Source organism: Macrobrachium nipponense, chromosome 26, assembly GCF_015104395.2.
Source record: "Macrobrachium nipponense isolate FS-2020 chromosome 26, ASM1510439v2, whole genome shotgun sequence".
NCBI lineage: Eukaryota > Metazoa > Arthropoda > Malacostraca > Decapoda > Palaemonidae > Macrobrachium > Macrobrachium nipponense.
Window position 1 is genome coordinate 50329259 of NC_087215.1, and position 72089 is coordinate 50401347.

At 37.2% G+C, this 72089-nt stretch overlaps 7 protein-coding genes across 7 annotated transcripts in view; 3 read left to right on the plus strand and 4 right to left on the minus strand.

Annotated features, from left to right (window-relative positions):
• Window positions 1-16000: 16000 nt before the first annotated feature.
• On the plus strand, window positions 16001-17420 carry LOC135199667 (crustacyanin-C1 subunit-like). The gene is made up of 4 exons (XM_064227824.1): window positions 16001-16321; window positions 16437-16521; window positions 16917-17039; window positions 17170-17420. Exons 1-4 carry the CDS (start codon window positions 16001-16003, stop codon window positions 17418-17420), a joined length of 780 nt encoding a protein of 259 aa, XP_064083894.1.
• A 15212-nt stretch (window positions 17421-32632) lies between these two features.
• Window positions 32633-33457, minus strand: LOC135199814 (crustacyanin-A1 subunit-like). The gene is made up of 2 exons (XM_064227954.1): window positions 33340-33457; window positions 32633-33129 (listed from the first exon to the last, which is right to left on the minus strand). Exons 1-2 carry the CDS (start codon window positions 33434-33436, stop codon window positions 32864-32866), a joined length of 363 nt encoding a protein of 120 aa, XP_064084024.1. The 5' UTR covers window positions 33437-33457; the 3' UTR covers window positions 32633-32863.
• Window positions 33458-41271: 7814 nt separating this feature from the next.
• LOC135199815 (crustacyanin-C1 subunit-like) lies at window positions 41272-42746 on the plus strand. The gene is made up of 4 exons (XM_064227955.1): window positions 41272-41423; window positions 41610-41694; window positions 42101-42220; window positions 42385-42746. Exons 1-4 carry the CDS (start codon window positions 41280-41282, stop codon window positions 42636-42638), a joined length of 603 nt encoding a protein of 200 aa, XP_064084025.1. The 5' UTR covers window positions 41272-41279; the 3' UTR covers window positions 42639-42746.
• A 3515-nt stretch (window positions 42747-46261) lies between these two features.
• Window positions 46262-47799, plus strand: LOC135199668 (crustacyanin-C1 subunit-like). Its single transcript, XM_064227825.1, has 4 exons — window positions 46262-46414; window positions 46545-46629; window positions 46995-47117; window positions 47328-47799. The coding sequence occupies exons 1-4, from the start codon at window positions 46262-46264 to the stop codon at window positions 47591-47593; spliced, it is 627 nt and encodes a 208-aa protein (XP_064083895.1). The 3' UTR covers window positions 47594-47799.
• Window positions 47800-60911: 13112 nt separating this feature from the next.
• On the minus strand, window positions 60912-65723 carry LOC135199669 (uncharacterized). The gene is made up of 7 exons (XM_064227826.1): window positions 65577-65723; window positions 63657-63711; window positions 63203-63370; window positions 62383-62603; window positions 62168-62252; window positions 61690-61812; window positions 60912-61479 (listed from the first exon to the last, which is right to left on the minus strand). The coding sequence occupies exons 1-7, from the start codon at window positions 65721-65723 to the stop codon at window positions 61214-61216; spliced, it is 1065 nt and encodes a 354-aa protein (XP_064083896.1). The 3' UTR covers window positions 60912-61213.
• A 976-nt stretch (window positions 65724-66699) lies between these two features.
• Window positions 66700-68157, minus strand: LOC135199670 (crustacyanin-C1 subunit-like). Its single transcript, XM_064227827.1, has 4 exons — window positions 68014-68157; window positions 67754-67838; window positions 67086-67205; window positions 66700-66941 (listed from the first exon to the last, which is right to left on the minus strand). Exons 1-4 carry the CDS (start codon window positions 68155-68157, stop codon window positions 66700-66702), a joined length of 591 nt encoding a protein of 196 aa, XP_064083897.1.
• Window positions 68158-71159: 3002 nt separating this feature from the next.
• Window positions 71160-72089, minus strand: part of LOC135199817 (crustacyanin-C1 subunit-like) — a 1591-nt gene continuing 661 nt past the window's right edge. Inside the window, exons 3-4 of the mRNA XM_064227956.1 lie at window positions 71893-72015; window positions 71160-71680 (exon numbers count right to left, since the gene is read on the minus strand). Coding sequence (XP_064084026.1) covers window positions 71415-71680; window positions 71893-72015 — 389 coding nt within the window. The 3' untranslated portion in view covers window positions 71160-71414. The remainder of the gene's footprint in view (window positions 71681-71892; window positions 72016-72089) is intronic.

The window sequence follows — 72089 nt, forward strand, 5'->3', positions numbered from 1 at the left end:
TTACCTGTCAAGATTTTAAGAATGGTGGTTTTAGGGTTTGGTGTATTTGTAACAAATTTTTACCTCATTAGTTACCGGTTCCTTCTGTTGCATTCGTGTGCTTTCATTAGTTCTAATCACTTATGCCTGATCATTTGAAACAAAGATCATCGCAGTTTTTATAATTTTTTTTTTTATCCCAGACGGGGAATCTACGTTTAGAACTTACGCCTCAGGCATCGATAGCAACGGAGAGCCCATAAATACACAGGGAATGCTGTACCCGAAATCTGCGGCCGGACCAAAATTCACTATTGCCAACGATAAAGGTAAGACCATACTTTTATGTCTTATTCAGCTTTCGTAGTTTATATTGCACGATACAAATTTAAAGCTGCGCATAAATACACACGTTAACACACACACACACACATATATATATATATATATATATATATATATATATATATATATATGTGTGTGTGTGTGTGTGTGCGTGTGTGTGTGTGTATAAATATATATATATATATATATATAGTATGTATATATATATATATATATATATATATATATATATATATATATATATATATATCTATATATATGTGTGTGTGTGTGTGTGTGTGTATGTATGTATGTATGTATAAGTGATGTCAGACTGACAAACGATTTTTACAGATCACTAAATCACAGTTGGAGAAATAACATAAAAACTCTAAGTACTTAACGGTTCGACTTTCTTTCTAAGCCATTAACGGACTAATACAAATGATACATAGCAGAAGAAATCCACATGATATAGTATACACGGGAACAGCACAAAAAAGCATCGAAATCTGTTGGAAACTGGAAATCCACACCTGAAAGGCGTCGGGGGAAGGAACTGCAAAACTCATTGGTGCTTAGCTCACGTTTACAAATATGATTATCCTTTTTCCATTTATATCTACCAACTTTCTCAAAATGTAACCATTTTACACATTTCTTTTGAAATTACACACCCACACACATACATACACATATATACACACACACACACATATATATATATATTCATTGAATAGAATGGCTTTCTCACTGTTAACCAGCTTTTTTGAAATTGAAATTTCAAAAAAGCTGGTTAACAGTGAGAAAGCCATTCTATTCAATGAATGTTGTATCCGTGAAAAATTGTGCCCTAGAAGTAATATATATATATATATATATATATATATATATATATATATATATATATATATATATATATATATGGGGTGTGTTTTATTGTACACTTATCTATAAAAATTAAATCTCAGAGGATCTGCTATTGTTTGTCCAACCCCTTGGGTGACAGTAAGGGAGACATCCACCCTCCTCCTGCAAAACTGTATGTCCGCCCCGTGTGGGGACAGAGGGGATTAGGGGAGACAGCAGCGCCGGGTTTCAGCGAGCATAGTGCACACCCACAAGCTTGTACTGAATATGCTTGAGCAAGTCCTACTTGTATTGTGCAGTGAAATAGCATTGATTCCATTTCCTGTTACTTACAGGTCCCCCAGCACCGGTAGTTGTGCTGGATACCGACTACCAGAACTATGCCTGCCTCTATTCTTGTCAGGTTTTCGGAGGAAGATACCACGGAGACTTCGGTTTCGTGTACTCCCGCACCCCCAAGATGGACCCGGCCCACTCTCAAGCTTGCGACGAGGCCTTCAGTAAGATCGGCGTGGCGCTGACAAGGTTCGTCCAGGCGTACCAGGAAGATGATTGCCCCTAGGCAAGGAAGAAAGGCATCTGAATCTTAGCTCACTCAGATTATCCTGAAAATCAGTTCCAGTTTCGATCACATTAATCATGTATCGTTTTGTTTACTTTGTGATTCATGAAAAGATTTGCTCCCCAATATGTATGAAATTTGATTATCCTTTTATTGAAACGGGGTTTTGCTTCATATATAAACTTTGTAAGTAATCTAGGTCCTTTTCGGTCTTCAGTTCTCATGTATATTTTCTTTACGTTCTATGGATGTAATTGAAGAAAATGATGTTGGGCATATAAGCGGCAAAATGGAAAGGAAGAGTAACAGTTTGTAAAAATTCACATAATTATCAATTCAAGCACTCAAGCATACGAACATGTGTGTGTGTGTGCGTGTGACAACCACATAAGAATAATAATTCGTCTAGCAAGTATTTCGTTTTTAGATGACCTGCAGAGCATGTTCATTTAGACCAAAACAATCTCCGACAAATTTTCTGTACTTCTGTCCTTTGACTGTGTGATTAAAGCATTTCTGTAAAGACATTCCGTTTTCCTCCTTTTATTCACCCCTCCCCCCCCCCCGCCCAGCCCGTTCCCCCCGTAACTCGGAATAGTAGCAATCTATGTATGATATATATATATATATATATATATATGTATATATATATATATATTTATATATATATATATATATATATATATATATATATATATATATATATATATATATATATATTATGTATATATATATATAGATATAATCTTCATAACACGAAGATGAGATATGTCATATCGTCCACTACGTTAAAACTCACAAGCTTCGATTCACTATTAACATGTACACTATTCAGTTTATTTATCAGGTCCACATTATTCTTGATATTGATGATCTACTGGAGTTTTTTTCTAAATCATTGGAAAACACTAACCTTTCAAAACAAGAGTAAATCACACAATAAAAACTCACACAAACCTACAGACCAGAGAACCGAAAATATAAACCATGCCTAAAACTGTAAAACACCTATTAAGAAAGATTATTTCAAAATTATAGGCCAAACAAAAGAAACATCAGAATTGCTTATACTTGAAAGCCTAAATAGCAAATTGAAAGTTCCTTCTCTTAATCACCAAACTACGGCTGTTCCAATGGTTTTTATATATATATATATATATATATATATATATATATATATATTATATATATATATATATATATATATATATATATATATATATATATATATATTATATATATATATATATGTCACTAAATAGCATGTGACAATATATTCAGCCAAGGCCACGGGAAAAATAAAAGAGGGAGTACCGAGCGCTTTCGTGTTATTTCAAACACATTTTCGACCTTGGTACCTCCGAAAATGTGTTGAAATAACACGAAAGCGCTCGGTACTCCCTCTTTTGATTTTTCCTGTGGCCTTGGCTGAATATATATTCTAGGGCTGTTGCCTCGTATAATAAGGCGCCCCCTATGAGGTAATGGTTAGACTTGAGATAATCTTACGCTAAGTCGGTTGGTATTAAACACTTCCATATTCATGGAAGTGTCTTGGGGTTTGTAGATCACTTACGAAGTCGGTATTATCTTCTTTGGTTATGACGACTATGTGTTAAACTCATGATGATTCGGTGATGAGGTGAGGATCTAGTAGAAACCCACAAGTACAAAAATACTTAAATTCTCTGAATTTACATGGTGAAGATCAGGTATGATTGTACATGTCTTCTAATGACGATAGCTTGATCGCTTCTGCCAATGATGATGGCTAATTCTATTCTCTCTACATGATAAAGCTTAGGTAAAGAGGTACAGGTCTTCTAATGACGATAGCTAACTCTATTCTCTTCCGCCTACCATCTCGGTTACGAGTTATGAAGGAAGCAGATAGTAGCTCGAACATATGGAACGTACAATCAGATGACATAGTTACATACGAAAACACAATCAGATGACATAGTTACTAATCACGTAGGCTGCTTGAGCTATAGGTCACGGTGTTTGTCTCAAGCAGGAAGCTTGGAATAAAGTTTATAAACAATTGAATGACTACAGGTGACGGCATGTCAACTTAGCCTACATACTTTATGGTATACGTCATCTTTAGCGTCTCTAGTCGATCACATTCCTGCAAGCAATCTGGTTGACCTCTTTAGTTTTAGTCTTTTATATATATGGACTAACATTCCATATTTTTTTTATGTAATCATTACATATATATATATACTATATATATATATATATATATAGTATATAGTATATATATATATATATAGTATAGATATATGATATAATGTATAGATATTTATATATATATATATATATATATATATATATATATATATAGATATATATATATATATATATATATATATATATATATATATATATATATATATATATATATATATATCATATATTATATATATATAAAATATATATATTATTATATATATATTATAGATATATATATATTTAATATATATATATATATCTTATATCATACATAGATTGCTACTATTCCGAGTTACGGGGGGCGGGCTGGGGGGGGGGGGGGGGGTGGGGGGGGGGGGGGCGGGGGTGAATAAGGAAATCGGAATGTCGTTACAGAAATGTTTTAATCACACAGTCAAAGGACAGAAGCACAGAAAATTTGTCGGAGATTGTTTTGGTCTAAATGAACATGCTCTGCAGGTCATCTAAAAAACGAAATACTTGCTAGACAAATTATTATTCTTATGTGGTTGTCACACGCACACACACACACATGTTCGTATGCTTGAGTGCTTGAATTGATAATTATGTGAAGTTTTTACAAACTGTTTCCCGCTTATATGCCCAACATTATTTTTTGTCTTTCTTCAATTACATCCACAGGACGTAAAAAAAATATACATGAAAACTGAAGACCGAAAAGGACCTAGATTACTTACAAAGCTTATAAATGAAACAAAACCCCGTTTCAATAAAAGGATAATCAAATTTCATTAAAACGAACAGTATTTCTTTACATACATATTGGGGAGCAAATCTTTTCATGAATCACAAAGTAAACAAAACGATACATAATTAATGTGATCGAAACTGGAACTGATTTTCAGGATAATCTGAGTGAGCTAAGATTCAGATGCCTTTCTTCCTTGCCTAGGGGCAATCATCTTCCTGTTGTTATTTGTTACATGACTGTTCTTAATTAGCATATCTTTAATAGTATTGTTATAAGAGAACACTACTTTAACATTAAACGATATAAATATTGATTTTATGGTTTCAAATCCACGAAAGTAAGGTAAGCTAAGTACATTTTTAGGCATTTCTCTTTCATTAATAGCAACACTATAAAACTTTTTGTGAGCTTTTTGATAACATAAATCAATTAAATGAGGTGGGTAGCAGAGATCGTTTCCTATCTTTTTTATGTATTCTATTTCTAGGTCAAGATATTGTGGACTTGTGATACGCAAAGCACGTAGGAACATAGAAGAAAAAATTGAAATTTTAATATTAAGATGGTGGCCAGAATAAAAAATGTACATGTGTTAAATTATTTGTGGGTTTTCTATAAATACTGAATTTACATTGGAAAGATTCTCTATGTATTAATACATCTAGGAAAGGGATGACCGTTATTTTCAATTTCAACAGTGAATTTTATGGATGGCACCAAATTATTCCATTTAGACAATAAATCATTTGCATCGATACCAACAGGTAAGACTACTGAGATGTCATCTACATATCTGTACCATTTTAAGGGGACAAGTGTGATATTCGGGAGGTGTTGTCTTTCAAAAGATTCCATATATAAGTTTGAAAGGAGAGGTGATAAAGGGTTATCCATGGCCATACCAAATATTTGTTCGTAATATTCTCCATTAAAAATAAATCTGCAATCACAAATACATAACTTAATCAATGAAATTATGTGACTAACGGACATAGGCAATTCATGCAGTATAAGTTCATTACTTAAATATTCTAGCACAGAGTCAATAGGGACTTTTGTAAACAAGGAACATACATCAAAACTGACAAAGATATCGCTAGGGTTTAGTAATGTTATTTAATTTTTCCACAAGATCAAGAGAATTCCGGATGTGTGAATTAGATACAGTTCTTAGTAGCGGGGATAACAATTTAGTAAGATATTTAGATAATAAGTTCTATGTGCCTCCTTTTTTTTCAAAATGTATTGTTTTCTGGGTGAGTCGTCTGTTGACCGCGTGTGTATACTCCAAGGTGTGGCTGCCCTCAGGCGTTTCCTCGTTTATGTAGAGTGAAATCGACCTTATTGCTAATCTTGTAGTGTCATTTTGGATATTAAGCCTACCTTGACTATGTTTTTCCTTTGTAAGATCAGTTGTGCCCGAGTAAAGGGTCGAACTAGACCGAAAGTGCTTGGCTATCTCGCTTTTCATTTTTTTTCCTTTGTGGCAAAAACCTTTATTTATACATAGCATCACGTTTTATGTACTTCGTGATCAAGTTATTCATCATGAGGGCCACGTTGACTTTTGCTATCCTGTTCCCACTGCTTAACTGCTTCGTCACCTCTTTTTCCAAGTCCTTACTGGCGGCGCACTCTACCAGAATTCGCCTGAAATTCCTGAAAAAATGCCTGGCGGAACAAGTGCTACCCAAATCGCTGCTACCACGCTGCATAAGAAGATACGATCAACATCCTTTTAACGAATTTTCTTCAATGATGTTAAAACGTCACATTGCTGCCGCGAAAATGGAGGAAAAGGAGAAATTTAAAGAACTGGAAAAAGCCCGACGTAATTTCAACTACTCGATTCCCGCTGATTGGAAACACGCATTAAGGCAAGAAATATATGGAAAACTTCATAGAACTACAGACACTTTGATTAGAAAACTGGACAGAAAATTAAACAACCTTATCAACGACAGTGATTGGACCAATAATGCTAGAAGTGATTGTGTGGTGAATTTATCAAGCAAACAAATAAGTGATAATGCAGTGCGCGCATTAGGCTTTGGGTTGTCTTTCTTCATATGTAACAAACCCTCATCTTTGTCAATAGCGACATCTGTATATAAGTTTCAAAAATACTGTGACCTACCATAAATTCATTTAGACATTATCAAAGGCATGACGTATAGTGCTATGCATGCCTATTATGAAAATAACTTCCCCTCTCGCTAAAGAAAAAGTTTAAAAGAATTGAAGAATGATAATAGCTTACACATTACTAAGGCTGATAAATCCAATAGTTTAGTAGTTCTGGACAAAACTGACTACATATCACGCATGCATACTTTACTAGAAGACGAAATAACTTACAAAAAACTCGCAAAAAATCCGTTGGACCAAGTAATAAAAAACTTTAATATCAATATCAAACAAAGAACTTTTGTGTAAGTTAACTGTAAAGTGTCCCTCATTACCTTATTACCTATGAGCCCAATTATTAGTAGTGTAGGATCAATTACTTATAAACTATCTAAATATCTTACTAAATTGTTATCCCCGCTACTAGGAACTGTATCTAATTCACGCATCCGGAATTCTCTTGATCTTGTGGAAAGATTAAATAACATTGTACTAAACCCTAGCGATATCTTTGTCAGTTTTGATGTATGTTCCTTGTTTACAAAAGTCCCTATTGACTCTTGTAAGGATTGCACATCGTTTTACGTTGTTCAGTCAAGTAAAAATTATGTGTACGTATTAAGCAGCATATGTATTCAGTTAGAATAGCCCAGACTTCAAATGCATTGTTTATCCTTCTGAGTGAAAAATCTCATTGTATTAATTGGGGTGATACCTCTGTATTTGCTAGATCTAATGATTATGTTTCAAGAAATTTACTGGAATCAGCAATTATACAAATCACTAATAAAAACTATCTAAATCTTAGTCCGGGAATGTACCATTTGGACCCGTATATTTGTAAAATGTTTATGAAGGACCTTAAAATAAATTAATTACTAATAAATTAGTCCTACATGTATATAGTTATTATTTCTCTCTCTCTCTCTCTCTCTCTCTCTCTCACTCGCTCGATATTCTCTCTCCCTCTCTCTCTTGCTCGATATATTTATATATTTTTTTTCTCGTCTTTTCATTAATAATTTTTTTGGGAACATTTTTGTAAATTTCATGATAATAAGTTGTATATGCCTCCTTTTTTTCAAAATGTTTTGTTTTCTGGGTGAGTCGTCTGTTGACTGCGTGTGTATCCTCCAAGATGTGACTGCCCTCAGGCGTTTCCTCGTTTCTGTAGAGTGAAATCGACCTTATTACTAATCTTGTAGTGTCAGTTTGGATATTAAGCCTACCTTGACTATGTTTTTCCTTTGTAAGAGCAGTTGTGCCTGAGTAAAGGGTCGAACTAGACCGAAAGTGCTTGGCTATCTTGCTTTTAATTTTTTTTTGGTTTTTTTTCCTTTTTGGCAAAAACCTTTATATATATACACACACGCACACACACACCCCACACACACACACACACACATATATATATATAATATATATATAATTTATTTTTAATATATAATATATATATATATCTTTATATACATATATATATATATATATATATATATATATATATCTTTATATATTATAGATTTGCCCAAGTAACGGTAGTGATATCGGTGAATTTCTGGCCGATACCAGCTGATACTTTTATCATTAGTATAGGAATTTAAAGCCCTGCTAGGCTTCCTAAAATGTACAGGCAGTCCCCGGTTTAATACCGGGGTTCCGTTCTTGAGACTTATCTTAAGCCGGCTCATAATTGAAAATCGTAAAAAAATCATTAGAAAACTTTACTTTTAATGCTTTGGTTGTATTGATAGCTATGTAAACTGCATTTATATTGTGTTTTTCATAAAAAAAAAAAAACCTTCATATATTGATCATATTGTCTTTTTTGAGTCATATTTCTTCCTTTGGATCGGCGTCGTAAACGTTGTAACCATGGAACGCATCATAAACCTGGAAAAAAATTTCTGATAAATATAATTGACAAGCCTCATCAGCCGAAACCGTCGTAAACCGGGGACTGCCTATATTAACAAAGCCCACCAAACAGACTATATATAGGCATATCATTGTAAATAGGTTCATTGTTTATCTTTTAAAAATAGATGATATCATCATACTGTACAGTACATTTAATAATTTATAATTTTAATTTTAAATCTGATTTTAATTAACTATGGGTGTGTCTATCTCTATCAGCAATGAGTCATCGCCATTTTGTTGGGTACTATTTTAACATATGCAGTACAGGTATGGTATAAGTGAATGGTGCAGTGGGTTACTGTAGTGCTACTACTGCGGGTTGGAATTAGACACGTGCAGTTTATAGAACCCTATTATATAACCTTTAAACTTTTGTATTTTTAATAAACGATAACCAGAGAACAAGAATGATTTTAGTAACAATATATATTCTCCTGAATAACAGTAATATGGAGGTAACAGGTATAGTTATCAGTATTGCTATCGGCTTTAAAAATGGGTATCGGTGTTGGTATCACCCAAAGATTTGGTATCAGTGCATCCCTATTATATAAATATATATATATATATATATATATATATATATATATATATATATATATATATATGTGTGTGTGTGTGTGTGTGTGTGTGTGTGTGTGTGTGTGTCATTCTCTGCTCACCACTAATTTTTACTAAGTTTCCTATTGAATTCCTGTTGTATATTTGTAGTGATGGGAGGTGACTCTAGAGGTGCATATGTGGGGCTATTGTTAAGAAGGGAATAGGCTGTTCTTTAGGGCAGACAGAGCTAACTGGTGTCTTTTGGGTAAAATGTTTAAAAATAGCAATGTCCACACAAGAAGACTGGTGGAAGGCACGTCCATAAACTTAGGAGAAGCTTTGTACGCCAACAAGTTATTCGTTGGGGAAGATTCATTAGTCAATTTTTAAATTCTTACAAACTTCGTTATAAATTTTAATTTTAAAACAAGCTCTGTTATTCCTCTGCTTGTTGCTACCTCCAGCACCTTGCAACTGTGCCACAAGGGGAACACTGTGTAGCATCATCGCATCCTACAAGACATTCCAGCTAAATAGCGAACAGGAATACGAATATCAACAACGGAATAACGTTGGGGAATAGTACTACCACTGGCACCTGTGGTGCTCAGAAATTTATTTCGACGAATTTTTAGTCACAATGTTCACTTGACTGAGGATGAACCTAGTACAAGGTTCTAAAGCTATTAAAGAACCATCAGCTCTCATACAGTTATATTATAGATAATTTTCCTATGACGTCACAGGAGAAGAGCACCTTATAAGCCGCCACCATCTTTTAGGTCAAGCATTGTAAACAAAGGAAACAAAATTTCCTTATCCCAAGGAATTGTGAACCATATCACGAAAAATGGCAATAAGGGGCAGTTCACAAACAGGAGATTGATTACATTGAGTTATGAGCCTGCACTTCGTGAAAGATAGATACAGATAAACTGAAACTTGCAAATAATAAAGATCTACAAGTTGACACAAACAATAGGGTCCTGGCGTAGAGTTGCTACCTGCAGGTACTTATCCAGAAATCGTGAACAATTTGGTTAATGATATAAATCAGGGCCAGCTCAAGGCCTACGAGTCTCTGGAGGCTTACACCTATTTTGTATCTGGCTGTGTGAAGGATCTTGACGCATCGGAGCGTCAGTTTACTTATGTAAGCATAGGGATAATTGCCCTTGTTACACTTTAAGGTGCGATATAATAAATATCCCTCCATAGATTTAAGTGGTGAATGCGATTTTGGTTTTATATTGTAACAGTTCATGTGAATGACGATATTGAAGAAATCGAATTGGCGAAATGTTCCACCAATAAGATTTTTTAACTGTGACACTTTTAGAGACTGAGGTCATGGGGTTTCCCACGTTTTTTTTTAAACTTCCTTTTGGGTCCTTGTGTGCATTTGGGACATTGTTGTCAGTTGTTTTTTTAAAGTTGATTTTCTTGTAAGTCGTCCGTTGGCGAGAGTCCGCCTTTCAATTCAAGTATTTTGTTAAATTTGACAAAGAACACAGTGAATTAATAAATTGCTTTGTAAAATATTCATGGCCTAGGGTTCTTTAATTATTCACTATTATCAATGATCTGAGCAGATTTTCTTGTGTCTTGACGGCTGAAAATTAGCCCTGTTTACCCTGGAAGCCCACAGTGCTTTCTTTCTTTCACTAATCTCTTGAGTCTTATCTCCTTGATTTTGGACAACAGCAGGGACTGAGTAATACAATTTGCCGTCTCTGTTTGACCTACTGTGGCACCCAAAACACACTGCAAGTGTTCTAAATTTAAAGGATTAATAGGTACAATACCATTGCAAATTTCCGAAAAATCGTTCTTATCATGACTCCGTGCGTCGCTTTTGCTCAACACAGCTGACCTACAACATGGCCGACTTCCGTGTTTACATCCGGGCCTCATCCTGGATCGAAAACTATCTATTGTGTGCCTGCAACCATTATCATCTTTTTCGATACGAAAAACTGACCCCATTTTTATTATTATTATTATTATTATTATTATTATTATTATATTATTATTATTATTATTATTATTATTATTTATTTATTTTATTGGTCTATCACAGTCCTCCAGTTCGACCGGGTGGTATTTATAGTGTGGGGTTCCGGGTTGCATTCTGCCTCCTTAGGAGTCCATCACTTTTCTTACTTTGTGCGCCGTTTCTAGGATCACACTCTTCTGCATGAGTCATGGAGCTATTTCAGCCTCTAGTTTTTCCAGATTCCTTTTCCGGGATCTTGGGATTGTGCCTAGTGTTCTTATGATTATGGGTACAATTTCCACTGGCATATCCCATATCCTTCTTATTTCTATTTCAGGTCTTATACTTATCCAGTTTTTATTCCCTTTCCCTTTCTTTCTCTTCAACTCTGGTGTCCCATGGTATTGCGACATCAATGAGTGATTCTTTCTTCTTGATTTTGTCAATCAACGTCACGTCTGGTCTATTTGCACGTATCACCCTATCTGTTCTGATACCATAGTCCCAGAGGATCTTTGCCTGATCGTTTTCTATCAATCCTTCAGGTTGGTGCTCGTACCACTTATTGCTGCAAGGTAGTTGGTCTTTCTTGCACAGGCTGCAGTGGAGGGCTTTTGCCACTGAATCATGACTCTTTTTGTACTTGTTCTGTGCAAGTGCCGGATATTTGCTTGCTATTATTAATATTATTATTATTATTTTATTAAAAGTAATGGCTACTTCAGCAGCGTCACACTTGTAGAGATTCTTCTCTATTTTGCGAATAGCGGCTTTTTCCGTGCTACTTAAACAGGCTAATAGAGCGCATATAGAGGTCACGGTCAAATACAGGGTCAAAATAGGTGTATATATTTGAATTTTACAGATAAACTATGATACCATAGTCATCAAAGTCATTAACGATTTGCAGGATATGCTGCAAAGCAACCATCGGCTCGAAGAAAGTGGCTTGAGACCTGGCTTAGGCAACCAATGAAATCGAAGGCTCACCACCACCAGCCAATAGGAGACAAGCATGGGGCAGACCCCCTGCTGTCAACCACAGATATAAGGAGGACGGACGCCACACTTTAACACACCTAAAGGAAATGGCAAAAAGCTATGCCAAACTCCAAGAAGAGAGTGAAGTACGACGTCACTACCTACAAGAGTCAAGGACGTCCAAGTGGTATGTGGATGTCACAAATCTAACGCCGCATGACATCACAAAACAAACCACTAGAAAACTCTCAGTCATCACACACAGATTAAGGCTAGGATACCTCTGCACCTGGCAAATGATAGGAAATGAGGGCAGGTTATGTCAGTACTGTGACCGAGAGGCAATCCAGCCCCTCGAACACTACCTACTAGACTGCCCAGAGACACAGTCTTACAGATCAAACCTAACTGAAATAGAGCTGACACCGGCACAGATCACCAGACACAATCTTAAATACAGGGAGGACATATGGGAATCTCTAATGTCTCACCCACCTCCAGGTAAAAAGGATGAATCACACGCATTTCTCCATAGACACATGGGTATCTCCTAGTGTCTTGTAAACAAAAAAACAATGAAAGCCACACAAAGCACACAAACCCTCTACTTCACTGGGTTGCAATGGGAGTCATAAAACATCTTTGGGAAGCATATGTATAAGTGTGAGTATGCATGAACATGTATATATACTATAATACTTGCTTAATGTTGGTTTGATATATATTGCAATATTTTCAGATGCTACACACATGTATATATATTGCGCCTAAAATGTTTATAGGTAACGCCTTCTTTCCCTCAAACTAAAACTCGCTTCCTTCTTCCTACTCAGCACTCTTCAGCTAGGCTGAGTCTCACTGCTATAAAACTTTCTCTCCTACTGATGGGTACCGTAAGGTTCAAAGGGGTTGCAATCCTGCCTGTCACCCTATCTCCTTTCCAAAACTAACCGCCAAAGCACTGTTTTTTGTATCTTTACAGATATTCCAGTTACGGGCTGCTCTAGGAGCAAGAGCCCGTGCCAGCACAAGGCTGGCTTAATCTCCAACAACAACAACACCAGGTCAGTCCACCTTCAGCTTCCCAGCCCGAGGATGTCTGGCAGCTCCAGACGAAAGCTCGCTTTAAGAGAGAGAGAGAGAGAGAGAGAGAGAGAGAGAGAGAGAGAGAGAATCGTTAATGACTTTGATAGACTATGGTATCATAGTTTTATCTGTAAAATTCAAATATATACACCTATTTTGACCCTGTATTTGACCATGACCTCTATAGGCGCTCTACCAGCCTGTTTAAGTCGCACGGCAAAAGCCGCTATTCGCAAAATAGAGAAGAATCTCTACAAGTGTACTGCTGCTGAAGTAGCCACTACTTTTAATAAAGTATGCTTCAGAGATGATCTGCTTCCTAAGTATTATTATCATTATTATTATTATTATTATTATTATTTTTTTTTTTTTTTGCTCTATCACAGTCCTCCAATTCGACTGAGTGGTATTTATAGTGTGGGGTTCCGGGTTGCATCCTGCTCCTTAGGAGTCCATCACTTTTTTTACAATGTGCGCCGTTTCTAGGATCACACTCTTCTGCATGAGTCCTGGAGTTACTTCAGCGTGTAGTTTTTTTAGATTCCTTTTCAGGGATCTTGGGATCGTGCCTAGTGCTCCTATGATTATGGGTACGATTTCCACTGGCATATCCCATATCCTTCTTATTTCTATTTTCAGATCTTGATACTTATCCATTTTTTCCCTTTCTTTCCCTTCAACTCTGGTGTCCCATGGTATTGCGACATCAATGAGTGATTCTTTCTTCTTGACTTTGTCAATCAACGTCACGTCTGGTCTATTTGCACGTATCACCCTATCCGTTCTGATACCATAGTCCCAGATGATCTTTGCCTGATCGTTTTCTATCACTCCCTCAGGTTGGTGCTCGTACCACTTATTACTGCAAGGTAGCTGATGTTTCTTGCACAGGCTGCAGTGGAGGGCTTTAGCCACTGAATCATGCCTCTTTTTGTACTGGTTCTGTGCAAGTGCCGGGCATTCGCTTGCTATGACGTTTATGGTTTCATTTTTCGTATTGCACTTCCTACATATGGGAGAGATGTTATTTCCGTCTATCGTTCTTTGAACATATCTGGTTCTTAGGACCTGATCTTTTGCCGCTGTTATCATTCCTTCAGTTTCCTTCTTTAGCTCTCCCCTCTGTAGCCATTGCCATGTGCCATTGCTGGCTAGTTCTTTAGTCTGTCTCATATATTGTCCGTGCATTGGTTTGTTGTGCCAGTCCTCTGTTCTGTCTGTCATTCTCCTGTCTCTGTATATTTCTGGGTCTTCGTCTACTTTTATTAGTTCCCTTCCTTACCATTGCACCTCCTTTAGACACTCGTTTTTACACTGGGTTTTCAAGAATTGCCATTCCCCAGTGCTATGTTCTCGATGCTGAACCGCAGTCCTCTATACTTAGTAGTCCTCTCCCTCCTTCCTTTCGTGTTATGTATAGTCCTGTCCGTATTTGCTCTTGGGTGTAGTGCTTTGTGTATTATCATATGTTTCCTGGTTTTCTGATCTATGCTGCGGAGTTCTGCCTTCGTCCATTCCACTATTCCTGCGCTGTATCTGATTATTGGCACTGCCCATGTGTTTATGGCTTTTATCATGTTTCCGGCGTTGAGTTTTGACTTGAGTATCGCCTTGATTATTATTATTATTATTATTATTATTATTATTATTATTATTATTATTATTATTATTATTATTATTATAGCAGTTTTAATCATTATTGGAAAGACATCGCACGAAACTGATAGTAGAATCCATAGCTGAAATTATAAAGAAATTGAACAAGATACGAAAGAAAAACTTGAGAACACGGTTCCAATTCATGAGGAAATAAAAACAAGAAAATAATTGAGGAAACATGGAATACTTTGGAAAACATGGTAATTAATAATAATAATAATAATAATAATAATAATATAATAATAATAAAGAGAAGAGAGGGAAAAATCCTAGGAAATAGCGAAGAAACTTTGGGAAGACTCAGAGAATGAATTACTATAATTGAAAAGAAATGTCAAAGTATAAATATGTTACTCCTGATGCGACTTTTTAAAAATAATGTAGATAGCAAAATAAACATAAACCGGATAAAAAGGAAGAGAAACACGAAATGTTATCAAAGAAAAACTTTAAATAAGCTGGAGTAACTGAACAGAAAGATACAGAAAACGCGGAAACTTTGAAAAATAGATATAAAGTATATTTTAGTTTTACCAGACCACTGAGCTGATTAACAGCTCTCCTAGGGCTGACCCGAAGTATTAAATATTTTTTACGCAGCTAGGAACCTATTGGTTACCTAGCAACGGGACCTACAGCTTATTGTGGGATCCGAAACACATTATATCGAGAAATTAATTTCTATCACTAGAAATAAATTCATCTGGTTCCACGTTGGCCGAGACGAGAATCGAACTTCGGACCACCCGATTGGTAGCCGAGCGCGAAATCCACTTGGCCAACGAGGGACTCTGAACAAAGATATAAACACCTGGTAAAGATGAAGCAATTTATATAACGAAGGAAAAACGAGGAACACTTACGTAGAAGAATACAAGAAAAACACAGAGAAAAGGAAATAAAACTCAGAAAGACTGAATTACTTCAGTGCTAAGAATCAAGTGTGTGGTCAACACTGCTTAAATTTCAAAGGCGCCTCGTGTGAGAATCAAGCAGTGAAACAATGTCGATGACCTTGGCGATCTGTACGATTAGTTATGCAACGCAAGTTTCTGAAGCGCCTGGAAACCTGACGCTTCCTATCAAGGGAGGACCATCATTTGGCTCTCGGCTTCACTTGGAGGTATATAAGGATGAGGCTCGCCTTCATCTTCAGTCTACAGGCAATCGCCCAGTCATGAAGAATCTCCTGCCTGTCCTCGTTGCCGTTCTTGGAGTGGCTCACACAGTCGCTGCCGTGACTGAGGATTTCGTGGTTCCAGGAAGTTGCCCGCTTGTAGATGAAGCGTCTCTGTGGGCTACATACAGACCAAATCTCTGGCAGGTATAATACACGAGTCTCTCGTATAATGCGCATTTGTTACCACTCGTGAAATATTTGGTATAAAGAAAAAACAAAATGAGCTCAATATGTGATTATGTACACATACATTTTTCAGATGGATGGATTTTGGTATCACCACTCTCACACACCGATGCCGTATAATCCCATCGTAAACTGCACCCAGATGAGATGGGAGTATAGTAAGTTACCGCTTGGTCACACATCATGTTAATACCAGACAGAAAAAACAAACCAGTTTGCTTTTCATAGCTGATGTAGTTTCCTGTAGAAACGGCGAACATCTTTTACTTTTTTACAATTATTGTATGAGGTTTTCAGTTAACATTCAACAGACACTTGAACCAAAATCCATTTTATCTTTCCTCCCACTTCCTCTTAAAGTAGCAATTTACACAAAGGAAAAACTCAACAGACGCAGTTTGACTTCTTGTACGATGCCCAGTCTTCAATAACCATTGTACGAGTATTAAAATGTGATCTGGTTTTAGCGAAAAGAAACTTGAAAATGATAAAGAGTATATAGATTTGTCTTTAAATTGCTGAAGCCTTTTCTTCTCTACGTATCATATTTTAGTTGGAGGTTCATTTCGAACTGAAGCCAACGGTTTCGACGAAGATCATGCCTTCATGAAGACAACGGGACTAATCTATGAAGCCGCTTGTGGTAAACCCCATCTCGTAATCGCCCATGAAAAATGTAAGGGATTTTGTAAATCTTTAGTTCTTTTCAATATGTTCTGTGCATGTGTTTGTAACTTTTGTAGCATGAGCTTTGATGTTTCACTCAAGTACAAAAATTCATTTTGTGCCTTTTGTCCTTCTTGCAGCGAGACCAGCTCCTTTGGTCATCCTCGATTCGGACTACAAGAATTTTGCTTGTCTTTATTCCTGCCAAGACTTCGGAGGGAAATATTACGGTGACTTTGGATTCATTTACTCCCGAACCCCCAAACTGGACCCCACATTCGTCAAAATCTGCCAGGATACCTTCAAGAAAATTGATTTAGACATCAATACTTTCAAGAAGACTTACCAAGGAGACGATTGTCCACACTCCAACAAAAAGAAATTCCAGTAACCAAGATGATTTCTAACATGAAGTTATAATTAGACATTTATGATTGTATTTCATGGCACCTGTTTTCTTCTGTGACATTCATGATTCAAGTTTCTGTATGATCATGTGTGTGTGTTTTTTTTTCGTCATAAAAGGGAAATCGGTACTTGGCTATTTTTATTTTGACTCTGTTTCCCTGAGCTTTAAAAATTGCAGTAGAAAGCCCAAACTATGAGAAGCTGCTGCGATTTTTTGGCACCATGCATTGGAGAACCGTCGTGAAGTAAAAATACACACAAAAAAATCTTTTGAAATAGAATTCATGAACTTCTCGTACTTTCGGGTGTAAATCTTTCCGCCCCGACCTCTCCCGACCCCATCCCGTTCCATCTCTGTCGATCTTGCTGTGATTTCAAGGAAGTTCCTTACGTATTGCTCACCGAGAAAAGTAAATTGACAATGGCTGCTGATTATGTAGCAGATTTTCCTTCTGTACATCATTGTAGATATTATAATTCGATTCCGCTGAAAAGCTTTGTTTTAGGTATTATATATTAAAATAGGACGTAAATCCGCATATTACAGTGATTGAGTGTTGTTTCTTCATTTTGGTCAGGAATGAAGGCTAGAGAAGTTGTATAGTACAACTTGAAAAAGTTTATAAGAATATAGTAATGCATTAATGATGAATGCATCGGCATATCAACACAGGATAATATAAACTAGCAGAATGTAGAGCAAAGTTAAGGGTGAACTAGTATAGTTCAGAAGAGAACCATATTATCTTTGTTAAGGCACAATTGGATGTCTCTTTAAATAGAAAATAACTAGGAACGGAAAGAGTTGCAAACACAAAATCTGAAATGAAAAGAATGTTTTTATGGGATCCGTCACCGTGGATGCAAAAAGATGATTTACTCTTGCATCTCTCTTAATAAAAGGCAAACCTAAAAATTATAGAATCATTAGAGATCCTTCATCTATCGTTTTTGTTCATTTTTAATGAAAAAAGGTACACTATTGAAATCTTTGTTTATTCTTTTTGATGGATGGATGTACATGACATGTTGTTACACTTGGTTGATCTATAATCGATAGCCTTCGTATCGCTTATTTATTTTACTTTCGTCCTATTCTTTATCAGACAGTAGGTAAAGCTAAGGGAAAAGTTTACTATAAAACTTATTATCTTGTTATCGATACGTAACTAGAGAGGGTGTAAAGGCTATGAACAATCTTTTGTAAGTATGATGACACAATAACATTGGTGGTTGGCAACAACAATTGGACAATGACGGCCTTATGCCAGCACAGGCCCTTGGCTTAGTGTACTTGTGGGTGAGTTCCAACCATGTGGGTTTGTCCCCCCTCCCCTTGGTGGGGGCTACATGCTAAAGTAGTATAAAATCTAGTACACTACCAAACCGATGGCCCTGATGTATTTTAGTTTTCTGTAAAAGCATTGTCTGTCCGACTGCACCTTTTCTGTCTGCTCTTAGATCTACAAATTGTTATGTTGATTATCTACTGTCAAATTTGTTAATTTAAGGTTGAAGTTAGCCTTGATCGTGCGTCTGGAACCGATATAAGTGTCAACAACTCAAGCAACCTACGAGCCGTGACTGAAAGTTTCATGGGCCGCAGCTAAGACTTTCATGGGCCATGGACGACAGTTTCATACAGCATTACATGCTAAACAGACAACTCGATTCCACTGAAGAAACTTCGTTGCATTTTTTACTTGTTGTCTCTCGTCCCATGTAAACAGGCAGACCTTAATTAGAGCTCACTCTCGTCCCTGCTTGTGCATGAAGCTAGATGGAGGCTACAAGAAGGCCATATGTCATCCTTTCCAGCTACAAGATGGCCATATCTCATCCTTTCCAGCTACAAGATGGCCATATCTCATGCTTTCCAGCCCGCAAGGGTTACTGCAATTATAATGAATGGTGATTTGTGACTCCACTCATAGCAAGTTTGGATTTAATCTTGCCAGATTCACCAAGACCAACCAAAGCAGAAAAGCTGCTCACATGCAACCCAGACACCTACTAAAGGAAGGAGAAGAGAGATCAAGAGTTTTCCCCCGAATGAATTTTTAATCTTTTATTCTTTAAATCCAAAATAGGTCTTTTTTTGTCTTTTGGTGGCTATCAGAATGATTTTTTTTATTCGAATGAACTAGGAATCAGTAAATATATTTTTCGATTTGTTTTTTTTATAAACACCGACTTGAAATCACAAAATTGTTTAGCAACGAATAAGACGCTTTTGTCGTGTAAAGTATGTACACTATCACCGAAAATGTTTCAGTGATGATACTGGTAATTATCACATGAACAGAGCAAAATCTGATTTTACAAATATCTAAATAAGATAGAGAATTAGAATTCAGTTTCAATCGTAAATCAGTCGGCTTTTTTTTATTTGTATACACCATTTATCTATTATGATACTCTGGGTATCAGAAGTTTTCATGCATTTACAGTTTTTCCCCTTTTGGGAGATTCACTGAGTTGGAGATGGTTCACATCGCCTGACAGAACTATTACTTTCGAGAGCCGTTAGAAAGAATTGAGCCTCAAGTAAATTTCTCCCTGTTACTCTGAAAGAACCTTTAGAGGTCCAGGAGGATGTTGCTGAAGGCATTCCTGAAGGTTTTGGCGTGGGCCTGGTCCAATTTCGCCGTAGACAATACATACATATATATTTATTATATATATATATATATATATATATATATATATATATATATACATATATATATATATATATATATATATATATATATATATATATATATATATATACATATATATATATATATATATATATATATATATATATATATATATACATATATACATATATATATATATATATATATATATATATATATATATATATATATATATATATATATATATATATATCTGATTGAAGTACTAAGACAGGTTTGCTTTCGTTCACTTACCGTACTCCGGTGCTGTCGGTGACTGCAACAGAAAAACCAAATACCATTGCAGCAGTTAATAGCAGCAGAGATGAAGGATGACTGAGACAGGCTAAAGGAAGGTGACTACAGAAGGAAATCCGTAGCAAAGTAACAAGCTGAAGATACAAATATGGGCACAAATATGGGCCCTCATTTTCAAAATTTAAGCTTCTTGGGTTTCCCTGGAGCTATTACATAATTTAGCTGGCGACAGGTCTTCTCTTTGTTATTCTGACCCTTCTGTCAGTTCATTTATGAACGGCTTTTGAATGCTCGACCCCCTAAACCGTCTCCTACCTTACATCATCCTCAGGGTCTGCTTCTTAATACACTCATTTCAGCGTTCTTTCAGTTTGATTATATCCCAGTTGTTACTGATAATGGTGGAAAAGGGCGAACAAAATGGTGGATTTGGAGGAGGAATATTCTGCAGATGATTTATTTGCTTTAAATTTCATTTTTCTCTTCCTTACTGTATTTCTTCCTCCGCTATCATTTCTTTTTATTCTGTATGGTTTGACATGGCGCTCGGAGTTATATATTTCAAGTAAGAGCTACAGTGTTCATTATTTTCGTATCTTTCAATGAATTTATTTGAGGTGATAGAAATTAATTTCTTGATGTTGTTCGGATCCCACAATAAGCTGTAGGTCCCGTTACTAAGTTACCAATTGGTTACTATCCACGTAAAAATATCTGATCCTTCAGGGTCATTGATCTGGCTAAACTAAGATATACTTAACTTTTTTTTGCTTATTCTGGTATGCATCCTTCTTTGCGGCGCGTTTATGGCAAGCCCTTTGGTGATGACCATAATAACAAAACATAAGACTTTATATATCAAGATTATAAACCCCAAATTTATAATGTGATATTGCTCCTCAGTGATTTTTAATTTTTGACGTGAATTTGCCCTTTTCCCTGTTTTGCTTTGGGCTGCATTTGCTCTTGTTATTTTCATCGGTATTGAAGAGTCCAGTTTTGCACCCAGTTGAAGTTTTGGTGTCATATATTTCACTTTAGACATCTAGATGTATTACTTAAAATATTTGGAATTGACGTCAATAAAGCCTTGAACCGAACTTCATTGAAGTCGTTGGAATTTCATTTTATTCATATAGACCTCCACGAAATCAAACCTGTTAGCTGTACTTCTTGAGACAATTGAACTGTATTTTATTGCACATATGAAAATGGTACTTTTTGAAGGCTATCATAGATCATTATTCGACGGGATTTCTTTAAGTAAGGTGTCTGCATTGTATGGACGTTGTCGAAGCGGTGCTTATTACACGGTCTTGAAACATGAAGTCCCTGGAATTGTGGATAGTTTCTGTAAAGGGCTAAACCATTGTCCACCAGTTGAAGATTTGGGGTAGCAGTGTCCTGTTTTGTTTTTCTGTGGAACCTCCCGGCTTTGTGACAAGCGACTTATTCGAAATATCACACGCGCTCACCTGTGTATATATAGCAGTGTGTCTTTACTATATATTTATTTGTTTGTCGGACTGTAAGGTCTTTTATGTTTCATGTCCCCTAAATGATGACACTACACCACCGATGAGCAAATGGCAGGCTCGGCTCGTCTATAGGCCTACGATAGATCATCCCAACTAATGTAATTTTTCCGCCTTTACTATCGATACCTAAGAAATGCATGATACTGGAATCCTTTGCCATGTAGAGAAAAAAGACTCAACTGAGGTCTACATGAATATAATGTGAAAATGCTCATGCTTATGGCAAGCTGATTTTTTTATTTTAAAATTCACTGAGTGTGAAAACAAACCCATTCCTACAACTTTTATACAAATTTTGAATCAGTGGGAAAATGTTTTTTGGAAAGACATCGGTTGGTTATTATTTATCTGGCTTTGTGCCTGCATGGGCTCTTACTCCTAGACATCCCTAAAGAGGCACTCTTCTAGTGACGATGGTTTCTCGCCATAACAGTGCTAGAATTCGAAACAGCTCGCCTTGGACGTTCTACTTCACTGAAATTTTGGAGAAGATTCTTGGAACCACATGGTCCAGGGTATTCTTCGTAAATGCTGAACTGATTCACGCATCGCAAGGATGGTGAGATGACGAGAACTAAACATGTATGGTTCTTGCCATATGTATGGTTTTACCCTTAGACAATACCCTGTTGATTATGGGAGATGCGTTTCGTTAGATTTATGTGGCTCTTTAGCAAGGCCCGATAGCCCTGGGTACAATTAAGGCTGGGACGGTTATCGTTGTTTTTACATTAGTTTTATGTTGGGCCTAGCATCTTCATATATCCTACCAGATGAAGGCTTGTTTTGAAACCCACGGGCATAATTTCTGAGGCAGGATAATCGAAATATATCTATATATATATATATATATATATATAGATATATATATATTATATATATATATATATATATATATATATATGTATGTATATTAATAATTTGGAGATATGAATGGGACATATTGGGCAAGACAGGACAGGCATAGAGAGCATATTAGGACCATTTAGCATTGGAGACAGAAATAGAGAAGGAGAAAACATAATTGATTTTTGCATACTAAACCAGATGTCCATTATGAACTCTTTCTATAATCATAGAGACAGCCACAAGTGGACGTGGTACCGATGGAACTCGGCTTTAGGAGCATATACTGAAAAATCAATGATTGATATGGCAATAACAAATAACAAAAATATGGTCAGAGATGTAAAAAGCATCCCCTCTGTGTCATTCGATTCAGATCACAGGCTTCTCTTAATTAAATTAAAGATGACAAAACCCAAACCAATTAAAAGCCAAGTGAGAGAAAGATTTATTTTAGAGAATATGAGAGAAGAGAGTGCTTAGTTAGATATCAAAACGAAATAAGTAGAGCTAAACAAATGCAACAGGATAGCAATGACCCAAATGAAAAATGGAGACACTTTAGAATGGCTGTAGTGGGTGCTGCTAATAATACAGTGCAAAAGAAAAGAGTTCGAGGTAGGAGGAAAAAACAAACTGCTTGGTGGACCCCCACACTAAAGGCCGCTGTTGCAAACAAAATGAAACTCTTCAGAAAATGGATGAAAACTTTGAATTTGGAAGATCACAATAACTATAAAGAAGCGTCGAGAGAAACGGAAAGAATAAAAGCTCAAACAAAAAGAGAAACATGGGAAAGAATAGGAGAAGATCTGGGAAATGATCTCCAAGGTACCAGAAAACTCATATATAGCACTGCCAAAAACTATAGAAAGGGAAGCCAACCACCCTCTTATGTAATCAAAGACCCTATGGATGGGACAATTTTAACCGAACCCCGAGAAATTGAATTAGGATGGAAACATCACTTTGAAACACTACTAAACAACGAAACAATGACCTTGAAGAGCATGTAGAATTTGATGTGGTTGGGGATGCAGAACCTGACATAACAACACTGGAGTTAAAAAATGCTCTCAAGAGGATGAGAAATGGTTAAGGCCCCTGGAGTGGATACAATACCTGCAGAGCTCCTTAAAAACATGGGGAGGATGGAGTCATCTGGCTACTAGAGCTAATCGACATACTCTGGAATGGGCAAATGCCACCTGAAGACTGAGAAGAGATCTAATATGCCAATCTATAAGAAAGGTGACAAGACAAATTGCAGCAATTATAGAGGAATATCCCTAATGTCACATGCTTTTAAAGTATATGAAAGAATACTTGAAACTAGATTGAGAGGATATGTTGAACCAAAGCTGGGTGAATGGCAAAACGGTTTTCGACCAGGAAGAGGGACAACTGATATGATTTTCTCCCTCAAGATGATATTTGAGAAGAGCTGGGAATGGGACAGGGATAGATATATTGCTTTTATAGATCTAGAAAAGGCTTTTGATAGAGTACCAAGAATGAAATATTGGGATGCCCTAAAAGACCCTTACTATGGAATCCCTGAGAAACTTATAAGAGCAATTTATAACACCTATCAAAACATCAGATCCAGAGTAAAAACAAAATCAAGAGAATGAAGACTGGTTTGAAATAAAATCAGGAGTAAGACAGGGGCAGCGTCCTTCGCCACTTCTTTTTATATTGTTCTTAGATAAATGTTATGAGGGAACTAGGTGAGGATGAAGCTGCAGATATGACCATCAACCTTATGTATGCAGATGACCATGCAATGATAGCCCTCAGCGCAGAATCTCTCCAAGAAAACGTCAACAACTGGAACGCGATCTTAACAGCTAATGGAATGCGGATCAACAAGCAAGAATAAGGACAGAGATCATGCACTTATCACGAACACCAAGTAACGTAGATGTAGAATTAGAAGGTCAGACATTGAAACAGTGTAGAAATTTCAAATACTTAGGAGTAGAGTTTAGTGACCAAAACGATTCAAAACTGGAAACAACTACCCGAATACAGAAATTCAGTAACAACCTGTATCTGCTCTACCCACTAATGAAAGACAGAAATATACCTCGCAAAGTGAAAACCATAATATACCTCTCTATTTTAAGACCAATATTGACTTATGGCCATGAATCATGGACATTAACATCAAGAACTAGAAGCCAACTTCAAGCAGCTGAAATGAAAGCCCTAAGACTCATAAAAGGTGTAACAAGACTAGATAGGCTACGAAATGAAGACATTAGAAGAGAACTGGGAGTGGAGGGGATACTAGATTTTGTGAGAGGACAGCTTAGATGGTTTGGCACACCAAAAGAATGGAGGAGGAAGCGATATCCTATAAGGTTTTTGGAATGGACACCGGAAGGAAGGAGACCGTAGGAATACCAAAAATGAGATGGCTACAAAACATAGAGAGAGGAGTAGAGAGGAGAGGCTCTAGTTTGCGGGAAGTTGATGAGATGAGGCTCTATGATGATCGCCAAGAATGGAGACTGTTCCTGAAGCAGGACGACTGACAGGCCTGGAGGCCTACCTGGCGTCTGGTGAGAATGGTGAGATGTATGTATATATATATATATATATATATATATATATATATATATATATGTGTGTATGTATGTATGGTATGTATGGATGTATGTATGGAATGTGTATGTATGTATGTATGTATTGTATGTATATAGAAAAATGATAAATAAATAAATAAAGAAAAAAAAGTAAAATCCATTTAGATAACACTAGACACATAATGATGGGTGCCGCAGTTTTTGGTACTTCGGGATCGCTTTACATCTGAATTTCAGTTAACATTTTAACATTATCGATGTTATTGTTAATTTTATAGTTATTATTAATATTAATTATAAGGAAGGAAACCTTCCCTTAGGGTGTAGCGTTGAATATAATACGTGTTTCTATTGCGTTTGAGTTGTAGTCTTCTCTCTTGCACTTTACCTTTCATCAAATTGCAGCTGGTATATTAGGTTTGTTTAATATACCAGATATTATAGTTATTATAATTGGAAAGTACTTAGGTTTTATCTGTCCGTCCGCACTTTTTGGGTTCGCCCTTAGATCTTAGAAACTACTTAGGCTAGAGGGCTGCAAATGGGCTCGTTGATCGTCCATCTTCCAATCACCAAAGATGTCGAATTGCAGCTCATTTTTTTTACTTGTTTGTTTTTTCTGTTTCGGAATCATTCTGTTCGATTAAGGTTTTACGTTGATGTAAATAGAATGCAATGATAAACATAAACACCAGGACGATCACTTTCCTTTTAAAAGTCAAAATCTCCAACGAAAAGGATTTACATTGCAAGCAAAGCACAGCCATATTGCCTAGACCTCCAGAAACACCACGTTATATAGTTATTTTGTTGCAGCCTATAAGTTGTTTCCATCAGAAGATAAAGAAACGCCGCCTTACGTAACTCAAGTTCTTACGTGTCTAGTTGTTACGTCAGGATAATATGAAATAGTGATGGCAAGAGGGTACCACCTCACGGATTCGCTTTTGATTGTAAAAAAAGGAGCACAACACATTTGAGTGTTAAGATATGCTGCATAAGGATTGTTGATATAAAAAAAAAAAAACCTATTTTTCGAAGGGCAGTGGGGGGAGGGCATTCTCGCCCCGCCTTACTATGGAGAAGATTTTTTATATAAGACAAACTCGGTAGGTCGTCATCAGTCTGCAAGAAAACACCAGAAGATGAACGCCTTCCTTAACCTGCTCCTCTACTGCCTTCTTGTGGCTGGTGGGAACGCATACCGAAAACCCAATATTCCGGATTTTGTGATTTCTGGAACTTGTCCTGTAATTGACGAGAAACAGCTCTGGGCCCTGCAAAAGCCACGACTTTTCCAGGTATGGATGGCGGATGTTTGTAAGCATGGATGACGTATCCTTTCAGCATAGGATGACAGATCTTGGTAGATATGGATGATGTATCGTGTTAGATAAGGATGACGGATCCTTTCAGCATAGGATGATAGACCCAGTCAGATGTGGATGACGGATCCTTTCAGTATTAGATGACGGATCCTGTTCGATATGGGTGATGGATCCTTTCAGCATTGGATAACTGATCTTGTTGGATATGGATGGCAGATCAATTCAGCATTGGATGGTGGATCCTTATAGTTATGGATGATAGATCCTTTTAGGCACTGATGACAGATGCATGTAGGGATGACGGATCCTTTCAGGTATGGATGACGGATGTGGATCCTTATAGATATGGATGAACAGACGGAAGTAGATTCTTTTAGATATGGGTGAAATGATGCGGATCCTTTCAGGTATGAACAACCGATCCGTTTAGGTACCATTCTGGTGTGGATGACTGATCCTTTCAAGAATGGATGACGAATCCTTCCAAGATGATGAATCCTTTAGAGGATCCAGTTATTATCCTGTACTTTAATTTCTTTCAGCTGGGTGGAGTTTGGTATCAACATTCCAACACTCCTATGGAATTCCAGCCCATTGACAAATGTGTCCAGATCAAATACAACTGGGGTGAGTTTATAGTAAATACGTGAGAACTGCTGCACTACAATTACCTCCGTTTTGTGGGAGCTTTCCGTCTGCTGTTTCAGTGTCATGAAAAATATTCTTTGAAATTTAGAAATACTATCGGTCCAGTTTTACGCAGAGATTCTCTGTAGTACTTTTTTATTAGACAAGCATTATATATATATATATATATATATTTATATATATATATATAGAATATATATATTATATATATAATGCTCAGCCTAATAAGAAAAAATTATTACAGAGAATCACATTGCGTGTATATATATATATATATATATATATATATATATATTATATATATATATATATATATATATATACATATACATATACATATAATGCTAGCCTAATAAGAAAAAATTATTACAGAGAATCACATAGCGTAAAAACATATATATATATATATATATATATATATATATATATATAATATATATATATATATATAATGATAGATACAATGATATTGAATTGGGCAAAGATAACTAAATGAGATAAAAGTATTTTGACAGTTTCCTCCTCTTAAGAAGCCCGTTCATGAGCGTTCCTTGACAGTAGAAAAAAAGCGTTTATCGAACTGATTATGTTTCCAGACGGAGAGGGCTTCATTACTGCTGCTTATGGTCTGAGTCGGAGTGGAGTCGAGATGAAGACCGAGGGGAGACTCTATCCCATGGCTCATGAGGAGCCACGCCTGGAGATCTCTGCACAGAGTTGTGAGACCCTTTGCGTTATTGCTTTGTTCCTCATTTCACGTCTCCGCTTATGCATGTGTTAACATTTTGCCATGAAGTATGATACTGAATATAGTGTACTGCCATGCACAGGTACACTGTGTTCCAGTGATATAATTGACAGTAGATTTATTCTTATGAAGACCTATAATAACTATAGAAATGGAAGATTGATATGAAATACAGAAAACTTTACATCAGAATAGTACTGGTATAGTTTTTCCCCAAACCTATCATTCCCTGTGATGACTTAATCATGAATGCGTATGTTTCCGTTGTACATGCGATTTATATACCTGCATCCATCAGTACAATACATAGTTATGAATCATTTACTTTCTTCACTTATCATTGTGAACTCTGGCCAGACATGTTAATGACAGCGATATTTCTTTGTCGTTCCTTTCACAGCCATTCCAGCGCCGCTGGTCATCCTGGACACCGACTTCTTGAACTACGCCTGCCTCTACTCCTGCATGGAATTAGGTGGCAGGTACATAACCGACATGGGCTTCGTCTACTCTCGCAAGCCGCAACTGCACCAGGCCTACCAGGGGATTTGCGAGGAGGCCTTCAGGAAGGCTGGTGTGGACCTCAAGCGGTTCGTCAAGACCTACCAAGGAGACACCTGCTCATATCTCGAAACCCATGATGACAGAAGAAACGATTATTTTGTAAAGACTACACTGGAAGCTAGTTGATGTGTTACCGGACGAATTCATCGAAATTTGATCTTGAGCAGTTTCATTGGAGGATTCTTGATCCCATTTTGAGAAGTCATTCACTTTATATTCTAGATATTATTCTTATTTTTTTGGTGAAATAAAAGTTCTTGTGAATTATTCCAGCTTTAGTTGGCCTTTAAAAATATTATGACTACGATTTAGCGTAGAATGAAAATTCAAAAATGTTGAAAAACAGACTTATGTTTTTGAGCCCATATAAATTTACACTTAACAGAAGTATAGGTTCTTTTTTTGGTGGAAAGTAGACATAAAAGGAAGAATGTGTTAGAGGAAGAAAGAAATGAGGTGACACCGGTTTTGAATAACGCTTTTTTTTTTTTTTCCAATCTAAAGTTCAAATTACAAATGCGGGTTTTTGGGGGGGATCCTTCATGTGGGTTACTACAAACCAACATATTTCATTAGACCAGCAATTTTTGGTTAAATCCGAATGATGGATGAATGAAAGGATGTTACCCATCGTAAAAACATACAGCAACAGTTATGTTGGTTACCGACATTGGTCTTGATCATTCGAAAATTAGGTTCACAGATTAGTATTCCCTACGATTATGGATATCCATCTGCGGCAAATAAACGAGTTGTGGTAAAAGAAGGATGATAGTTAGCAGATTCACATTGTTTTTCTATTTTGTATTGTGGGGGAGGTTGTTAACATTTGATATATTGATTTCTGGCTATCGGTGAGATTTAACTTGCATAATTATCTATAGAAGAGCTGAATATATGATGTTGTTGTTTTGATTTAGCTGACCTTATGTCATTGTGGAGAGCTCGTGCCTCATATATTATTAGTGTCTTGAACATGATAATGATATCAGTGATATCGAAGGATGATGATATTAGTGAACGAGAGCTAGTCAACGAAGCCGGAAGTGTGGCTCCGATAATAAAAAAATTTTACTTCTCAGTCAACGTCCCGAAATTTGTGTGAAGTCATTGATGAAAATTGTAGTTATTAATGCTTTATCAAAGACCGAAGTAAAGAAAACATGACATTAGGTAATATGTTTATTACCTGCTGTTTCTTCTTATTTTTATTGCTATGCGTCAGATTGAAAAGATGCTGTTCGCTTATTTTAAAGTGGAAAGAAACCAGGCATTTACATTGGCTCGCTTAAGGACTACCTGACACAGGTAATGTGTTCCTTCCTAGAAATAATGAGAGAATTTTACGAGGAAAGGTAGCAGAAGTGGATCTTAGCAACACAACTGGGTAAATCTCAGCGACCCCAATCAAAGGTATTTTCAGATTTTCATCGGTAAAATATAAGCAAAGCAAAATGAAAGGAACGAGTTTCCTTGAAGAGCAGCATTCCCCACGATCGAGGCCAAAATCCAATCTTCTAACCTACCAATTAGAGAGAATAGCGATTATATTTTATCTAAAGCCCTAAATTATCAGCTGGAGGGAGACGATAGCTCCTTTACATACCATTGATGAGTGGAGAGGATAAGATCGAACCTTATGCAACGCAGTCTTCACACTCCCTTACACGTGACCCCCAGCCTTCGATGAACGTACTCGGTCACTCGGGTTCGAAAAGGCAGCCTCTTGTTACGGCACATAATACACATTATTATTAGATAAATGTTGGTTATGAAAAATAATAGACTTCAATGCTTGCTTCCTGAAAGAGCAGAAACGCGGATGTTTGAGGTTCTGCGCTAGTAACCCGAATGATTAGAGCACTCAACTTTTGATATTCTTTGCATATATTGGATGCCATTAGATTTGGTAGTGGGTAGGAGTCCATACCCATCCAAATAAATCTGTGATATGCCCTGACTTTGTTTACCATAATGCTCCGTTATTTTTGCAATCAGAGGCGTATGGGTGGGGATGGTACTGGGGGGGGGGGGGGCGTTGGGACCCGGGGGATCCACCTTTCCATCAACATACACAGAGCCGTTCAGTTGTAAGTGGCGGAAATTCAAAATAAGATGGTGCATAGCCATGCATATCTGCAAAATTAAAAGAAATCTGGAAAACTGGAAAAGTGATTTAGATTTTCCCACAACTATCTAGTTATCCCATGACTATAGATTTCGCGTACTAAATTAGTTTCATCAAGGCAAAAAATTAGTCATGAAATCTACTTCTGGTCTAGCCATTTTCCCACATCTTTGGTGTGCATCTTGATTGTGACGAAAGCTTTAGATTTCGCCTCAAAACAAAACCACTCATTCTCTTGGTTCTCAGATCATCTGCAGTCGCTTCAGTCAGGTGAAAATTATGCCTTCGAGCATAATTACCCCGAATCTGTGATAGTGTGAGGCAGGGACAAAATCTGGTGACTGGTTCTCCTGCCGAAGTCGACAAAAGAAACATGTAACGAGCAATTATTTATCTATTTATTTTATTGTTATCATTTTCTTTGTTTTAAATGCTTGTTTCCGCCTCATATGTACAAATTCAAACGACTAGTATTACGACTTTAGTTAGATTTGACCAATCAATGATTGGAAAAGCCTTCGGTAACTGGAGAGTGCAGATATTTTATATTTGCTTGGCTAGTTTTCGCGTATGCCACTCAGATATCGTGGGTTCGCGTCTCCCCCATGACAGTGGAAAATCACTGGCTCTATCATGATCAGTCACTGCTACAATGTGGGGTCGGCAGTGTGAGGTAAAAACCAGCATTCTTTGGAACATTGAATTTCAAGTCAGTGGATAATAGTGATGATAATAATAATGGACTTTTGACGAGGCAAAGGAGACATATCCAGAGATATCAGAGTGGTTAAAGATTGCACTAACGCTGCCGGACCCATCTGTACATCATGAAAGCACATTCTGGACATTAGAGTGAATATGTATTTTTAGGTAGCCTATATTAATAGAAAATATCGTTTTTATAACGTTTTTGCTTTTTACACATAATATTGTTTTCGTTCGTTGGTTTGTCGATTTTCTCATTCAAAGTTATAGCTCCTACATTGTACTGTGTAAGGTTAGATTCCCATATGCTATATATATATATATATATATATATATATATATATATATACATATATATAATACATATATATATATATATATATATATATATATATATATATATATATATATATGAATAGAAATTATGTCTTTGCCCCTCTGTTGTACTGTGTAGGTTAGATTCCCCTATGCCTATTATAATAAATATATATATATATATTAATAAGATTATATTATATATATAAATCATTTATATAGTATTAATATATAATTATGAGGACTAGATATATATATATAATTATTAATATGAATAGAAAATTAATGTCCCCCCCCCCCCCCCCCCTTTTTTTCCCTTTTGCCCCTTTTAGTAAACTTGGGTGTCGAAAGCTGTTTCTTGATCAACATAACTGGCCTCAACAAAGTTTCGTCTCTCACTGTACATTTGGTACACTGTAGGCAGTGCTTGCAGTGTTCCTTCGCCCCATGTCTGCCTATACTCTTTAGAATTTTACATTACCTCAGTTCTCACTTCCTTTCTTCCATCTTGCTATCCATCCATTCCAACATTCTCTTTTCACTGTCATAGGCGCTGATGGCTGGAATAGCCCCATTGCTTCTCTGTATAGCCTACCGTGTTCCGTGTAGGTACCACAGTCATGATATTGAACCTTTATTTTATGTCGATTTTGCCAGCGCCATGTAGACAGTAAAGCTAGTCATACTTAATTCATTATTCGTTTACAATTTAGCCTAGAGACAATATAATAGACATAAACGTAAGAAAAGTTAATGAAAAATGAAGTAATACACATAGAGGTTTATTTCGTCATAATTAGAAGCTGAATATTACAATAATAAAAAGAGCATTTCAAGGAGGTGGCAATCCTTCGTTATTATTCTGCATCAATTGCCTTCTTTTACCAGCAACGGGAAACTCCCGTTTTCTATTAAATGCACATCTGTGACAATAACAATGAACGAAGTCATCAAAAAGATTTACTGGATCTAGATTCAGACTCGAATTCATACCCAGTTAATCTCCTGAAACATTCGTTTGTTAATTTTCACAGAATCGTGCTGTCAGATAGACATATAAACCCATGGAAATCATTTTAAGCCCACGACAGCTGTCCATCAACTCTTCCCTCTGGATATGTGCAGGTGTCTCCGTGGTAGGTCTTGACGAACCGCTTGAGGTCCACACCAGCCTTCCTGAAGGCCTCGTCGCAAGTCCCCTGGTAGGCCTGGTGCAGTTGCGGCTTGCGAGAGTAGATGAAGCCCATGTCGGTTATGTACCTGCCACCCATTTCCATGCAGGAGTAGAGGCAGGCGTAGTTGTAGAAGTCGGTGTCCAGGATGACCAGCGGCGCTGGAATGGCTGTGAAATGGACGACAGAATGTTATCGCTATTGTTGCAGAGTCTGTTCAGAGTTGACAGTGATAACTGAAGAAAGGATGTGATGTATAATTATCTTTGTATTCAGTTGTATGCTTTCCATGTACAAGAGTAACAGGCATTGGCAAATAAGTGTACAGGAGAGAAACTGGTTTGGGGAAAGAGAAAGACATAATTCTGAACGCATCTTACAATGCTCCGCAGTGATTTCTAGTCGTGGCTCGTCGTACGGCATAGGATACAGCCTTCCTTCGTTCTTCATGGTGACCCCATCTCTCGAGATACCCATGGCAGCCGTGGAAAAGCCCTCTCCGTCTGGAAACGGAACGGATTTGTGAGCGAAATCCTCTTTGAAGGTTTAGTGGATTTATGCATAACGGGTAGGAAGCATTCATTGCCCAATTGACATAGGTAGGATTGCATTGTTACAGCAAATTTTCCATGATTATGCATATTGTATTTACTGACAATATTTTTTTACCGTCTTGCGAATTCTGAATTATGTTTGACATAGTGTACGGAACTCTAATATTTATCTGAAAATCTCTGGAAAACTAGAAAAAGAAAAAGCAATAGTAACACTCACGTTGTGATTAATATGAACAGATTTAATGGCAGATTAATCATGCTTTTTATGACAGCAAAATTAAGTGTAATTTTTTTTTACAAAAAGAACTCACCCCAGGTGTATTTGACCTGCAAACATTTATCGATGGGCTGAAATTCCATAGGAGTGTTAGCAATCTGGTACCATATCCCTCCCATCTGAAAGAAGGAGAGAAAAATAAATATAAATTCCATTTTCGTCGGGTTTTCTGTCTTCGTTAGGAAGGCCCACCACACATTTTGACAATGATTCGCTTTATTTCAAAATATGGGAACGACACTTGAGTACCTGGAAAAGTCTGGGCTTTTGCATTTCCCAGAGCTGTTTCTCATTGATTGCAGGACATGTTCCAGGGACCACATAATCCGGAATATTGAGCTTCCGGTAGGCGGTCCCACCCATCACTAGGACGGCGACGAGGAGAGGGCGAAAGGCGTTCATTTTCCTAAGTTTGATGCAGAACTGAGGAGGTCCTGCGAAGCACGTCTTATATACTTACCTTCTCCTGAGCTGTGCAGCAGGGAGTGGCCAGGGATAAACAAACGCACGCACAATCTTTTCCCCCTTTATCATAAACTTCTCCAATTTCCTGGTAGCCCTTTTGCCCACATGTTATCATGGAGACAAGTATCTTTTTTTCTCTCTCTCTCTTTATGATGGTCGTATTTGGACTCGTGGGGCTTCTTCCATCCTTCAGATGCAAGAAGTAGGGTTACGTGACCCCCAATATCGTCATATGATAAGGAATAAAAAGATACTAGGTGGAGGGAATAAAGTAATTTCACCAATATTAATTTACGGGAAGACTTAGCAAAATTCGGAAAGGCTTTGGAGAATGAGATTGGAAACATTTTGATTTCAATGTTAGTCTTCTTTACCTTTTGCCTATAACTATTAAGCCTCAAAAGTACACTGGAACAAACGCTAAGATTAAGAAGGAAGCCGCATATTTTTGCAATGATTCTTTTCGTAAGTGCCTTAAGAACCCTCTTTTGAAATGACTCCAATTACAAAAATGAGCTTAATAGAAAAAGCAAAGAACTTTCTCGACGGGTATCTTTTTATCTTTTATTTTCTTGCAAGAGAAACCCCTTTTTGAAGATGACGAACTTTCAAGATTAACTTCCTTACCGAAAAAGTGTAATTAACAGAAACAACCTTTCATGTATCATGAATTATTTTAGAGATTTTTTGAATAAGCTTTTGAAGCGAAACTCCTACTTTTCAAAACTACCTCTTAAAACAGTTCTATTTTTCCGAAAGAGCCTACATAATGAAAGACAGCATTCTTCAGGAAAAAAAAAACTTTTTAAAATACGTTTTTACAAAACATTTTCATAGACAACAAACATTTTCTAAGACCAAGATGTAAACCCCGTTCAAAAATTTGATTTTTCCAAAAGCGTATTCTTAAAATTTGTTTTATTATTACTTTTTTTTCTATTTTTTTACACAAAACTTAGATCAGAAATACTTAAAAGTTGCATTTTACCACAGCTTGGTTGAGAGCGGAATCTGACATTTACCAAAAACGTTTTTCAATATCATCCAAATCTTCGAGCCATATGACATATCCTCTGTCTGCATTCAGGAGGGCACAACACCTTACGACTTGCAATGGGATGTTTACGTTGCTGACGTGGCAAAAGAACAAAATTCAGCTCTTTCCCGAAAAAAAGATTATTTTTATCTGAATCTCACTGAAACAGCAACACTTCCCGAATGCTGCAATTATTATTATCATTATATTATCCAAAGCACAACTGACAATGAACTATCTTCTTAATGGAAAACTTACTGTTAATTACAAATATTGCAGAGGATGCACTGATTCGTTCCAGTGACACCCGAAATTTGTTCACCATGGCATTGGCGAGGAAACAAAAATAAAATAAAATACTACGATTCACTTTACGTTGTTGAGCTTTAAAAAAGGTGGTGATTTTTGTAGGAAAAAGATCAAATTCAGTTATTTTATCCCGGAGATTTGGGGTTCACTGACTGAACGACAGAATGATTAACTAATAAGATGAAATGTAACCTTTCATAATTCTCCCGTGATTATGCAACAGACTGAAAATCACTCGCGATGAAATTCGCTAGCCATGTTGCCAGCGGTTGTATTTTGTTAATATCTGTCTATCTATCTAACTATCAACCTCCGGAAGGAACTAGTTCTATTTTTTGTAAGGCTAATATTATATGACTTTTCCAGCCTCCAACTCTTCCTTCGTTGTACAATAGGATAACGTATTATCTTTTTAGACGCAAAAGATGAAATCCAGCATAAACGGGTGAAATATCAGTCGAACATTCCACTTTTGTACTCATATTTTGCACTTGACTTTGAAAAGGCGCCTTGAAGAGGAACAAATCAAAATAAGCTGAAATGAATAGCGATTAATGTTGATTATGCTTTTGCTTTCATCCGTCTTCCAGCCAGCTCACATGAGGTTACTCCACTAATCTGTACATTCATTCATCGTCTCTATGTAAATATGTTGAACTGACAACCTCTATTCAGTTTCTTCCCAGTGATGCGAACCTTAAAATTGAAGAAAAAATATATCCAAGGGGTCCATTTAGCTTGGTTTTAATACGGTAGAATTAAACCTCAGGTCCATATGTTCACCCGACTAAAAACTGGTTTAGGTCAATCTTTGCACAATGAAATGGATTCGTTATATAAAGGGTTTCATAGCTGAAATTGGCTAAAAAAACTTCTGGAGATTTAAAACTCTCTACAGAACGATTATGCTAAAATCTGCAAGTGATTCCCTAGCTTAATAAAAGTCTTCAAATATGTTGCTTCCGAAATTCCTTCCTGAATATCCGGAATTTCTGCCACGATCCTTTTCCTGTGGTATAGATAGGACTAGCAACGATGCCGTCGAACCCGTATTTTAAAGGACTATTAGTGACGAAAGACATTCGAGATCGAGACGATGTTGTGGACGCATTATCAGTCTCCGTCGCAAATGTGACATAATGATAGTCAGCATGTCAATTTCTACCTTCGGCTTTCATTTTACCGTTTTACCAGGGATTGAATGCCGTTTGCGGCTTTTAAAGACTACTTAGCGAGAAAAATGTCGTCTATGAGCGTGAATCTGAAGACTCCAGTTTCATTTGGTCATTCTTATCGTACATCCACAAATAGAAAACGATGAATTTTGAAGGATGGATGGATGATATTTAGGGCAAAAGCCCAGGCACTGGGGCCGAGAGGTCATTCAGCTCCTTCATGAAGAATAATTAAATTATAATGTCAAAAAAAAGAGTGAATTAGTAAAATAACTAATTAATAAATAAATGAGGGGATGTGACCAATAAATAAAACAGATGTGAACTCCATGGATGGCGTGATATATATTAATATATATATATATATATATATATATATATATATATATATATATATATATAAATATACTCACATATATATATATATATATATAATATATATATATATATATATATATATATATATATATATACACTCATATAAACACACTTGAAATAAAAACTAAATATGCACGCGATCTAATCGTCCGTGAAGCCACATGAAATGAGTAAAAAGGAACGACAGCATGTCAAGTATTTTACACGTTTAAAATACATGAAAGTACTACTATATATATATATATATATATATATATATATATATATATATATATATATATATATATATATATATATATATACGCACGCACATAATGAATTAGCCCTTCTCACTGGCCAACTCGTTATTGCATAAGACACAAATACAAGTTCGCAGACCCATATATCTGTGCATAAATCCCCCGGCGGCGACCTTGTCAGTTGTTACCTACAAACTACTCATCTAAGAGAACAGTGAGAATCGATAATTCAACGTCCCATTCGTGGATGATATAGCTACCTTGCGATTAAAGCAATTGACTCCATAAAAGGCCGTACAGCTCCCATGAATGTAGTTGTAGCCTTGTCTTCGATATATTGGCGAGGTCTTGTATACTACGAGAACTAATTTTGCTGCTTCCTAGGACACAATACGAATAATCTTGTTTTCCAGAATCCTCATTACAGGGTGCTAGTTACTCCTTCTGCGTGGACAACGCGTTCTTCACTTAGGGGCGGTTCAGGAAGTACACGTGCTGGTCATACTGATACACAAAATCCTTGCCTCTAGCCCCCGGTCGACCTCACCCACCAAAATAAAATATCTCTCCACGCAATCAGGATAAATTTCTAAAACATCCGGGAACAACAATCTCCTGCCACGCCCGTCTATGGGTGGACTTGTGCAATCAAGGACACGTTGCCTTCAATAACGGAATTTCCCTAAGATTATTTTTATTATTAAATAGCCACACGTCCTCTGCTAAACAGTGTAAGGTGTGGTCAGTAATACAAGAAATGAACAAGACTGAAAACCAGGCTGGCTGGCACATGAGCTCCCAAGACCATCTGGGAGCGACGGGTCACGAACTGACATAAAAAAATGATTGCTTTGAAACTCTGGGAGCTGCAATGGACCACAATGAGACCTGAAAGACGGATGATCTGAGTCATGAGGTACTCAAAATGTCCATTTAATGGCGCCCTCCAAACGACTTCAGCATTATGTGAAGAAATTTGAAGAACAAGTGTTGTGGACTTTACTGAACTCTCAGACAAAAAGATGTTTATGCACTTTATAAGTATCAGGAACTCTTACATAAATTTCCTTACATGATCCTAATAACAATATAAACTAAAGGCGTAATTCCGAATAACTTCATTTTCTCTGTCCATCAAAACTTCCACAAGGAACTTGGAGAGCCTCACCACCTGTTTTTCAATGATACCGAGAGGTGAAAAGATTCGAAAAACGTTCTGTATAAATTGCATTACATAAAGAATAAAAAGTATATGTTATTATAGTGATGAGAATTGCTTCACTAAATTACTCACTTTCTTCTTTTTCTCTACTTCGTTTCATCATGTATTTTGCTTAGTTAGCTTTCTAGGAGGGAACTTATTATCTTCCTAGTGCCACTTTTATCAGTATTTACGCGAATATGAAAACCACGACGATGTAAAAACAACCTACGATTCACAGAAACCTTTCGAAAGATGACAGTAAGATAAAAACCGTAAGAGGGAGTGGAGAGATGTAGCTGGAGTAGTATGTGATAAGAAAATGCCAATCAATCAAAAAGTCAAGTTCTATAGCATAGTGATAAGACAAGTATTCCAAGAGATCCACAATAATAAAAATATGTTAAGAGTTGTACAATTGAAACACACATTTTAAATTATATAAGAACTCTTAACATTTTGTTATTATTGTGGACCCCTTACAATATTATATATACCATCGTGATAGAGAGTTCCCATTCCCTGTCACCACCAAAAAGAAAAAGACCAGTGTTAAGCACGGATCGGAAACACGGGCTCTAAAAAGAAAAGGAGGAAGTAAAGCTTGAGAGAACTAAGGTGAGAATGCTGAGATAGATAATCGAAATATCGCTGCTGGAGTGATTAGAGAACAGAGAATAACGAATAAGAAGAAGGGCAGGCTTAGTAAAGATTACGAAGGTAATAAGAGAGTCACGTTTGCGTGGTATGGGCATGTGATAAGGATGGATGACGAGGAGGGAGTGAAGAGGGTTTGGGAGGAACCTGTAAGAGGAAAGATCGAGAGAGAGAGACAGCGAGTTAGTCATATGGCGAGATAAAGTGAAAAGAAGATAATGAAAAAAGATGTATGATGGAGGATGATGCCATTGATAGAAGGCAGTGGGGAAGGCATATCAGGCAACTTAACCCTGAGTGTATGGATGACAGTGGGAAAGAAGATTACGGTTATACTGACCGACTCTTGCCTGTGTCGGTCCCAGCTAAAATGAAGCTTCTGAAAGGGGAGTGACATCCCTGACGAAAACAAGAGGTTTTCTCAATATACTCTCCTGTATTCTGTCGAAACATGAATACACGAATACGTCCTGTATGTTTTCAACCTACATCCTAGAAAACCCGATAATTTTCTGCCAGGAAACCATTCAGTAAATAGATAAAAACCGCAACAATAGCAGTCAATCCAGTTGATCTTCAGCTTATCTGATCTCTGAAATTACTTGAGCTATCAAAATGAAATTTAGGCGAAAGATGTGACTCGAAGAAAAGCCAGACGAGCCAAGGAAACAGACTAAACAGACAGACTGAAGAAGAATACCATCCTCTTGCAGGCATATACCACTATGTACATCAATTACTTATAGTTTAATATGTTATAGCCCAAGACGAAACTGACTTCCCTTAATAAAATCAATACATTTAACACCCGTAGAATTAGATATTTATTTCCTATAAGATTTTTCTAAATGTTTGCACCGCATGAGGACATTTATTCATTAGATTCAAACTTGTTACTAACACTTTCATAAAAAAAATACTTTATCTGGACACCCTCTTCACTGTCTAAAGCTACTCTGCTCTTCCAATCTATCAGAACCTTGCAAATCCTGGTCAGCCACTCAATCGCACTATTACTAATATGATTCGCCATCCTACATGTAATCCCATCAACAACTGTCTTTTGAATTCTTTGACTCCTTCATTTCAGTGAAACCCTCAGCAGTCACTTCCAGGTGAACTCTCAAACTCCCAGCATTCTTTTCTTCTCTTCTGTCTTCCGCCTTCAGAAGATTTTCAAAACATTCTCCCCTTTGTCCCAGGACTGCATTTCCTTCAAGCAACACCTCTACATCTGCAGCTTTTATTTTGAGATCCTTTCATTCATTAAAGTCTCTGGCAGCGTTACTTCAGTCTGGAACAAGTTCTTGCTTACATCAGCCCTTCTGTTTTCGTTGTATGTTTTCTCTCTAGTGTCTTTTTTAATTTTTTTTACTTGACTACATCTTTCGTTGCCTTATTCCCCTATTCCCTGGTTTTATTTCAACATCTTGATTTACTATTTTCTCTCTCTCTCTCTCTCTCTCTCTCTCTCTCTCTCTCTCTCTCTATATATAATATATATATATATATATATATATATATATATATTACACACACACACACACACACACATATATATATATATACATATATATATATATATATATATATATATATATATATATATATATGTGTGTGTGTGTGTGTGTGTGTGTGTGTATGTGTGTGTATGTGTGTGTGGTGTGTGTGTGTACGTGTGTGCGGGTGTAAATGAATATATACATAATATATTTACTGATTTCTCACAATTTTCAAACTATAATATTAAGCAAATTCTTTTCTTCCCAGTAATCTGTATTTCAATTGAATGTAGTGTGGAATAGGTTGCAGGAAAATGAATATTTTTGTTCTGTCCATTTCATGTCAGATATAGACAAAGAAAGAAGTATCTCCATGGAAATAATGTACGGCTGACCTTGACGAGAAAAAAACAAAGTGTAGCGGTGTTTAAGGCCTTCATTTGCGCATCTTCGTACCCAAGCCGCTTGATATATAAAGCTCGGAGACGCCTTCCTGCCATCACTCCAACCGCCGCTCCCGAAACATGAAGCAACTGTCCCTCTCCCTCGTCGCCATTTTCCTGACCCTAGATGCGGTCATAAGTATGCCTGACTTCGTGAAGCCAGGTCCATGCCCTAATGTGAACAAAGCAGTGCTGTGGGAACGACAACAAAGAAACCACTGGCAGGTATGTTCATTAGAAATAAAGGCGAGTCATCAGACCAATTCGAGAACAGTGGCATATCTCTGTCAAGTAGACGAACTTCAAAGCGAATAAAGTATACGTCTGCTTAGGAATATACATTCCCAATAGAGGAGAGCAATTGTCTGGCTATACTTTTTTTTCCATTCACCAAAGACTTTTATATTGCAGATGGGCGGAGACTGGTACCAGCATTCTAGCTCGCCCAATCCCTTCGATCCGTTCGCGAAATGTGTTCTGTGGAAACTCCAATACAGTAAGTCGAAGTTTTCGCAAATGTTGTACGTGTAGACTGGCAACTGATCTCGGAACTTTGTGGATAAGGTAATGGTAGTGAATATCTTCATAGTCGCAGCCTTCCGAAGAAGAGAGAAGCAATAAGGATTTGGAATTTAATCTGTATTTTCTAATTCTCTTTTGATTTACATAATAGTTTAATAGTATTCTAGTGTTACTATTAGCGATAGAAGATTTCTATAGTTTTCAGTGTACAGCAGAGAGAGAGAGAGAGTGAACAGTGAACTGAGAATATAATCAATTATCATCTGTTCTCGGTCCGACGGTTCAATGAACCTGAAAACTTCCAATTCAATATGTAGGAATTTCTCTTTGATAGTCTAATCTTGAAGAGAAGGAACCTGAAACGTTGTCTCTTTTCCTAGTTGGAGGAGCTTTCCGAACGGAGTCGACAGGCCTCGATGCAAATGGGGCCGCAAAGAAGACGCAGGGGTCACTTTTCTACGATCTACCTGGAAAGCAACTTGAAGTCACTCATGAGGGAGGTAATGCATTATTGTTCCTGTCTTCTTTCCTTCACTATTATTATCCAGACTTCATTTTCCTAATGCGCAATTTATGCCCCGTTGCGCGCGACAGCAAAAGGTTGCTTCGCATAAAATTTGGATATTCCTCTGTGTCTTCACTTCAATATTTCATTGTCTTACAGCTCCGCCAGCACCACTGGTTGTACTCGACACCGACTACAAAAACTACGGTTGCTTCTACTCCTGCAAGGATACCCAGAGGAAATTTTATGCTGACATTGGCTTCATCTTCTCTCGAACTCCCAATATGGATCCTAATCACGTCAGAATTTGCCACGAAGCCTTCAACAAAATTGGCGTCGATGCCACGGCTTTCGTAAAGACTCCCCAAGGGGATGGTTGCTCCTACGACAACAAACAAGTCGAGGTCGTCTGAAAGTTTTTTTTTTTTTTCCTTTTAACCTCTTGGGGGTTGGATTACCAATGGGTATTTTCTTTTATTTTGTGGTCGTGCGTAATGCAACCAATTCTTAAGACCTGAAACTTCGATGGTAAATAAAGAATGTTTATTATTTAGCGTTTAACTCCAAAATCATTCCACTGTCCTTGTTGACTATTCGAAAGAAAGGTGTAGTAATGTAATTATTTTTTGTTTATAGATGTAAAGATGGATAAAGATGATATACTAAAGTAGTTAGCATTTAGAAGGAAACAAAAGAAATATCGCTTATAGTACCTATTGTGCATAAGAAGTGGTATATATAGGTTATGATAATATAAAGTATATCACCCCTGCAATTGCCTCACTCACTCTCCTCTCCGTTCAACTCATTCCATTTTATTATATATATATATATATATATATATATATATATATATATATATATATATATATATATATACATCCAAGGGCAGGAGAGGCGCTCAGGTAGTAGACAATTTGGACTCATGGGAAAGCGTTCCGTTTATATCCATTTTGTTAAAATGCCGATGTTTCGTATCACTTGATTCATTTTCCAGGCTGAAAAAAGATTAAAATAAACAATGCTTGTATATATAATAAGGATTATAGACAACATTTACTTTTAACACCATATTTACATCTAAACCAGAACAAAGAGAAAAAAATGTTAAAAATAAAAAAAATGAAAATGTTTAAATATTCTAAAACTTCAAAAAAATGAAATAATAATAAAAAATAAAAAAAAATTAAAACAGCTAAAGACAGGGGGCCCAGGACACTTACCCACATTGGTAGCCCAAAGCAAACTGACAGGGAAGACAAAAATTGGAAAAGAAATGTACAGACACAAGGATAAAATCTAATTATGCAATGAACAGCTGCGTTGATGATGACTGGTGGTTGAGAGTAGATTCAGGAAAAAAATGTATCAGTCTGTTCAATAGAGAATTACCTTCACTTATTCTATAACTAATAACGACTAACCCCTGAACTATTGGATTCCTATTCCATTTTAAGGATAGTATTAGCCCCTTCTTTACATCCAATGTAAATTATAAATAATCTGGGCACATAACGTCGGTTGTCCCAAGAGGCTGCTGAAGATCCGAATCTCCTCTCATCAGGGAGTCAGTTACAGAATGGGAAGTCGCCTATCAAATCCCGATCGGTTGAATATAAGGAATCAAAGCAATACATGCAAATCTCATATAACCACAAAAGACTTCAGTATAGTGAGAAGAGCACGAAGTACCGAGGAACTAACTACACTTGAATCCATAATGATTAAACAGACTGTTCCAACTCTCAACCACCAATCATCATCAACACAGCTGTTCATAGCATAATTTGTTTTTGTCATTGTGTGTGTACCTTTTCCAAATTTTCCTCCTCCCCCTTCAGTTTGCTTTGTGCTACCAATGTGGGTAGGTGTCTTGTACCCCCTGTCTTTAGCTGATTTAATTTAAAAAGATTAATTGTTTTAATTTTTTATTTCTGTTGTAATTTTTTAAATAATGGGTTTTCATTAGATGGTGTTTTCATATACACAAATTTGAGTGAAGCATTGGCAGACCACGCAACTAATTCTAATAAATCTATAATTACGGTTTATTTTTATGCCTTTATAAGATACCCTTTTATTCAGAGATATTGTTGAGGCTATGCATGTGGATGGCATCTTGACATTTTAGTTATCTTTATTCCGACGATTTTTATTTCTACTAGTTTAATGACTTTTTATTTTCATTATAATAAGTGAAAGCAAAATAAGAAACGGATAAAAAATTCCTTTCATAAAAGTACCAATAATTGGATTTCTGAAATTATAGACTGGAATGGGTTTGTTCCCCAGAGTATGAGGATAAACCACTTTAAATAATACAATGGGCAATTATCATTCCCCTAATACTCTGGCTTAATATTTTACAAAAGATGTTCATGAAGCCAATAATATCTTCATTCGTACCCAAAACGAGACACCAAAAGAAACTTACTAGAATAAGATAAAAATCCCATTCCCCGATAGCAGCTAGATTAGCGGAGTACTAAGAAGAGACGATCAATTGGCTCTAAGCTGCCTGAAACCATCAGAAAGAGGAACCACCATTGATGTCGGCGTATATCCCATACCTCCAAAAAGATGCGATAAATCTTAAGTGGGTTCCCCAAAATACAAGGCCTGTGCGCGAAGAAAAACTAAACTTGGATGCATCAGATGGTGTTTTACCTCTGAAGGCATGTGCTACTCCGACGGTCAGAATCTGGAAGTCGTTTTGGTAATGAAGGCTAACAATATGAATCATTCACGACAGTCATGGAGACCAGATAAGACTGACTAAATTTCCCGCAAGAGGATACCCATCCATTTCCTCTTATTTCGGTAAAAACAGCTTCAATCAATTATCTCGATTCTCCTTTCAGATGTCGTTGTTCCAAAAAGTTCTACCTCTTCAGTTTTTGGAAAACACAGTTGGGAAGACGGCGATGTCACACGACCTCATCCACAAGTGATTAAAGTGGGATGCATCAGAGAGTGTTTTACTTCTGGAAGCATGTGTTACTCCGAAAGTCAGAATCTGGAATAAAGAATGCTAACAATATGAATAATTCACGACAGTTTTGGAGATCAGATAAGACTGACTATATTTCCGGCAAGAGATTGCCCATCCATTTCTTCTTCTTTCGATAGAAACAGTTCCCATCAATGTTCTCTCCTCTCCTATCAGAAGTCGTTGTTCCAAAAAGTTCTACCCCTCCGGCTTTTGGGAAACATTGTTGGGAGTGAGGCGATCTCCCTCGACCTGATCCACAAAATGATCAAGGCACTTACGAAGAGGATCATTTCTAAAATATGCGGGCCTTTCCAACAAAGGCAACAAAAGGAGGAATATGATTAATTCTTCCGTTGTTTTCCTATCTTTTCCGTAGTCCATCAAACACTGTCAAGGCAACACGTTAGCTAATTCCTGGAAACCTTAGAGGATACCAGTCGATGAGTGTATGAAAAGAGAAACCAATGATTACGTTCTTTTCTCCTCTCCTCCCTATCACCTGCGTCCTTCTTCATCTTAGCGTTTGTTCCATTGTACCTTGGAGGCTTAATAGTTATAAGGAATAGGTAAAGAAGACTAACATTAAAAGCTTTATGTTCCCAGTTTCAATCTCCAAAGCCTTTCCAACAACCATTATTCATTTATTAGAATGCTAAGCATTCTAATAAATGAATAACGGCAAAATTATTTTATTTCCTCCACCCAGCATCTTTTCTATTCCCTTATTACATGACGATACTGGGTCTCACGTAACCCTACTTCTTACATCTAAAGGATGGAGGAAGCCCCGCGAGTTAAAGAGAGAGAGAGAGAGAGAGAGAGAGAGAGAGAGAGAGAGAGAGAGAGAGAGAGAGAGAGAGGACATTCCCATGATAACATATGTGTATATGGGCTATCAGGAAATTAGTCTACGTTTATGTTTGAGGGGACGATTGTGCGTGCGTTTGTTTGTCCCTGGCCCCTCCTCTTCCTCTGCTCAGGAGAAGGTAAGTATATAAGACGTGCTTCGCAGGACCTCCCCAGTTCTGCATCGAACCTAGGAAAATGAACGCCTTTCGTCCTCTCCTCGTCGCCGTCCTAGTGATGGGTGGGACCGCCTACCGGAAGCTCAATATTCCGGATTATGTGGTCCCTGGAACATGTCCTGCAATTAATGAGAAACAGCTCTGGGAAATGCAAAAGCCCAGACTTTTCCAGGTACTGACGACTCATCCCCATGTTTTGAAATAAGGCCAATCATTGTCAGAATGTGTGGAGGGCCTTTCTAAAGAAGACAGAAAAACCAATGAAAATGCGATTGATATCTATTTTTATGTTTTTCTTTCAGATGGGAGGAATATGGTACCAGATTGCTAACACTCCTATGGAATTTCAGCCCATCGATAAATGTTTGCAGGTCAAATACACCTGGGGTGAGTTCCCTGTTATCAGAAAATTACACTTTTTTTGGTATAATAAAAGAAAAAGCTTGGTTAATATGTCATTATACCTGTTCATATTAATCACAACGTGAGTGTTATTATTATTTTTTCTAGTTTTCCAAAGAGATATTCGGATAAATGTTAGAGTTCCGTACATTACTATCAAACATAATCCAGAATTTGCAAGCCGTTAAAAAATACTGCCAGTGCATACAATAATACATAATCATGAAAAATTTGCTGTAACAATGTAATCCTACCTATTTCAACTGGGCAAAGAATACTTCCTACCCATTATGCATATATCCTATAAACCTTCAAAGAAGATCTCGCTCACAAATCCATTCCGTTTCCAGACGGAGAGGGCTTTTCCACGGCTGCCATGGGTCTCTCGAGAGATGGGGTCACCATGAAGAACGAGGGAAGGCTGTATCCTATGCCTTACGACGAGCCACGACTAGAGATCACTGCGGAGCATTGTAAGCTGCGTTCAGAATTATGCCTTTCTCTTTCCCCGAACCAGTTTCTCTCCTGTACACTTATTTGTCAATGCCTGTTACTCTTGTACATGGAAAGCATACAACTGAATACAAAGATAATTATACATCACACCCTTTCTTCAGTTATCACTGTCAACTCTGAACAGACTCTGCAGCAATAGCGATAACATTCTGTCGTTCATTTCACAGCCATTCCAGCGCCGCTGGTCATCCTGGACACCGACTTCTACAACTACGCCTGCCTCTACTCCTGCATGGAAATGGGTGGGAGGTACATAACCGACATGGGCTTCGTCTACTCTCGCAAGCCGCAACTGCACCAGGCCTACCAGGGGATTTGCGACGAGGCCTTCAGGAAGGCTGGTGTGGACCTCAAGCGGTTCGTCAAGACCTACCAAGGAGACACTTGTACATATCCAGAAGGAAGAGTTGATGGACAGATGTCGTGGGCTTAAAATGAAAGCGGACATGGCGCTCTTTGATTTCCATGGGTTTATTTGTCCATCTACCAGCAAGATTCAGTGAAAATTAACAAACGAATGTTTCAGGAGATTAACTGGGTATGAATTCGAATCTGAATCTAGATCCATTAAGTCTTTTTGATGACTTCATTCATTGTTATTGTCACAGAAGCGTATTCAATAGAAAACGGCATTTTCCGTTGTTGGTAAAAGAAGGCAACTGATGCAGAATAATGACGAAAGATTGCCACCTCTTTGTAACATTCAGCTTCTTATCATAACGAAACAAACCTCTGAGTGAATTGTCCCTTTTTTAATTAACTTTTTTTAAATTTTATGAATATTATGCTATCTGAAAACTAAACTGAAAACGTAGTATGAATTAAGTATGACGAGCTTTGCTGTCTAGATGGCGCTGGTAAAATCGACATAAAATAAAGGTTCAAAATTATGACTGTGGTACACGGAACACGGTAAAGCTATACAGACAAGCATTGGGGTTATTCCAGCCATCACCGCTTAAGATAGTGAAAAGAGAAAGTTGAATTGGATTGAAGAAAGAAAGTGAGGATTGAGGTGACTTTAAATGAGAAAATTGACAAACCAAAGAACGAAAACATAATGATGCATAAAAAGAACAACGTTATGAAAGCAAGCAATATTTTTCTGTTAATTTGCCTAAAAATACATATTCTCTATCACGTCCAGAATGTGCTCTCATGATGTGCATATGAGTCCGGCAGCGTTAGAGCTAATCTTAACGAGTTCCTCGAGTCTGGAAGATTGGTCAGATATTTCTGAATATCTGGATATGTGTTTTTAGTTTATTTGATTATACGTTGTATAGGAAACTATTACACAGAAGAAACTTCGCCGCATTTTTTATGTATTTTGTATTGGAAATCCGCAAAATGTTGGTATATAGCAAGTCTACCTCATATCGATATATACTGTAGTCCCATTTTTACAATGGGAGTTGAGACACCTCTATTTTATCTTTACTATGTGACCAATGTCGCTATATCGAGAGGTTTTCACACCACTGATGAACACTAAAGCATGTCAGCCTCACTGGTCCTCAGCTACTACTTGGGTCTCAAGGGAACAGAGATGGCGAATATAATTGGCCCCAAGGGAACCCAAGCTTTTGAAAACTGGACTGTTTAATAAATTTTAAAATCCTTAGGAATTTGGCAAGCCCTCAATATAAGAAACAGCGGCTACATAATCAAAACCAACGGGAGATAACGTCCAACAAAGATAAAGGGACCGTTATTCGAAAAACAATTATAATTATTCATTAATTTTCATATTTCATATTTGTTTTTATTACCAATCTATACATTTTGTGTATAGGTGTATCAGCCAGTACATAAGCACTGTAGTGACGTATTTGATCGCCTTAGGTGGCTTATGAACCACGCATTCTATGTCTTGTAACGTCTACCATATGTAAGGGCCTCACCCTTGCAAGGACCTGTGCTATAATAAGTCCAGCTTAATCTAAAAACCAACTAAACATTTGATAGAGGATCCCAATTTCTCTGATGATGGATGAGTTAATGGCTAAAACAGCAGTTGAACAAGGATAAAGCAATAGAACAGCTTGACAAGATGTTACAGGAAATGAAAAAAGTGATGGCATAAAGTAAGAGACATCACAAGGGCATTAGCAACTATAAAAAATACCTACGAGAAGGACCATGCTAAAAAAAAAAAAAAACAACCTAAACACTGGATGCGCCTAATTTTCTTTGATTCATGACACTTATAGGTATATTTTCATAATACTCAGATTGCCATAGTTTCTGCCGATGGGTATCATCTTTAATACATGAATACAGAACACCGAAATTTGCTTATCGTGGCGAATTATACCCCTTATGAAACTCACGTTAATAAGCCTCAACATGTGTCTATTTACCGGGGCCTCATTTGAGAATTATCCTGACTCTGATTTCCCGGTCCCGCTTCAGGGAGGAGACCACTCAGCCTACTGACTTTTCTTTGCTTTTAATTGTGGTTAGTGTCGTCTACAAGTTTAAAAACGAGAGAATTTCACTGTGGCTATCTCACTGGCAGTCGGTATCTGATTTTTCTTCTCGCACAGGCCTCACATTCTGAGGAACCCACTTAAGATTTATCGCACCTTTTTGGAGGTATGGGATATACGCCGACATCAATGGCGCTTCCTCGTTCCGGTGGTTTCAGGGCAGCTAATAACCAATTGACCGTCTCTTCTTAGTGCTTCACTAATCTAGTTGCTATCCTAGAATGGGATTTTTATCTTATTCTTGTATGTTTCTTTAGGTGTCTCATTTAGGGTACGAATGAAGATATGATTGTCTTCATAAACATCTTTTGTAAAATATTAGGCCAGAGTATTAGGGGAATGACAATTGTTCTTGGTAATATTTAAATTGGCTTATCTTCATACTCAGGGGAATAAACCCATGCCAGTTTGCAATTTCAGAAATCCAATGAAAGGAATTTTTTATGTTTCTTATTTTGCCTTCACTTGTTATAATAAAAATAAAAAGTGATTAAACTAATAGAAATAAAAATCATCTGAATAAAAGTAACAAAAATGTCAAGATGCCATCCACATGCATAACCTAAACCATAACTCTGAATTATAAAGGTATATCATTAAGGTTTAGAAATAAACCGTAATTATAGATTTATTTGAATTAGGTTGCGTAGTCTGCCCACGCTACACTTAAATTTGTGTACATAAAAACACCAGTTAATGAAAACACATTATTGAAAATGCATGCTTCCACTAGTGCAGAGTTTTTTATTTTCAGTAAAAGAAAACGCTTAAGATGGCTATTTGGGTGTCCATCCGCAATTTTATTATCCTCCCTTATATCTTCAAAACTACCGAGGCTAGCGGGCTGGAAATTGGATCTTGATCATCCACGCTTCAGTCATCAACCATACCAAATTACAGCCCTCTAACCTCAATAAATTTTTATTTTAAGGTTAAACTTAACCATGATCGTGCGTCTCGTACCACCATAGGTGCCAACAACACAGGCATCACCGGGCAGTGACTTAAAGTTTCATGGGCCACAGCCGGGAGTTTCGTACAGCATTATGCGCTGTATAGAAAACTCGAATGCTCGTCGGCGCATTTGTTAACGTATATATATATATAACTAAAATAAGCTGGAAATGGTTTGTGGCGTTATTATTTTGAGCTAAAATGCTATTTCTCCTTTCTAAAATGCTGTCTCTCTTTATAAGCACCTTGGTAAATAACGAAGCAATTTGATTAATTTATATCGTTAATGGCTTTATTCTCGTCGTTGAATTTTGTCCACTTAATTTTTATATGAGGAGCTGGGAAGAGAAGGAGGGGAAATGCCCGGTTTCCCCCCGCCCCCCCCCCCCCCCCCCACCCCAAAAAAAAAAAAAAAAAAAAAAAAAAAATAGCAGGCCTTAGCGGAATCTTGCTTGTTCGTATTTTTGTGATCCCATAAAAATACGGAGATTCATGAATTCTTGAAATCATTTGATGCAATATGTGTCCCACTGTACTTGCACCAACATCTGATTTATTCTAAGTTATGGCTATTCATATTATTTCTCGAAAGTAACCTTTTCAAGTTTTTCTTTTTAATTAGGCCACTTGTGAGCCATACTATTAGCTTAATCATTTCTTTACTTTGTTGGTTTAAGGTATTTTCCTTCGTGATCATCTGACTTAACTAAAGATCCTTTTATCTGTTTTCCATCTCCTGCTTAAACTTAAGGCGCGTTTACACTGGTGCAACTCTTAGTGCGCACAGGAGGCATGCGCCTATTCCATGGAGAGGCAAGCAGGGGCATGCCTCAAATCTGTGCGACACGGTCTAATGTACACACGCACGTAGGCACAAGTGTCTTCCCATCCCAGATAGGGAGACTCGTGCAAACGTCGCCAGTCGCATGCCAGCCACCATTTGATGGTAGACTGAATCAAACGAAAAAAAAGATTAACTTTATTGAGGATTATCGTTCCTTTCCTTGTCTGTGGAAGGCTAACTCCGATAACTTATAAAAACAGGGTCGAATGGAGTGATGCCCTGCCGTTCCTAAAGGCTAAATATGATTTAGGGACGTCAAAGGCAGTCCTAAACAAAATAAAATGCTTTTCGGTCGTACTTCCGACGAGTACACAAGGACTACATGACGCCTCCTTTCCTTCGATTTCGTCTTTGTCTCAAAAGAACACCAGCTGCGGCAGCAGCTGCTTGTTCGAGAGCAGACATGCTGACGACTGCTTCACTCTCGGTGTGAACAGAAACAGGCATCCGCACAAAGGCATGCGGCTATGGCATGCGTAACGTGCGTTTGCATGCGGAAAGGCATGCGTACCTGCACGGCAACAAGGCGCATGGCGCCTGTACCTGACAATAATTTACTTATCGTTTTCTGAGGGGTTACAAAATGTTTTGTTTAAGTGGCGGCGGCAATAATTCATATGCATATATATATTTTATTATATATAATATATATATATATATATTTTATATATATGTGTGTGTGTGTGTGTGTGGTTTTATACAAACATATATATATATATAATATATATATAATATAAACATATATATATATATATAATATTATCATATATATATATATATATATATATATATATATATATATGGAATGAGATTAACAGAGAGGCGGAGTGAGTGAGGGAGGCAATTACTATAGTGCTATACTTTATATTACCATCGCCAATGCCTCTTCTTACTTGTGCACAAACGGTATTATAAGTGATATTCTATTTCTTTTGTTTCCTTCTAAATGTTAACAACTTTAGTATATCATTTTTATCCATTTTTACACCTATAATCACACCCTTATTACAGTACTACACCTTTCATTCGAATACTCAACCAGGACAGTGGAATGATTTTGGATTTAAACGCTAAATAATTAAGATTCTTTATTTACCATCGAAGTGTCAGGTTTTATGAATTGTTTCTACTACGCACGACCACAAAATAAAAGAAAATACCCATAGGTAATTTGGTCCCCCCCCAAAAAAAAAAAAAAGTTCAGAGGACCTCGACTTGTTTGTTGTCGTAGGAGCAATCAGCCCCCTGGGGAGTCTTGACGAAAGCCGTGGCATCGACGCCAATTTTGTTGAAGGCTTCGTGGCAAATTCTGACGTGATTAGGATCCATATTGGGAGTTCGAGAGAAGATGAGCCAATGTCAGCATAAAATTTCCTCTGTGTATCCTGCAGGAGTAGAAGCAAGCGTAGTTTTGTAGTCGTGTCGAGTACAACCAGGGGTGCTGGCGGAGCTGTAAGACAATGAAATATTGAAGTGAAGACACAGAGGAATATCCAAATTTTATGCCAAGCAACCTTTTGCTGTCGCGCGCAACGGGGCATAAATTGTGTGTCTAGAAAAATGAAGTCTGGATAAGAATAGTGAAGGACAGAAGACAGGAACAATAATACATTACCTCCCTCATGAGTGACTTCAAGTTGCTTTCCAGGTAAATCGTAGAAAAGTGACCCTAGCGTCTTCTTTGGGGTCCCATTTGCATCGAGGCCTATCGACTCTGTTCGGAAAGCTCCTCCAACTAGGAAAAGAAACAACGTTTTAGGTTCCTTCTCCTCAGGATAAGACTATCAAAGAGAAATTTCTACATATTGTATTGGAGAATTGTCAGGTTCATTGAACCCTCGAACCGAGAACAGATGATAATTGATTATATTCTCAGTTCACTGTTTTTAAATCTCAACACTTCCATTACAGATTTAGACAGCTTTTTCTTGGTAGAGCCAATCTAGGATATTCTGTTGTTGGCCGTGATACTGCTAAATTTAAAAATATTGACTCTCTCTCTCTCTCTCTCTCTCTCTCTCTTCTCTCTCTCTCTCTCTCCTGCAGTATACTGAAAACTATCGAAGTCTTCTATCGCCAAGAGTAAGAATACAATTAAACTGTTATGTAATTCAAAAGTGAAATTAGAAAATATAGATTAAATTCCAAAGCCTTATTGCTTCTCTCTTCTTCGGAAGGGTGCGACTTTGAAGATATTTTCTACCATTACTTTATCCACAAAGTTCCGAGATCAGTTGTCATTCTACAGTACAATATTGCGAAAACTTCGACTTACGGTATTCGAGTCTCCACAGAACACATTTCGCGAACGGGTCGAAGGGATTGGGGGAGCTAGAATGCTGGTACCAGTCTCCGTCCATCTGCAATATAAAAGTTCTTGGTGAATGGAAAAAAAAAGTATAGCCTAAGTAAACGTATACTTCATTCGCTTTGAAGTTCGTCTACTTGACAGAGATATGCCACTGTTCTCGAATTGGTCTGATGACTCGCCTTTATTTCTATGAACATACCTGCCAGTGGTTTCTTGTTGTCGTTCCCACCAGCACTGCTTTGTTCACATAGGGGCATGGACCTGGCTTCACGAAGTCAGGAATACTATTGGACGCATCTAGGGTCAGGAAAATGGCGACGAGGGAGAGGGACAGTTTTGCTTCATGTTCGGGAGCGGCGGTTGAGTGATGGCCCAGGGAAGGCGTCTCCGAGCTTTATATATCAAGCGGCTTGGGTACGAAGATGCGCAAATGAAGGCTTAAACACCGCTAACACTTTGTTTTTTTCTCGTCAAGGTCAGCCCGTACATTATTCCATGGAGATACTTCTTTCTTTGTCTATATCTGACATGAAATGGAACAGAATAAAAAAAATATTCATTTTCCTGCCACTATTCCAGACTACATTCAATTGAAATACAGATTACTGGGAAGAAAAGCATTTGCTGAACATTATAGTTTGAAAATTGTGGGAAATTAGATTAGTGAAGCAAAAAGAAAAATTGGTAGAAAAAATATATACTATTCATATACCCACCCCACACACACGTCACACATATCAATATAGTATATATATATATATATATATATATATATATAGTATATAGATATATATATGTGTGTGTGTGTGTGTGTGTGTGTGTGTGTGTGTGTGTGTTAATATGTATATATATATATATATATATATACACTATATATATATATATATATATATATATATATATATATATATATATATATATATATATATATATATATATATATATATATATATATATTGCCTTCTATCAAAGCCATCATCCTCCATCATACCTTTTATTACTTATCATCTTTTCACTTTATCTGGCCATCTAACTCGCTGTCTCCTTCTCGATGTTTTTTCCTCTTAACAGGGTCCTCCTAATCCCTCTTCACTCCCTTTTCGTCATCCATCCTTATCGCATGCTCATATCACCTCAATTGTGGCTCTCGTTTACCTCCGTATTCTTTACTAAGCTTGCCCTTCCACTTATTTCGTTATTATTTATTCTGTAATTTTTCAAACAGCGATATTTCGATGATCCATCCAAGCATTCTCATCTCTGTCTCTCCAACTTTTAAGAAACCCATGTTCCGATCCATACTTAACATTGTTTTTTTTTTTTTGTTTTTTTTTTTTGGGGGGGGGGGGGGGTGGTGGGGCCGGGATGGGGGGGCCAGGATGAGGGGGGCTCCTGTTCACGAGAGTAAATATAGTTCTAAGGGGTCCACAATAATAACAAAATGTTAAGAGTTCGTGTAAAAAGTGTTTTTAAATTATACACGAACTCTTAAACATCTTTTTCATTATTGTGGACCCCTTCGAACACTGGTCTTATATCACTGTTTTATAGATCTTGACTTGATTGGCCTTTTCTTATCACATACTACTCCAGCTAGATCTCTCCACTCCCTCTTACGGCTTTTATCCATCCTACTGACATCTTCTAAAATGTTTTTGTGAATCGTAGGTTGCTTTTACATCGTCTTGGTTTTCATATTCGCGTAAATAATGATAGAAGTGGCACCAAGAAGATAATAAGTTCCCTCCTAGAAAGCTAACTATGCAGAAAAGATGATGGAACGAAATAGAGAAAAAAAAGAAAGTAAGTAATTTAATGAAGTAATTCTCATCACTATAATTACATATACTTTTTATTCCCTATTAATTAATTTTCATTGTCCACAATCAGATTTTTTTTAAATGTGATGCAATTTATACAGAACGTTTTTCGAATCTTCTCACCTCTCGTTATCATTGAACAAGAGAGGTGGTGAGGCTCTCCAAGTTCCTTGTGGAAGTTTTGATTGACCGTGAAATTGAAGTTATTCGGACTTAGGCCGTTAGTTTATATCGTTATTAGGAGCATATAAGGAAATTTTTGTAAGAGTTTCCGATGCGTATAAAGGGCAAAAACATCTTTTTCTCTGAGAGTTCAATGAAGTCCACAACACATCTATTGTTCTTCAAATTTCTTCACATAAGTCTGAAGACGTTTGGAGGGTGCCAGAAAATGGTGGACATTTTGAGTACCTCATGACTAAGATCATCCATCTTTCTGACCTCATTGTGGCCCAGTATAGATTCCAGAAGTTTCACAGCTATCACTTTTTGATGTCAGTTCGTGACCCGTCGCTCCCAGATGGCCTTGGGAGCTCATGTGCCAGCCAGCTTGGCTTTCAGTGTTGTTTACTTCTTGTATTACTGACCACACCTGAAACTATTCAGTAGAGGACGTGTGACTATTTAATAATAAGAATAATCTTAGAAAAATTCCGTTATTGAAGGCAAGCGTGTCCTTGATTGCGCAAATCCACCCATAGACGGGCGTGGCAGGAGGTAGTTATTCCCGGATGGTTTGTAGAAATTTATCCTGTTAGCGTAGAGAGATCTTTTCTTTTGGTCGGTGAGGCCGGTCGGGGAATAAAGGCCAGGAAAGTTTTTGTCATATCAGTATGACCAGCACGTGTACTTCCTGAACCGCCCATAAGGGAAGAACGGGTTGTCCACGCATGAGTAACTAGCACCCTGTAATGAGGATTCTGGAAAACAAGATTGTTCGTATTGTGTCCTAGGAAGCAGCAAAATTAGTGCTCGTAGTATACAAGACCTCGCCAATATATCGAAGACAAGGCTACAACTACATGCATTGTGAAGTTAGATCGTATCCCATGGAAGCTGTACCACATTTTATGGATTCAATTGCTTTAATCGCAAGGTAGCTATATCATCCACGAATGGGGGGTTGAATTATCGATTCTCATTGTTCTCTTAGATGGGTAATTCGTAGGTAACAACTGCCAAGGTCGAGGCCGGAGGATATGGGTCCAAGTACTTGTATTTATGTCATGGGCAATAACGAGTTGGCCAGTGAGAAAGGCTAATTCAGTAGGTACATGCATTATATATATATATATATATATATATATATATATATATATCTATATATATATATAACATATATATATATATATATAAAATATCATCCATCTATCCATCCAAATTCCTCGTTTTCTATGGGCGGATGTACGATAAGAATGACCTAATGTAACTGGAGTCTTCAGATTCACGCTCCTAGACGACCTTTTCCTTGCTAAACAGTTTTAAAAAGCCGCAAACGGCATTCCATTCCTGGTAAAATAAAAGCCTTAAGGTAGAAATTGACATGCTGACTATCATTAAGTCACATTTGCGACGGAGACTGATAATGCGGCCACAACGTCGTCCCGATCTCGAATGTCTTTCGTCACTAATAGTCCTTTAAGATACGGGTGCGATGGCACCGCTGCCAGTTCTATCTATTGAACAGTTTTTATTACAGCAAAAGAATCGTGGTAGAAATTCCGGATATTCAGGAAGGAATTTCAGACACAACATCTTTGTAGACTTTTATTAAGATAGGGAATCACTTGCAGATTTTAACGCAACTATTCTGTACAGACTTTTAAATCTCCAGATTAATCTAAATTCCGCCCGGTTTATAGTCGGGTGAACATATGGACCTGAGGTTTTATTCTACCGTGAATGGACCATGGGTCCATTCAAGCTGAATGGACCCCTTGTATATATTTTTTCTTCAATTTTAAGGTTCGCATCACTGGGAAGAAATTCAATAGAAATTGACAGTTGAACATGCTGACGTGGAGACGATGAATGAACATACAGATTAGTGGAGTACCCTCATTTGAGCTGGATGGAAGAAGACGGATGAACGGTTGATCAGAGACTAAGCAAAAGCATAATTAACATTAATCGCTATTCATTTCAGCTTATTTTGAAGTATTTTTCTTGAAGGCTCCTTTTCAAAGTCAAGTGCAAAATATGAATACAAACGTGGAATGTTCGACTGATATTTCGCCCGTTTACGCTGGATTTCATTTTTTGGGTCTAAAAAGATAAAACGTTATCCAATTGTACAAGAAGGGAGATTAGGAGGCTGGAAACGTCATATGATATTAGCGTCACAAAAAATACAACTAGTTCCTTACGGAGGATGATAGTCAGGAAATAGGTGATTAGGTAAATGGGCAGATAAGTAGACAGATATAACGACATATCAACCGTTGGCAACAGGGCTAGCGAATTTCATCTCGAGTGATTTTCAATCCGTTGTATAATCACGGGAGAATTATGAAAGGTCCAGAACATAGAGATGCATTTCATCCTATTAGTAAATCATTGTGTCGTTCTAGCATTTTGTTATTGTTTCCTCGTAAATGAATGCCAGTGTGAACAGATTTCGGATGACATTGGAACGAATCAGTGCATCCTCTGCCATATTTTTAATTAACAGTAAGTTTTCGATAAAGAAAATATTTCATTGTAAATTGGAGTTTTCTTTAAATGTGCTTTGATAATAATAATAATTAATAATAATAATAATAATAATAATAATAATAATAATAATAATAATAATAATTCGGAAAGTGTTTCTGTTTCAGTGAGATTTAGAGAAAAATAGTATTTAATTTTTTTCGGGAAAGAGCTGATTTTTGTTCTTTTACTACATGTCATCAACGTAAAGACCCGATTGCAAGTCTTGAAGGTGATTTTCCCGCTGGAGTGACAGAGAAGACGATCTGTCATATGGCTCGGAGTATTTGGATGATATTGCAAAACGTTTTGGGTAAATGTCAGATTCCACCTCTCAACCCAGCTGTGGTGAAATGGAATTTTAAGTTTTTCTCTTGAAAGAAAATAAAAGAATAAAAAAACACGCACCTCCAGAAAGTTCTTTGGTTTTTCTATTAGGCTCATTTTTGTAATTGGAGTTTTTTTTTTTTTAAAAAGAAGCTTCATAAAGAGAAGACAAATCCCAAGTCAGTAGGCTGAGTGGTCTCCTCCCTGAAGCGTGACCGGGAAAACAGTCAGGATAATACTCAGACGAGGTCCCGGTGAATAGACGAATGTTGAAGCTTATTAACGTGAGTTTCATTAGGGGTATAATTCGCCACGATAAGCAAATTTCGTTGTTCTATGATCAAATATTAAAAAGATGATAATCATCGGCAGAAACTATGGCAGTGTGATTCTTATGATGATAAGTGTCATTTATTATAGAAAAATAGGCGCATCCAGTGTATAAGTGGCTTTTTTTAGCATGATCCTACACGTAGGCATTTTTTATGGTTCCTAATGCCCTTGTGGTGTCTCTTAATTTATGCCATCACTTTTCTCATTTCCTGTAACATCTTGCCAATCTGTTCTATTTCTTTATCCTTACTCGGCAGCTGTTTTAACTGTGATCTCATCCAACATCAGAGAAATTGAGATCGTCTATCAACTGGGTAATTGGCTTTTAGATTAAGCTGGACTTATAGCACATGTCCTTGCAAGGGTGAGGCCCTTACATGTGATAGAGAGTGAAAAGAAATAGAATGCGTGGTTCATAAGCCACCTAAGGCGATCAAAAGCGTCACTACAGTGCTTATGTACTGGCTGATGCACCTATACACAAAAAGTATAGATTGAAAATAGAAACAAAAATTAAATATAAATATGAAATAATAATTATAATTGTTTTGCGAATAACGGTCCCTTTGTCTTTGTTGAAAGTTGCCTCCCTTTTGTTTTCATCAAGTAGCCGCTGTTTGTTATATCGAGGGCTTGCTAATTTCCTATGGATTCAAAAATTTCTGAAATTGTCCAGTTTTCAAAAGCTTGGGTTCCTTGAGGGCAAATGATTATATTCTCCGTCTCTGTTCCCTTGAAACCCAAGTAGTAGCTGAGGGCCAGTGATGTAGACATGCTTCAGTGTTCATCAGTGGTGTGAAAGCCTCTCGACATTGCGACATTGGTCTCATAGTAAAGATACAATAGAGGTGTCTGAAATTCCATTGTAAAAATGGGACTATATATCGATATTAGGTAGATAGTGCTATATACCAACATTTGACGGATTTGCAATACAAAATACGTAAAAAATGAGGCAAAGTTTCTTCGCTGTAGAGTTTTCTATACAACGTATAATTAATGCTACCGAAAATAGATCTATCTTTTGACGGTCTCTATATAATGCTGTCTGACCCGCGGCCCATGAAGCTTTCAGACACGGCCTGGTGGTGGCTGCAATTTGTTATGTTTGATAGTTGGAGGGTGGATGATCAACATATCAATCTGTAGCCCTCGGGGTGGGGGGACACATACGTGCGGACAGACAGACAAAGCTATCTACATAGTTTCCGGTTATAGAAAATTAAAAACACATATCCATATTTAAAGAAATATCTGACCAGTCATCCAAACTCAGGAACTCGTTAAGGATAGTTCTAACGCTGCTGGACATTCGAGTGAATATGTATTTTTAGGCATTAATAGAAAAATATTGCTTTTATAACGTTTTTCCTTTTACGCTTCATTTTGTGTTCGTTCATTGGTTTGCCGATTTTCTCATTCAAAGTCATGGACGCTACACTGTACTGTGTGTAAGGTTAGATCCCCATATGATATATACGTATATATGAATAGAAATAATGTCTTCGACCCTGTTGTAACTTGGGTGTCGGAAGGTGTTTCTTAATCAACATAACTGCCTTCAACAAAGTTTCGTCTTTCGCTGTACATTTGGTACACTGTAGGCAGTACTCTGCGCTTGCAGTGTTCCTTCGCCCCATGTCTGCTTTTGCTTTTCAGAATTTTATATTACGTCAATCCTCACTTCCTTTCTTCCATCTTACTATCCATCCCCTCCAGCTTTTTCTTATCTTAAGCGCTGATGGCTGGAATAGCCCCTGTGCTTGTCTGTATAGCCTATCATGTTCCGTGTACCAAACTCATGATTTTGAAACTTTATTTTATGTCGATTTTACCAGCGCCATCTAGATAGCAAAGCTAGTCATACTTAATTCGTACTTTGCTTTCAGTTTAGTCCTGGGGCAGTATAATAGTATGCTTAAACTTCAGCAAAGTTAATGAAAAATGAAGTAATACGATAGAGGTTTATTTCGTCATAATAAGAAGCTGAATACTACAACAATAAAAAGAGCATTACAAAGAGGTGGCAATCCTTCGTCATTATTCTGCATCAATTGCCTTCTTTTACCAGCAACGGGAAACTCCCGTTTTCTATTAAATGCACATCTGTGACAATAACAATGAACGAAGTCATCAAAAAGATATACTGGATCTAGATTCAGACTCGAATTCATACCCAGTTAATCTCCTGAAACATTCGTTTGTTAATTTTCACAGAATCTTGCTGGTAGATGGACAAATAAACCCATGGAAATCAGAGAGCGCCATGTCCGCTTTCATTTTAAGCCCACGACAGCTGTCCATCAACTCTTCCTTCTGGATATGTACAAGTGTCTCCTTGGTAGGTCTTGACGAACCGCTTGAGGTCCACACCAGCCTTCCTGAAGGCCTCGTCGCAAACCCCCTGGTAGGCCTGGTGTAGTTGCGGCTTGCGAGAGTAGACGAAGCCCATGTCGGTTATGTACCTGCCACCCATTTCCATGCAGGAGTAGAGGCAGGCGTAGTTGTAGAAGTCGGTGTCCAGGATGACCAGCGGCGCTGGAATGGCTGTGAAATGAACGACAGAATGTTATCGCTATTGTTGCAGAGTCTGTTCAGAGTTGACAGTGATAACTGAAGAAAGGATGTGATGTATAATTATCTTTGTATTCAGTTGTATGCTTTCCATGTACAAAAGTAACAGGCATTGACAAATAAGTGTACGAGAGAGAAACTGGTTCGGGGAAAGAGAAAGGCATAATTCTGAACGCAGCTTACAATGCTCCGCAGTGATCTCTAGTCGTGGCTCGTCGTAAGGCATAGGATACAGCCTTCCCTCGTTCTTCATGGTGACCCCATCTCTCGAGAGACCCATGGCAGCCGTGGAAAAGCCCTCTCCGTCTGGAAACGGAACGGATTTGTGAGCGAGATCCTTTCGGAAGGTTTAGTGGATTTATGCATAACGGGTAGGAAGAATGCATTGCCCAATTAAAATAGGTAGGACTGCATTGTTACAGTAAATTTGTATTATTGTATTTACTAACAATTTCATTTAAGGTCTTGCAAATTCTGAATTTTGTTTAACATAATAATGCACGGAGCTCTAATACTTATCCGAATATCTCTTTGGAAAACAAAAGCAAAAAATAGTAACACTCACATTGTGATTGATATGAATAGATTTAATGACAGATTAAGCAAGCTTTTTTTTATTACAGCAAAATAATGTGTAATTTTTTTTACAAAAAGAACTCACCCCAGGTGTATTTGACCTGCAAACATTTATCGATGGGCTGAAATTCCATAGGAGTGTTAGCAATCTGGTACCATATCCCTCCCATCTGAAAGAAGGACAGAAAAATAAATATAAATTCCATTTTCGTCGGGTTTTCTGTCTTCGTTAGGAAGGCCCACCACACATTTTGACAATGATTCGCTTTATTTCAAAATATGGGAACGACACTTGAGTACCTGGAAAAGTCTGGGCTTTTGCATTTCCCAGAGCTGTTTCTCATTGATTGCAGGACATGTTCCAGGGACCACATAATCCGGAATATTGAGCTTCCGGTAGGCGGTCCCACCCATCACTAGGACGGCGACGAGGAGAAGGTGGAAGGCGTTCATTTTCCAAGGTTCGATGCAGAACTGAGGAGGTCCTGCGAAGTACGTCTTATATACTTTCTTCACCTGAGCTATGCAGCAGGGAGTGGCCAGGGATAAACAAACGCACGCACAATCTTCTCCCCCTCTATCATAAACTTCTCTAATATCCTGGTAACCCTTATGCCCACATGTTATCACGGAGACAAGTATCTTTTTCTTTTTCTCTCTCTCTCTCTTTATGATGGTCGCAACTGGACACGTGGGGCTTCTCCCATCCTACTGATATAAGAAGTAGGGTTACATGACCCCAATATCGTCATATGAAAAGAAATAAAAAGATGCTGGGTGGCGGGAATAAAATAATTTCACCATTATTAATATATAGGAACACTTAGCAAAATTGGAATGGCTTTGGAGAATGAGATTGGGAACATTTTGCTTTCAATGTTAGTCTTCTTTACCTTTAAGTTATAACTATTAAGCCTCAAAAATATACTTGAACAAACACTAAGATTAAAAAGGAAGCAGGTAATAGGGGGGAGAAGAGAAAAAAACGTAATCATTGGTTTCTTTTTGCACCGTTTCTATTTTTCTCCAAAGTTTCCAAGAATTAAGTTAATAACGTGTTCCCTTGACAGTACTTGATGGGCTACGGAAAAGATTAGAAAAAAAGAAAAAAAAATCTAACATAAGAATGAATCATATTCCTCCACTTCGTTGTCTTTGTTGGACAAGGGCCGCATATTTTTGCAATGATTCTCTTCGTAAGTGTCTTGATTATTTGTGGATGTGGTCGTGTGTCGTCGCCGTCTTTTTCCAAAAGGCGAAGAGGCAGAACTTTTTGGAACCACGACACCTGAAAGGAGAGGCGAACAAATTGATTGAAACTATTTATACCGAAATAAGAGGAAATGGATGGGTATCTTCTTGCCGGAAATTTAGTCAGTCTTATCTGGTTTCCCATGACTATTGTGAATGGAATGATTTTTATTGTTAACCTCCTTTACCAAAGCAACTTCCAGATTCTGACCTTCGGAGTAGCACATGCTTCCAGAGGTAAAACGCTCTCTGATGCATCCCAGTTTAATTGCGGTTAGTGTCGCGTACGTGTTTAAGACAGAATGTCATTGTGGCTATCTCACCGCCGTTGGTGGCTGACTTTTCTTCGCGCACAGTCCTCGTAGCCCGAGGAACCCACTTAAGATTTATCGCACCTTTTCGGAGGTATGGGATATACGCCGACATCAATAGTGGTTCCTCTTTCCGATGGTTTCAGGGCAGCTAAGACCCAATTGATCGTCTCATCTTAGTGCTCCACTAATCTAGTCGCTATCCAGGAATGGGATTTTCATCTTATGCCTGTATGTTTCCTTTGATATCTCATTTAGGGTACGAATAAAGATATGAATGGTCTCATAAACATCTTTTGTAAAATATTAGACCAGAGTATTAGGGGAATGACAGTTGCTCGTAATATTATTTAAAGTAATTTATTCCTATACCAGTCTATAATTTCAGAAATCCAATTATTGGTACATCTATGAAAGGAATATTTTTTTATCCGTTTCCTAATTTTCTTTCACTTGTTATAATGAAAATAAAAAGTTATTAAACTAATATAAAATATAAATCATCTGAATAAAGATAAGTAAAATGTCAAGATGCCATCCACATGCCTTAACATATCTCCGAATTAAAAAGGTATCTTATTAAGATATAGAAATAAACTGTAATTATAGATTTATTAGAATTAGGTTGCGTGGTCTGCCCACGTTACACTCAAATTTGTGTATATGAAAACACCATCTAATAAAAATACATTATTGAAAATGCATGCTCTCACTAGTTAAGAGTGTTTTATTATCGGTAAAAGGAAACGGTTAGAGGGCTGCAAATTGGTATCTTGATCATCCTCCCTTCAATTATAAACCAGACCAGATTACAGCCCTCTAACCTCAATAGATTTTATTTTAAGGTTAAAGTTAGCTATGATCGTGCTTCTCGTATCACCATAGGTGCCAACAACACAGGCATCACCGGGCAGTGACTTTAAGTTTCATAACTAAAATAAGCTGGAAATGGTGTGGCGTCATTATTTTGGGCTAAAATGCTATTTCTCCTTTCTAAAATGCTGTCTCTCTTTATAAGCACCTTGGTAAATAACGAAGCAATTTGATTAATTTTTATCGTTAATGGCTTTATTCTCGTCGTTGAATTTTGTCCACATAATTTTTATATGAGGAGCTGTGAAGAGAAGGAGGGGAAACGCCCGGTTTACAAAAAAAAAAAAAAAAAAAAAAAAAAAAAAAAAAAAAGCAGGCCTTAGCGGAATCTTGCTTGTTTGTATTTTTGTGAGTCCATAGAAATACGGAGATTCATGAATTCTTGAAATCATTTGATGCAATGTGACCCACTGTACTTGCACCAACCTCATCTGATTTATTCTAAGTTATGGCTATTCATATTATTTTTCGCAAGTAACCTTTTCAAGTTTTTTTTTTTTTTTTTTTTTTTTTTTTTTTTTGTTTTCTTTTTAGGCCACTTGTGAGCCATACTAGTAGATTAGTCATTTCTTTACTTTGCTGGTTTAAGGTATTTTCCTTCCCATTGTCGAAATCATCTGACTTAACTAAACATCCTTTTATCTGTTTTCCATCTCCTGCTTAAACTTAAGGCGCGTTTACACAGGTGCAACTCTTTGTGCGCACAGGAGGCATGCGCCTATTCCATGGAGAGGCAAGCAGGGGCATGCCTCAAATCTGTGCGCACAGGTCAATGTGTACACACGCACGTAGGCACAAGTGTCTTCCCATCCCAGATGGGGAGACTCGTGCAATAGTCGCCAATCGTATGCCAGCCACCATTTGATGGTAGACTGGTCAAACGAAAAAAAGATTAACTTTATTGAGGATTATCGTTCCTTTCCTTGTCTGTGGAAGGCTAACTCCGATACTTATAAAAACAGGGTCGAATGGAGTGATGCCCTGCCGTTCCTAAAGGCTAAATATGATTTAGGGACGTCAAAGGCAGTCCTAAACAAAATAAAATGCTTTCGGTCGTACTTCCGACGAGTACACAAGGACTACATGACGCCTTTTCCTTCGATTTCGTCTTTGTCTCAAAAGAACACCAGCTGCGGCAGCAGCTGCTTGTTCGAGAGCAGACATGCTGACGACTGCTTCACTCTCGGTGTGAACAGAAACAGGCATCCGCACAAAGGCATGCAGCTATGGCATGCGTAACGTGCGTTTGCATGCGGAAAGGCATGCGTACCTGCACGGCAACTAGGCGCATGGCGCCTTTACCTGACAATAATTTACTTATCGTTGTCTGAGGGTTACAAATGTTTTGTTTAAGTGGGCTGTCAATAATTTATATATATATATATATATATATATATATATATATATATATATATATATATATTTTATATATATATATATGTGTGTGTGTGGTTTTATACAAACATATATATATATATATATATATATATATATATATATATATATATATATATATATATATATATATATATATATATATATATATATACATACATATATATATATATATATATATATATATATATATATATATATATATATATATATATATATATATATATATATATATATATATATATATATATATATATATATATATATATATATATATATATATATATATATATATATATATATATATATATATATATAGTATATATATATATATATATATATATATATATATATATATATATATATATATATATATATATATATATATATATATATATATATGGATTGACATTAACAGAGAGGCGAGTGAGTGAGGGAGGTAATTACAATAGTGCTATACTTTATATTACCATCAACTCTGACTCTTCTTAGTTGTGCACAATCGGTATTATAAGTGATATTCTATTTCTTTTTTTTTCTAAATGCTAACAACTTCAGTATATTATTTTTATACTATTTTTTCACCTAATTACAGTGCTACACCTTTCATTCGAATACTCAACCAGGACAGTGGAATGATTTTGGATTTAAACGCTAAATAATTAAGATTCTTTATTTACTTTCGAAGTGTCAGGTTTTATGAATTGTTTCTATTACGCAGAATCACAAAATAAAAGAAAATACCCATGGGTAATTTGGTCACCCCCCCCCAACAACAAAAAAAAGCTCAGAGCTTGTTGTCGTAGGAGCAACCATCCCCCTGCGGAGTCATGACGAAAGCCGTGGCATCGACGCCAATTTTGTTGAAGGCTTCGTGGCAAATTCTGACGTGATTAGGATCCATATTGGGAATTCGAGAGAAGATGAAGCCAATGTCAGCATAAAATTTCCTCTGGGTATCCTTGCAGGAGTAGAAGCAAGCGTAGTTTTTGTAGTCGGTGTCGAGTACAACCAGGGGTGCTGGCGGAGCTGTAAGACAATGAAATATTGAAGTGAAGACACAGAGGAATATCCAAATTTTATGCGCACATGGAGGCATAAATTGCGCATCTAGAAAAATGAAGTCTGGATAACAATAGTGAAGGAAAGAAGACAGGAACAAGAATGCATTACCTCCCTCATGAGTGACTTCAAGTTGCTTTCCAGGTAAATCGTAGAAAAGTGACCCCAGCGTCTTCTTTGCGGCCCCATTTGCATCGAGGCCTATCGACTCTGTTCGGAAAGCTCCTCCAACTAGGAAAAGAGACAACGTTTGAGGTTCCTTCTCTTCAGGAGAAGACTATCAAAGAGAAATTTCTACATTTTGTATCGGAAAATTATCAGGTATAGAACCTTAGGACCGAGAACAGACGATAATTGATTATATTTCCAGTTCACCGTCTTTAAATTTCAAAACATCCATTACAGATTTATACTGCTTGTTCTTGGTGAAGCCAATCTGGGATATTACTTTGCTATTGGCTGTGTTACTGCTCTCTCTCTCTCTCTCTCTCTCTCTCTCTCTCTCTCTCTCTCTCTCTCTCTCTCTCTCTCTGCAGTATACTAAAAACAACCGAACTCTTATATCGCCAAGACTAAGACTATAATTAAAAAATGAATTTAGAAAACTGAAGTCAGATTAAAAACTATCATGTGATTGAAAAGTGAAATTAGAATATACAGATTAAATTTCAAAGCCATATTGTTTCTCTCTTCTTCGGATAACTACGAGTATGAAGACATTCACTACCGAGATCAGTTCCCATTCTACACATACAGCATTTGCGAAAACTTCGACTTACGGTATTCGAGTCTCCACAGAACACATTTCGCGAACGGGTCGAAGGGATTGGGGGAGCTAGAATGCTGGTACCAGTTTCCGTCCATCTGCAATATAAAAAAGTTTTTGGTGAATGAAAAAAAAAAAAAGTTTGACCAATCCTCTAACGAAAATGTATATGCCCAAGCAGACGTATACTTTATTTGCTTTGAAAATCGTCTACCTGAGAGATATATGCCACTGTTCTCGAGTAGGTCTAATGACTCGATCTTATGAACATACCTGCCAGTGGTTTCTTTGTTGTTGTTCCCACAGCACCGCTTTGTTCACATTAGGGCATGGACCCGACTTCACGAAGTCCGGCATACTTATGACTGCATCTAAGGTCAGGAAAATAACGACGAGGGAAACGGACAGTTGCTTCATGTTTCGGGAGCGGCGGATAGAGTGATGGCAGGAAGCCGTCTCCGAGCTTTATATATCGAGCGACTTGGTTGCGAAGAAGCGAAGATGAAGGCCTTAAAGACAGTTAGACTTTGTTTTTTCTCGTCAAGGTCAGCCGTTCAATAGTCCCCTGGAGATGCGTCTATTTTTGTATATCTCTGATATGAAAAATCTTCATTTTCCTGCAACGGAGCTTTCTGAGCTCCAACCATCCTTTCCTCGATGATATAATGAACCTTTTCCAGAATACATTCAATTGAAGTACAGAATACTGGAAAAAAAAATTGCTGAGCATTATAATTGGGAAATTATGGGAAATAAGATTTGAGAAGAAAAAAATTGGTAGAAATCAGTACATTTATTATGTATATATACATTCACACCCACACACATACATACACACACATACACACACATAAAATCATATATATATATATATATTAATATATATATATATATATTATCTATATATATATATATATAATATATATATTATATATATATATATCTATCTATATATATATATATATATATATATATATATATAATATATAGATATATATAATATATATATATATAGTAAATTTAGTTGTTGAAATAAAACCAGGAAATAGGGGAATAAGGGAACGAGAGATTTATTCAAGTAAAAGAAAAACAGTAGAAAGAAAACATACTACGAAAACAGAAGGGACAATGTATGCAAGAACTTGCTCCAGACGGACGTAACGCTGCCAGAGACTTTAATGAATGAAAGGATCTCAAAATAAAAGCTGCAGATGTAGAGGTGTTGCTTGAAGGAAATGCAGTCCAGGGACAAAGGAGAGAATGTTTTCAAAATCTGAATGTGGAAGACAGAAGGGTAGAAAAGTTTGCCATGAGTATGAGAGTTCACATGGAAGTGACTGCTGAGGGTTTCACTGAAATGAAGAATTTAAAGAATTGAAAAGACAGTTGTTGATGGGATTACATGTAGGATGGCGAATCATATGAGTAATAGTGCGATTGAGTGGCGACCAGGATTTGCAAGGTATGTGTAAATGGGAAAAGGTTTTGAAAAAATGAATAGGGGACTATACGGTTCCACTGTAAAAATGCAAAGTCTACAGAGGAGAATTTAAGAATTTCAGCGGTATAGATTGGAAGAGCAGAGTAGGTTTAGTCAGTGTAGTATTTTTTTATGAAAGTGTTATTAACAAGTTTATGTTTAGTGAAAAAGTTTCCTTATTCAGTGCTAACATTTAGAAAAGTCTTATAAGAAATAATCATACAATTCTGCGGGTGTTCAATGTAGTGATTTTGTAAAGGGAAGTCCTGGGCTATAACGTATTAAACTATGTGCTGCATAAGTAATTGATGTACATAGTTTTATATGCTTGCAAGAGGATGGGATCCTTCTTTAGTCTGTCTGTTCAGTCTGTTTCCTTGGCTCGTCTGGTCAACCATTTCTTTTCTTCGAGTTACATCTTTCGCCAAAATTTCATTATGAAACCTCAAACAAACTTAGAGATCTGATGAACTGAAGATCAACTGGATTGACTGATATTATTGCGTTATTGACATGAGGACGGTGTTCTTTTCCTTGTATAAAGATTTGATCTATTTACTGAATGGTTTACTGGCAGAAAATTATGGGGTTTTCTAGGATCTAGGTTGAAGACATACAGAACATATTCGTGTATTCCTGTTTGGAGAAAATAGAGGAGCGTACTTTAAGAAGACCTCTTGTTTTCGTCATAGATGTCACTCCCTTCTAGAAGCTTCATTTTAGCTGGGATTGACACAGACGAGTGTCAGTGAGTATAGCAGTAATATCCTTCTTTCCCTCAATCATCCATAAACTAAGGGTTCGGTTGCCTGATGCGCATTCTGCATTGCCTTCTATCAGAGGCATCATCCTCCATCATACCTCTTATTTCATTATCTTCTTTTCACTTCATCTGGCCTTCTATTGCGTTGCTAGACGCCTGATGAGGACTAGCTGTAACTTTAAATAAAATTAAAACTACTGAGGCTAGAGGGCTGCAATTTGTTATGTTTGATAGTTGGAGAGTGGATGATCAACATATCAATCTGTAGCCCTCGAGCACCTCGGTAGTTTTTAATATCTGGGGTGGGAACACAAAAGTGCGGACAGACAGACAAAGCTATCTACATAGTTTTCGGTTATAGAAAACTAAAATCACATATTCAGATGTAAAGAAATATCTGACCATTCATGCAAACTCAGAAACTCGTTAAGGATAGTTCTAACGCTGCTGGACATTCGAGTGAATGTGTATTTTTAGGCATTAATAGAAAAATATTGCTTTTATAACGTTTTTCCTTTTACGCTTCATTTTGTGTTCGTTCATTGGTTTGCCGATTTTCTCATTCAAAGTCATGGACGCTACACTGTACTGTGTGTAAGGTTAGACTCCCATATGCAATACATATATTAATAGAAATAATATGTCTTCGACCCTGTTGGTAACTTGGGTGTCGGAGGGTGTTTCTTGATCAACATAACTGCCTTCAACAAAGTTTCGTCTTTCGCTGTACATTTGGTACACTGTAGGCAGTACTCTGTGCTTGCAGCGTTCCTTCGCCCCATGTCTGCTTTTGCTTTTCAGAATTTTTACATTACGTCAATCCTCACTTCCTTTCTTCCATCTTACTATCCATCCCCTCCAGCTTTATCTTTTCACTATCTTAAGCGCTGATGGCTGGACTAGCCCCATTGCTTGTCTGTATAGCCTATCATGTTCCGTGTACTAAACTCATGATTTTGAAACTTTATTTTATGTCGATTTAAGCAGCTCCATCAGGATAGCAAAGCTAGTCATACTAAATTTGTACTTTGCTTTCAGTTTAGTCTTGGGACAGTATAATAGTATGCTTAAACTTCAGCAAAGTTAATGAAAAATGAAGTAATACACATAGAGGTTTATTTCGTCATAATTAGAAGCTAAATATTACAATAATAAAAAGACCATTACATGGAGGTGGCAATCCCTCGTCATTATTCTGCATCAATTGCCTTCTTTTACCAGCAAAGGGAAACTCCCGTTTTCTATTAAATGCACATCTGTGACAATAACAATGAACGAAGTCATCAAAAAGATTTACTGGATCTAGATTCAGACTCGAATTCATACCCAGTTAATCTCCTGAAACATTCGTTTGTTAATTTTCACAGAATCTTGCTGGTAGATGGACAAATAAACTCATGGAAATCAGAGAGCGCCATGTCCGCTTTCATTTTAAGCCCACGACAGCTGTCCATCAACTCGTCCTTCTGGATATGTACAAGTGTCTCCTTGGTAGGTCTTGACGAACCGCTTGAGGTCCACACCAGCCTTCCTGAAGGCCTCGTCGCAAATCCCCTGGTAGGCCTGGTGCAGTTGCGGCTTGCGAGAGTAGACGAAGCCCATGTCGGTTATGTACCTCCCACCCATTTCCATGCAGGAGTAGAGGCAGGCGTAGTTGTAGAAGTCGGTGTCCAGGATGACCAGCGGCGCTGGAATGGCTGTGAAATGAAAGACAGAATGTTATCGCTATTGTTGCAGAGTTTGTTCAGAGTTGACAGTGATAACTGAAGAAAGGGTGTGATGTATAATTATCTTTGTATTCAGTTGTATGCTTTCCATGTACAAGAGTAACAGGCATTGACAAATAAGTGTAGGAGAGAGAGAAACTGGTTCGGGGAAAGAGAAAGGCATAATTCTGAACACAGCTTACAATGCTCCGCAGTGATCTCTAGTCGTGGCTCGTTGTAAGGCATAGGATACAGCCTTCCTTCGTTCTTCATGGTGACCCCATCTCTCGAGAGACCCATGGCAGCCGTGGTAAAGCCCTCTCCGTCTGGAAACGGAACGGATTTGTGAGCGAGTTCCTTTTGGAAGGTTTAGTGGATTTATGCATAACGGGTAGGAAGA

Bases quoted from the DNA above. Each gene is read 5' to 3' on its own strand.
- LOC135199814 (XM_064227954.1), bottom strand. From the start codon at position 33,436: ATGGGTATCTCGAGAGATGGGGTCACCATGAAGAACGAAGGAAGGCTG. The intron at 33,130-33,339 runs GTAAGATGCGTT...TCCATTTCACAG, and splicing joins AGAAATCACTGCGGAGCATT to CCATTCCAGCGCCGCTGGTC.
- LOC135199670 (XM_064227827.1), bottom strand. From the start codon at position 68,157: ATGAAGCAACTGTCCGTTTCCCTCGTCGTTATTTTCCTGACCTTAGAT. The intron at 67,839-68,013 runs GTATGTTCATAA...TTTATATTGCAG, and splicing joins AACAAAGAAACCACTGGCAG to ATGGACGGAAACTGGTACCA. The intron at 67,206-67,753 runs GTAAGTCGAAGT...CTCTTTTCCTAG, and splicing joins TCTGTGGAGACTCGAATACC to TTGGAGGAGCTTTCCGAACA.
- LOC135199815 (XM_064227955.1), top strand. From the start codon at position 41,280: ATGAAGCAACTGTCCCTCTCCCTCGTCGCCATTTTCCTGACCCTAGAT. The intron at 41,424-41,609 runs GTATGTTCATTA...TTTATATTGCAG, and splicing joins AACAAAGAAACCACTGGCAG to ATGGGCGGAGACTGGTACCA. The intron at 42,221-42,384 runs GTAATGCATTAT...ATTGTCTTACAG, and splicing joins TGAAGTCACTCATGAGGGAG to CTCCGCCAGCACCACTGGTT.
- LOC135199667 (XM_064227824.1), top strand. From the start codon at position 16,001: ATGTCGATGACCTTGGCGATCTGTACGATTAGTTATGCAACGCAAGTT. The intron at 16,522-16,916 runs GTAAGTTACCGC...ATCATATTTTAG, and splicing joins CCAGATGAGATGGGAGTATA to TTGGAGGTTCATTTCGAACT. The intron at 17,040-17,169 runs GTAAGGGATTTT...TCCTTCTTGCAG, and splicing joins CGTAATCGCCCATGAAAAAT to CGAGACCAGCTCCTTTGGTC.
- LOC135199668 (XM_064227825.1), top strand. From the start codon at position 46,262: ATGAACGCCTTTCGTCCTCTCCTCGTCGCCGTCCTAGTGATGGGTGGG. The intron at 46,415-46,544 runs GTACTGACGACT...TTTTTCTTTCAG, and splicing joins AAAAGCCCAGACTTTTCCAG to ATGGGAGGAATATGGTACCA. The intron at 47,118-47,327 runs GTAAGCTGCGTT...TTCATTTCACAG, and splicing joins AGAGATCACTGCGGAGCATT to CCATTCCAGCGCCGCTGGTC.
- LOC135199669 (XM_064227826.1), bottom strand. From the start codon at position 65,723: ATGCCTGTTTCTGTTCACACCGAGAGTGAAGCAGTCGTCAGCATGTCT. The intron at 63,712-65,576 runs GTACGACCGAAA...ATAAATCTTAAG, and splicing joins TCCTTGTGTACTCGTCGGAA to TGGGTTCCTCGGGCTACGAG. The intron at 62,253-62,382 runs GTACTCAAGTGT...TCCTTCTTTCAG, and splicing joins AAAAGCCCAGACTTTTCCAG to ATGGGAGGGATATGGTACCA.